This window comes from Musa acuminata, unplaced genomic scaffold (assembly GCF_036884655.1).
Source record: "Musa acuminata AAA Group cultivar baxijiao unplaced genomic scaffold, Cavendish_Baxijiao_AAA HiC_scaffold_112, whole genome shotgun sequence".
Lineage (NCBI taxonomy): Eukaryota > Viridiplantae > Streptophyta > Magnoliopsida > Zingiberales > Musaceae > Musa > Musa acuminata.
Genome location: NW_027020391.1, coordinates 1,873 through 73,961, shown reverse-complemented (window position 1 = coordinate 73,961; position 72,089 = coordinate 1,873). Strand labels below are relative to the sequence as shown.

Sequence of the window (72,089 nt, the reverse complement as noted above, 5' to 3'; positions counted from 1 at the left end):
TCATACACTCATGTGATTGGCTTGCAAGGCACTATGACTAGCAATAACGAGATATTTTCATATGTTGATTTTGTAAATTGACTCGAAAGTAAGAAGTTCATTTCATGATTCATATTCATGTTAGCTGAAGTGTCAATTTCTTTTAAAAGTGTAAGGCAATCGTTTATTACATCATCAATATTAGAAATTAAATTTCTGACATGCTTTAAGACCATAAATAAGGTAATCGCTTATTGAATCATCAGGACTTAGTGTGGTTGACTCAATTACTAGACCATTGAAGATATTTTGTGATAATATCGTAATAATTTTTTTCTCTAAAAATGATTAGTATTCTAGTGGTTTTAAGCATATTGAAATAATGTACTTAGTGGTTAGAGAAAGAATCCAAAAACAATGTGTCAATTAAGAACATAAGCACCACTTTGATGATTGTTGATCTATTTACTAAAGTTTTATAACCTAAAATGTTTAAAGAATATATTCTTAGAATGAGACTTGTGATCAACTCAAGAAAGATAGGCTGATGTGTATAAGTGAATATTTTTATTAATTTTTTATTACTTAATTAAAATTATTTATTTCTGTTATCCTATTGACATTTATGTATATATAAATTCTAGTTGAATGTGATTATAGGATTATCTTAACAAGATAAATTACAAAGATCATTATGGACTATAATAAAAAATATTAGAATCTAAAAATGAACTCAAAAAGGATACAATCACTTGCTATGAACACAAAAAGTCAGGGCACTCCAAAGTTGAGTGTACAAAACTAAAAAAAAAATTGCCAAAAAAGAAGAAAGCACTCAAGGTAACTTGGACTATTCCAGTACATCTAAAGATGAGGAGCAAACCAACAAAGTCGATGTGGCCAACTACACCTTGATGGCCTTTGACGACGAGGTATGCGACTCAACTGAAGCTTCTTTACTTTACAATGAATTACTTAATGTTTTTCATGATTTGTTTGATGAATGTAAATTAGTTGGTAAAAAATATAAATTATTAAAAAAGGATCACCCTTCTCTTTCTAATGAGTTTAAAAATTTTAAAAATGAGTATGATAAATACTTGTTAACTCCTTGCACTAAAATATGAAGAGATAGATTTATATAAAAAGAAATTTATGTTATTAGAACAAGCATTAGAAAATTTTAAAATTGGTAGCAAATCATTAAATATGATTCTTACCAATAAGGGTCATGTTCATGGAAAGGAAGAAATCAGCTTTATGAGTAACACTCAACAAAATCTAACTACATTTGTTAAAGGACTAACATTACATATTTTTCCTAAGGTTAAGTATAATTTTTGTAGTAGACATGGTCATTTTGCTTATAAATATATATTTAAAAAGTATGACTCGTATAAATTAGTTTGGGTTTCTAAAGGAACCATAAATGACTTTATGCCAATAGACAAGATAGGTAGATCTAATCTTGAGGGACCCAAAGTCAAATTGGTACCTAAAACAAACCCACCTTTCTTATAGAAATGACTATAATCGAAAGCTATGAGCAAAATGATATCTTGATAATGGATACTCAAGGCATATGACCGGAGATCCAACACACTTCATAAAGCTCACTAGATGAAATAACAATAGCATTGACATTGAAATTATTTGATTAAAGATGTTTTTTTTATGTTATACTATTGATCATTATTATGACAAAACTTATTTTTCGGTTTTAATCGATGATGTATGGATTTAGCATAAAAGACAAGAGCATGCTTATATGAAATCAATCACATGAATTGAAATAGCCAAAAAAGAATAATATATTTTTCTTGAAAATTTCTCTATCCCTTAAGCTTATCGAATTTTTCAATAAGAGATTGATGAACCTAATTATGATATTTTTGAATCTCTTGAACTATAAAAGTGATTTTGATTATTTAAAATTGAAAGAGTTTTTTTCAACCGAATCATGAACTCTCTTGAATTCTTGACTTGAGGTATCTTTTATAGGAATCAAAATCTTTTTTATCTTCTATGATTTCTTCGTTTTACCATTTACTAAAGAGGTGAATTATGCAAACAAACCATGATCTTGATAATTATAACTTGAGATTTTTATATAAATCAAGATCGTTCACTATAATTCTCTTATTTTATTGAAGAGAATTATTCAAATGAATCATGTTTTTTCTCTTGATTCATGACTTAAAATTTTTTTTGAAGATCTTTTACTATTTGATCTCCTAAGATTTCTTTTTGTTATTCAAGAGGAGATTTATCAAAATAAATCATATCTTTTGGTGCTCATGATTTGATATTAATATCTTTCATGTCATAATTTATTTATCCCATATGACTCCCTTGTATTCATGAATTATATACCTCATCACCAAATTGATATCTTTTTTTCATGATTTAAAAATTTATGTAAAGAGAAAAGAATTATACTATTGTATTATTCTCTTCTTTATGATAATGACAAAAGGGGAGACAAAATTGCTAGCTTACATATTTCAAAGAAAGGCAAAGATTGTTAGCTTGCACATCTCAAAAGAGAAGCAAAGTTTGCTAGCTACACATTTTAAGAAAAGCAAAAGTGCTAGCTTTCACATCTTAAGAAAAGTAAAATTGCTAACTTTTATATCTCAAAAACTTACTAGCTTGCATGTTCAAAAGTGAAGTAAAACTTGCTAACTTACTAAATTGCATGTTTCAAAAAATTTACTAGTTGCACTTTTCTCCTTTTTGTTGATGACAAAGGGGGAGAAGTTATGATGATGATCATGCATGGTATACTTTAATGGTTTGAAATTATGATGAGTTGAAATTATGCATGTGTGCATGCAGCGATGTGAAAGTCATTGTTTAAAAAGTTATCATTCTTTTTGATTGAAAGTTTATTTTAATTCAATATGACACATTGATAAGAGGAGTTTAGTTTAAACTCTATCATCAATTGGATATCATCATCAAATAGGGGGAGATTATTGAATCTCAGATTTTGATGATGAAATCAATTGATGAAGTTAAGATCTAATATGTGTTTGAGTGATATAGGACTAAATTCGATTATGGAAAGGCAAATTGATTAAAGAACGAAGAATCAAACGTTGGGCCGGAGTGGAACATGTCAGAAGATTGGACATTTGGCAGGAGGACTGGTCGACGTGTTGGAAGGACTTCGTGCCATGAGTTTAAGCATCGGGTTGTAGGATTGAACATTGCGCCAAAGGAGATCGGATGTTACGGAAGGTCAATATGCTGATTAGATAATATGTTAAAGGAGAGGACGATGCACCTAATGATCAGATAAAGCACCATATAAACCAATGACATAATGGATAATATATGATTCATCCTTGTAATCATGTGTGTCTAGATCAAAATAGTCTAGGACTAATTGAGTTAATTTCGGGTGTAACTAGGCTAACTCAATTAGGGGCCTATTGGGCCTGATTTTGGGCTGAGTTGGGCCCATTGGGAGGCTCATTCAGTGACTCATAAATGGGTCAAGTGGTGGCACCGCCAGACTAGGCGGTGGTATCGCCCAGACATAGTTTCCCAAACTATGTCAGGCGATGGTACTGCCCAGTGTCAGTCTAGTAGACAAAGTTATGATGATGATCATGCATGGTATATTTTAATGTTTTGAAATTATGATGAGTTGAAATTATGCATACAATACTCATGATTTTATGTGCATGCAATGATATAAAAGTCATGGTTTCAAAGGTTATCGTTCTTTTTGAAGAAAAGTTTATTTTAATTCAATATGACATATTAATAGGGGGAGTTTAGTTTAAACTTCATCATCAATTGGTTATCATCATCAAATAGGGGAAGATTATTGAATCTCATATTTTGATGATGAAACCAATTGATGAAGTTATGATCTAATATGCATTTGAGTGATGCAAGACTAACTTCGATCATGGAAAGGTAAATTGATTAAAGCAGGAAGAATCAAGCGTTAGACTAGAGTGAAACATGTTAGAAGATTGGACATTGGGCCGAAAGACTGGTCTGTTAGGATCGAGTCGGCACTAAGAGGGAGGGTGAATTAGTGCAACGGTAAAAACATCAATTTTAAAATTTCGTTTCGATTAAATATGATATCTGACAAAGCTCGTATAGGTAATATGTTCAACTTGAAAGTGTATGGAAGCATAGTGAAAGTAAAGTAGTTTGCAGTAAAGGTAAATTGTATAAAAGAATTACAAACCAGATTTTTATAGTGGTTTGGTCGTCGTGACCTACATACACTCCGTAGATTCCCCTTTCGTCAAGGCCACCGGCATCCACCAACGATCTTCTTTCAATGGGCAAAGATCAACTACCATTTTACACCCCTCTTCTCCTTCTTATAGGTTTAGGAGACAATATTTTACAACCCTCTTTTATAAGGTATCCCTCATACATCTCATTTAGAACTCTCTCTAAGCTTTTGGAAGAGGGAACTCAACTTTCTAATAAGGCTTACAACTTTAGAATCTTAGAGTTTTGCTCAACTTTCTTGTTACTCCTTGCAGGAATAGTTGGGGTATTTATAGACCCCAAATGGCTTCAAAACTTGGAGCCAAAATTCAAATCCCTGAGATTTCGGGGTACGGGCAGTACCACTGCCTTCAGCCTGACACTGGGCGGTACCACCACCCAGTCTTGCGGTACCACCACCTAGAAGACTATGTCTGAGCGGTACCACTGCCTAGACTGGTCGTACTACCACCTGACAATCTCGTAGATTTTGTCTAGACAGTACCACCATTTGACATGGTCTTAGAGACTGTGCCACGACGGTTTTGAATTGGCCGAACACAGCTCAAACTTGGGCCCAATTGGCTCCTAATTGAGCTGGCTCAATTCTAACCCAATTATGCCTAAAATCTACTTTGATCTAGATAATTATTACAAAGCAAATCAAATGTTGTCGAGCATGTTATTGGTTCATCGATGCCTAGACCGATTCTTCGGCGCATCATCCTTTCTTGCGGCCCATTGCCCAATCGGCCAGTTGACCTCCGCAACTTCGATTTCCTTGGTGTAATTTCCGCTCTTCTTAGCCCGATGCTCGATCCCATGGCCCGAGGCCTTCTATCAATATGTCAACTAATCCTCTAGCTCGACGTCCAATCTTTTGACATGTTCTACTCCGGCCCAACATGATTATTTCTGCTTTAATTGTCTTTCCTGATCGAAGGTAGTCCTGCGTCACTCAAAACGCAGATTAGATCATAAACACATCAATTGGTTTCATCATCAAAAATCAAGATTCAACAATCTCCCCCTTTTTTATGATGACAACCAATTGATGACGGAGTTAACCTTAACTCCCCCTATCAATATACCACATCGATAGAACCTTGAATTCAAATTGAATTCAAGTCAAAGCAAATTTAATCATAAATATTTGCAACACATTATATGCATATCATTGCTTTGCATGCATCATTATCTTAAGTTTTGCATGCATTATCATAAATATTTTAAATCATCATGGTATCAAAATATCAAAGTATATTACATCCTATCCCATACATAATTCTCATATCATCGTATCTTCTCCCCTTTGTCATCAACAAAAAGGAGAAGTGCATCTAGCCAATTTTTTGAGATGTAATTTCAAATCAAAACATAATTTCAAGTTTTATCATCATGCAAGCTAGTAATTTTCTTTCTTCTCTTTTAAGAAGTGTATTTGTTGCTTCCTTTGCAAAGCGCAAGATAGCAAAATTTTACTTCATTTTACAACATGCAAGTTAGCATCTTTGGAAAGTTTTATATCATTTTCCAATATATAAGCTAGCAAATTTTGAGATGTTCATGCATCATGAGTATTGCCTCTCTTGAGATGTGTAAGATAGTACTTTTGCTTCTCTTGAGATTGCAAAATAGCAATTCTTGATGATGTTCAAGATAGCAAGTTCTTTCTTCTCTCTTGAGAAGTGCAAGCTAGTAATTTTGCTTCTACTTTGAGATGTGCAAGCTAGTAATTCTTGCTTCTCTTTTGAAATGAGCAAGCTAGCAAGTTTTAGATATACAAGTTAGTAAAATTTTACATCTTTTTAGAACATGTAAGCTAGTGAGTTCTTTCTCCCCCTTTGTTATTGTCAAAAAGAAGAGAAGAATACAGTTTTGTAATTCTTTTCCTTTTACATTAATTTTCACATCATAACAAAGATAAATTTAAATCAAATATGATGAGGTATACAATTTATGAATATAAGGGAGTATCATAAATAAATCATGGCATGAAAGATATAATATCAAATATTATTTGAATACCAAAAGACATTATTCTAATAGAAAATTTTCTCTTAATCAAAATGCAAGAATAATACAAGAATAAAGAGCAAGAGATTTTGATTCATAAAAGAAAATCTCAAGTTAAGAAATTAAGAGAAGGTTCATGATTCGATTGGAAAAAAAATCTCATTTAGATTCAAATCATGAAATCATCAAAATCATTTTCAAGAGATTCAAAATGACATAAATTGATTTATCAAATCTCTTGATATCAATGCTCTAAGCATCACATAAATACAAATGTAATCAAATGAAAATCATGACATGAAAAATGAAAGATCAAGAAAGATCAATTCGTAAATGATTCATCTTAACAAATCTCCTTTTTAAATAATAAAAAGAAAATCTTAGGAGATCAAATAGTATAAGATCTTTAATAGAAATTGTTAGTCATTAATTTTAAAAAAGATATTCTCTTTAGTAAACAACAAAAGAATTGTAGGAGAAAAAATAATCAATCATCTTGATTCATGCATAAGAAATCTCATAATTTATATCGAAAAGCTCCTCTTAAATATATATAGCAAGTAGAATCATAAGAGAATAATGAAAAGCCTTGATTCATATAAAGAAAATCTCAACTTATCATGATTTGATAAATATTCTCTTAAAAGAGTGAATCATACGTGCATCAAGAAAGATGTTTCATGTTGAATATATCACAAGTCATAAATGCGATAAATGATTTAGTTGAATATATCATCTCATTAGTAAAATGAGTCATATGAAAATAGATCCAAAATCATCATCAATATCACTTTTCGAAAAATTCAATAAAGGCAGCGTAGATAGATTCCTATAAAAAAATAGCTCAAGTTCTTTTAGTTCCAAATTTTGTGATTGATTTCATGTAAGTATGCTCAAGTTTTTTTCATATGAAAACCATCTATCATTTTTAAAATCGAAAAACAATACAAAATCATCAAGATACACATAATTGTTTCTTATAACATACAAGGAATTAATCTTATTTAATGTGCAAGTATTATTAGCAATTCTCATGATAAAAAATATATATATTTAAAACTAATCATGAAAAATACTAAGTAATTTTATGGTAAGGAAAAAGATATTCGATTTAGTCGCTTACCTTATTGACGAAAGCCGTCAAAGCGTAGTTCGCCACATTGCCCTTGTTGGTTTGCTCCTCATCTTCGGATGAGCTCGTTTTGTCCGTAGTCACCTTGAGTGTCTTCTTCTTTGGCAACCTCTTCTTTTTAAGTTTATTTTTATTCTTCGATTCTTGTTTTAAAATTTTTTTAAGCTTTATTGTTAAGAGTTCAAAGTTATCATCACTTGAGCTTTCGCTTGAGTGGTCTTTATTTGTTCTAAGTGTCAAATCCGATAAATTCTTCAATTGGAAAATGGTTCAAGTTCTTAGATTCTTGAATAGCCGTTACTTTAGGATCCCAACTCTTTGGAAGGGATCTTAATATCTTGTTAACAAGTTCAAAATTTGAAAAAACTTTTACCAAGTGTTTTTAAACTATTGATGACATCCATAAAATGGGTGTATATGTCAATAATAGTTTCGCTTGGTTTTATATGAAATAACTCGAAATCATGCATCAAAAGATTAATTTTAGAGTCTTTAACTCTACTCGTCCTTTCGTGTGTGATTTCAAGTGTATGCCAAATCTCATAAGTAGTTTCGCAAATAGAAACATGATTAAATTCATTTTTGTCTAAGACGTAAAACAAAGCATTCATAGCTTTGGCATTCAAAGAGAAAGTCTTCTTCTCCAAATTATTCTTTCAACGGGCAAAGATTAACTACCCTTTTATACCCCTTTTCTCCTTTTCACAAGTTTATGAGACAACCTTTTACGATCCTCTTTTACAAGGTATCCCTCATACACCTCCCTTAGAATTCTCTCTAAGCTTTAGGAGAAGGGAACTCAACTTTCTAATAGGGTTTACAACTTTAGAATTATAGAGTTTTGCTTAACTTTCTTACTACTCCTTGTAGGAATAGCTGGGGTTTTTATAGACTCCAAATGACTTCAAAACTTGGAGCTAAGATTCAAATCCCTAAGATTTCGGGGTACGGGCGATACCACCACCTGCACTGGGCGGTACCACCGCCTAGAAGATTGTGTCTGGGCGATACCACTGCCCAGACTAGCGGTACAATCGCTTGACAGTCTCTCAAAGATTGTGTCTGGGCGGTACCATTGCCCAAATCAGTGATACCACCACCTGACACAGTCTCGGAGATTGTGCCATGACGGTTTCACATGTTGGGTCACTATTTGGACCTTTTCACTTGGCCCAACACAGCCCAAACTTAGGCCCAATTGGCCCCTAATTGAGTTGGCCCAATTCCAACCCAATTACGCCTAAAATCTACTTCGATCTAGAAAATTATTACAAAGCTAATCAAATATTATTCGGCATGTCATTGATTCATCGACGCCTCGTCCAATTCTTCAGCGCATTATCCTCTTTTGTAGCCTATTGTCCAATCGGTCAGTTGACCTCCGCAACTCTGATTTTCTTGGTGTAATTTTTGCTCTTCTTGGCCCGATGCGCGATCCCATGGCCCAAGGCCTTTTGTTGATACATCGACCGATCCTTCGGCTCGACGTCCAATCTTCTAACATGTTCCACTCCGGCCCAACATAATTCTTCTTGCTTTAATTATCTTTCCTAATCGAAGTTAGTCCTACATCACTCAAAATGTAGATTAGATCATAAACACATCAATTGGTTTCATTATCAAAATCCAAGATTCAACATGGTCGACATGCCGGAAGGACTTCGTGCCATAAGTTCAGGCATTGGGCCAAAAGATTGGATATTGTACTAAAGGAGATCGGATGTTACAGAAGGTCAATATGCCGATTGGGCAATACACCAAACGAGATGACTATGCGTTGAAGGATCATATGAATCAATGATATATCAAGCAACATAGGATTCACGCTTGTAATCATGTGTGTCTAGATCAAAGTAGTCTAGGTCTAATTGAGTTAGTTTCAGGTTTAACTAGGCTAACTCAATTATGGGCTCATTGGACCTGATTCAAGGTTGAGTTAGGCCCATTAGGAGGCTGATTCAATGACCCATATATGGGTCAAGCGGTGGCACTGGTAGAACAGGTGGTGGTACCACCAAGATACAGTCTCCCAAATTGTATCAAGTGGTGGTACCGCCCAATGTCAGTCTGGTAGGCAGTAGTATCGCCCAGATTGGATAGTAGTACCACCAGTTGTCAAGGGTGCAGGTGGTAGTACCACCCAATACTGACGGTGGGACCGCCAGTACCGTTGAAACCGAGGATGTGATATTTTTTTGACTCTACTTTTGAAGTCATTTGGGGTCTATAAATACCCCACTCTTTCCTAATTGAGGTAGCAAGAAATTAAATAGAAAGAGAAATAATACTTGAGTGAAAATGTGTTGTAATCTCTTTTAAAATTTAGAGTATCTTCCTCCTAGAGTTAGAGGTATTTCTAAGGGAGGAATGACGTCTAAGTGTAAAAGAGAAGTATAAAGGTTCTTTCCTGAGCATATGAAAAAGAGAAAGAGTTGTAAGAGGGTAGTTGATCTTCATCCGTCGAAAGAAGATCGATAGTGAACGTCAATGGCCTCGACGGAAGAAGAATCAAGAGTGGACGTAGGTCGGGACAACCGAACCACTATAAAATTAGCTTGCATTTCTATTTATGCTTTTTATTCATATTGCTTACTGATTTACTTGCTCACTACTTTTATGCACATTGCAAGTTAAACATCTTTTCGATACTGGTTTGATTGAACGATATTTTTGAATTAATGTAATTTTTATGAAAGCACTAATTCACCCCCTCTCTTAATGTCGAAACGATCCTAATAGAAGGGAGCATGATATTGATGACATAGAACCATTGTGACTTGTATTGATAATCAGATTTAATAAAGTATTATTGTATTTATTTGACTTGTTGACTTATTTTAAAATTTATGACCATGCATAAAATATTATTTAATTTTTCTAAAATTGAATTGATAAAATTATTTTTAATAAACTTTTATTTTATTTATTTTAATTTTAATTTTTTTATCTTATAAATTAATGAGTAAGTGAAAAAATATTAGATAAGATAATTAAAAATATGATTATATTTTGATTATGGTTATTATACAATAAAAAGAAAGTCGATAGATTTCTTAGGAGATGACCTCTCTCACCTATAATATATAGGATATCCTAAAGACTTAATACACCTTATAACATAATACAACAAGAGATTATATATCTATTCTCAACTCTCCCTAATTTCTATTTCATCACTCATGGTGGTTCTTTGAGAGATAATAAGAGAGGAGATTGGTATTGCTGCATTCTATAGATTAAACTATAAAGTGCATTCTATGAATCAAATAAAAATATTCTCATTGAAAAATACGCACATTGGATATATGATTATTTGATTTTAGATTTGATATTAAAATTATTCTGTATAATAACAATAATATGAATACAGTTAAATTAACATAATTAACTAGCTAAAACTATACTAATTGTATGGACACCCATAAGAAAGTTCATGATAGCTGACTTGGCTACCTGGTTGATAAAAGAACACAATTGCCTTAACTATGATAGCTCACTTGGCTACGTGGTTGATAGCACCATCTTATCTATCTAACCTATCAAATATGAAAGCAAGTGAACTACCATAAGTGTTTTATGAATAGTGGACAGCAAAGCAAAAGAACGGAACATCAATGAGCATTAACTCAACCTTATAACACTGGTTTTAATTAAACATGTATAGATCAGGAGAAGATTAATGGAAACATAAGAAATTAGAAAAAAAAAAAAAAGATGTTTTATTTTTTCTTAAATAAGGAGAATATCAATATTGAGAAGACTTAACATATATTAATAGATGGTGTCCCAAATACTGATAGAGAATACCAGTGTTATATGTTTTGTTACCTACAAGAATTTTATTGTATAAAAGGAATTTTTAGTTACTAGGGATGTAATCATACACATTTCTTGCTTCCCTTTTCTAGTGAGAAGGTAATTAAGTAGAGGTCTTGTGCAAAAATGTTGTTCATTTTTGTAAGAAAAATCACTTCCTTTTCATAAATCCCAACTTTTATTTGGAAGATATATAATTTTTGTGGCCAGGAGGCATAATATATGGGTAAAAGAATTGTTTATGAAGGAATTCCATGAGATGCTACTCCACTTCATTCACCACTACACATAAAATCTTATATACATCTCCTATATTTGTATCATCCCAATGCCTTCCAATAACCCATGGCCAAGCATGTTTGATCTTTTCATAAGAAGATCACACTCAAATAAGAGTTTACTTGCAAGTGCAATGGAAAGTACAGTAATACTACCAAAGGAGGAATATATACAGAATCCTTGGGAGAACACCACCATGATGGAGTCACACTTGTTAAACTCCCAACGTCCTCTTACTTGAGGATTGGAGCTAGTACAGCGTCGGCTACATGAATCCAGAAAAGCTCTCCAGCATTCGTGCAACAAACGCCTCATCAAACGCTTCGATCGGAGCCACCAAGCTGTTCTCCTGCTCCACGTTGCAGCTGACGCCATGATTCGACGGGGTCGAGCTCGCCGCCGAGGGAGATGCAGACGCTGTCGAGGAGTCATCCGTCGTTTCGAGCACCGAGTCCCGGCCGGTGAGCCTCTGAACGAGGGAGCGGAAGGTGGCGGCGGTGGCGGTCACCCTCATGGGGTCCGAGATGTACACCACCTTGATCGGGGTCTTCTTGGCCGCCTTGGACCGCTTGAGGCACTTGGGGTGGACGCCCAGTCTCTTCATCGCCAGGAACTCCTAAGGATGAAGGGGAGGAGATTTTTATGGTGCAGAGCCGTGGTTTTTGGAGAGGAGGGTATGCGGTTTCTGGGAAGAGATGATGGAGGGAGGAAAAAGAAATGTTATCAGAGCATGGCGTGGCTACTGTGCATCCAATAAAGATTCGTGCACACACCTATATATACAGAGAGAGAGAAAGAAAGAGAGAGAGAGAGAGAGGGAGAGGTGTGATGGGGATAAAAAGAGGAATAACCTTTGTATAGGAACAAATACTAGAAGACCAAAATACGCAGCGGAATAAAATGGAAACACAATCAAACAGAACACCAAGATATACGTGGAAAACCCCTTCAATGTGAAGGGTAAAAACCACGGGGCAAACTAGAGATAATCCACTATGAGAATAATGAATATACAAATCTCAATCTCTTGCTCAAAACCCTAGCAACAACCACAAGAGAATAACTGGGATACAAGGATCACGTCACTGCTCACAATATCTAAAACCTCCCCAAGTAATCACAGCAAGAGTCTACTGTAGATTTGATCTAACCTGAGATGAGAACACTGCTAGATGATTGTGAACAGTCTCTCTGCGTTGTCCTTGTCTTCTTCCCTTTCTTTCTCTTCCTTTTCTGCCTTGATCTCCTTCTTCTCTTTGGAATCCCGTGGCCTCCAAGATCTGCCTCGTTGCTGCCTTTTTATAGCCTTAATCTGCCTCTAAAACGCAGCCACCACACCCCCCTAATCTTAATTAGGGTTAGGTTAAGAGAGAGTGTGGGCTGTGGGCTGATAAAGCCCACATGGGCTGAATATGGGCCATCAGCCCAACAACCTCCCCCTTCAGCCCATAAGGGAGGCTGTCCCATGACTCCTCAATGTGAAGCCATGCCGACCAACTGTCGGCATATCTCCTGTCTTTCTTTTGGTAAGGTCTTCGTTAACATGTCTGCTCCGTTGTCATCTGTATGAATTTTCTGAAGCTGCAACTGCTTCTCTTCAAATACATTTCGAATCCAGTGGTATCTGACATCTATATGCTTTGACTTGGAATGAAACATTGGGTTCTTACACAAATGGATGGCACTCTGGCTGTCACAATGCACCACATAATTTTTTTGTTTCAGCCCCAATTCTTGTAAGAATTCTTTCATCCATAATATTTCTTTGCATACCTCTGTAGCAGCAATATATTCTGCTTCTGTGGTGGAGAGAGCAATACACCTTTGTAACCTGGATTGCCATGACACAGCTCCCCCTGCAAAAGTAAGTACATAACCTGAAGTAGACTTCCTCGTATCTATATCTCTGGCCATATCTGCATCTGTGTAACCTGTCAACACAGGTGGTCCACCTCCAAAGCTTAAACAAACCTTAGAGCTCCCTCTGAGATATCTAAAAATCCACTTCACCGCTGCCCAGTGTTCTTTGCCTGGATTTGCAAGAAATCTGCTAGTAACACCCACTGCATATGCGATGTCTGGCCTCGTACATACCATTGCATACATTAAACTTCCAACTGCTGAAGCATAAGGAACCTTTTGCATTTTCTCCTTCTCCTCATCACTTGACGGACTCTGTTCTGAGCACAACTTGAAGTGACCTGCAAGAGGAGAACCAACTGGCTTAGCATTGCTCATACTGAATCTTTCCAATACCTTCTCGATGTATTTCTCCTGTGACAACCAAATCTTCTTATTTTTCCTGTCACGAGAAATCTGCATGCCTAGTATTTGCTTTGCTGGCCCCATGTCCTTCATTGCAAAAGACTCACTCAGTTCCTTCTTCAACCTGTCAATTTTAGACATATCTTTCCCAAGAATAAGCATGTCATCAACATAAAGTAAGAGAATAATAAAATCCTCACCAAACCATTTGATGTACACACAATGATCTGAAGCCATTCTTTTGTATCCATTTTCTATCATAAATGAATCAAACTTTCTGTACCACTGTCTTGGAGCTTGCTTTAGCCCATACAAGCTCTTCTTCAACTTGCAGACAAAATTATTTTTACCTTTAACTTTGAAGCCTTCTGGTTGCTCCATATAAATTTCCTCCTCCAAATCACCATGAAGGAAAGCTGTTTTCACATCTAACTGCTCAACCTCCAAGTCCTGGCTAGCAGCAATACCAAGAGCAACACGAATAGAAGACATTTTAACAACAGGAGAAAATATCTCTTCAAAGTCAATACATTTCTTTTGACCAAAGCCTTTCACAACCAATCTAGCTTTGTACTTTGGTTGAGAACAATATTCTTGAGTCTTCAACCTAAAAACCCACTTGTTCTTCAAGGCCTTCATTCCATTTGGTAGTAGCACCAAATCATAAGTGTGGTTCTTCTGAAGAGCATCCATCTCTTCCTGCATAGCAGCTAACCACTTCTCTTTCTGCTCACTCTCAATTGCTTCCTGGTAACTCTCTGGTTCACCTGCATCAGTAAGCATCACATACTCATCTGTAGAGTATCTTCTGGAAGGTTGACGTTGTCTAAAAGATCTTCTCAACTGAGGTTCTGCGGGAACTTGCTCTCCTACTTCTTCTTGCTCAACATGTCCTACAGGTAGATCAATATCAGGTTCTACACCATCTTCCTGCATATCTCCCCCATCACCCTGATATACTGGAGGAGTAATTGGGTCACAATCTGCTAATCCTTCTGCAGAAGTCTTGGCTGATGCCTTCTTCTTCAAATCCTCAAAGGTTTGATCCTCAAAGAAGATCACATCTCTGCTCCTGAACACCTTCTGCTTTTCTGGATCCCAAAGCCTGTAACCAAACTGATCATGTGAGTAACCAAGAAAAATACATTCTTTAGACTTACCATCCAGCTTGGACCTCTCATTATCTGGAACATGTGCAAATGCACGACAACCAAACACTTTCAAATGCTTGTAGGAAACATCTTTCCCTGACCATACATGCTCTGCAACATCACCATCTAGGGCTGTACATGGTGATAAGTTGATCACATCAACTGCAGTCCTCAAAGCCTCATCCCAAAACCTTTTGGGTAGCTTGGCCTGTGAAAGCATACATCTGATATTTTCCATAATGGTGCGGTTCATCCTCTCTGCAATTGCATTATGCTGAGGTGTACCAGGAACTGTCATCTCATGTTGGATTCCATGTGACCTGCAATAGTCATTAAACAATCCTGTATACTCACCACCATTATCTGATCTTATGCATTTCAATTTCCTTTCTGTCTCCCTTTCAACCCTGGCATGAAACTCTTTAAAGACATTAATAACCTGATCTTTGGTCTTCAAAGCATAGGCCCAAACTTTCCTAGAAAAATCATCTATAAAAGTGACAAAATAAAGTGCACCACTTATACCAAGAACATCAACGGATCCACCAGGAGTTTTTATCCTCAAAGGACCACATACATCTGTATAAACACGGTCTAAGGCATGCATTTTTCTAGACAAAGCAGCACTAGCAAATGAAACTCTATGTTGTTTACCAGCTAAACAATCAATACAAGGGTTCAGATGTATACCTCTGAGATCTGGTAATACCTCTCTCTTGGAAAGAGTTTGCAGCCCCTTCTCGCTCATGTGTCCCAATCGCCTATGCCACAACTCCATACTGAAGTCTTTCTCTGTAGCATTTAACTGCTCACCATAAGCTTTAGCCTGCAACCTGTACAAAGTATGACATTTCTTTCCATTAGCTATAACAAGAGAACCCTTACTGAGTTTCCATTGCCCTCTGTGAAATCTGCTTTCATAGTCTTCATCATCTAGTCTTCCAACTGAAATTAAATTCAGCCTCAAGTCAACCACATGTCTCACATCCTTAAGTACCAACTTGCAGCCAAGGTTGGTCTTTAAATGGATATCACCCATGCCAATGATGTCTGCTGTGCCATAGTTGCCCATCTTGACAACACCAAAGTTTCCAGACCTGTATGTAGCAAAAAACTCCCTCCGAGGTGTAGCATGATAAGAAGCACCTGTGTCAATCACCCACTCAAGATCCTGACACACACAAGAAAAAATATCATCAGAAGGAGACAAAATCAAATAATCACCACCCTGCACTATAGCTGTAGTATTATCCTTTGATTCTGTAGACTCCACTTCTTTTCCCTTTTTCTTGTTCTTCTTAGGTTGCTTACATTGGTTCTTGTAATGTCCTTTCTCACCACAGTTATAGCAAACAATATCTTTTCTTGATCTTGACTTGCTCCTACCCATACGTGAACTGCTTCTGGACTTTGACCTTCCTCTGTTCTCTGAGATAAGTGACTGTGAATCATTCTGAGATGTTGCTGAACTCTTTCTTCTCAACTCCTCATTCAACAAACTGCTTATTACTTGACTCATAGTGACAATACCATCTGGCGCAGAATTACTGAGGGAAACCACCAGTGTCTCCCAACTTTCTGGTAATGAACTGAGAAGTAACAATGCCTGCAACTCATCATCAAGAGACATTTTCATAGAGGATAACTGGTTAATAATACTCTGCATTTCATTCAAATGCTCAGCAATAGAAGCACCCTCTCTATATTTTAGGTTCACAAGTTTTCTGATCAAAAAAGCTTTGTTGCCAGCTGTTTTTCTCTCATAGAGACTTTCCAATTTTTTCCAAAGAGAATATGCAGAAATTTCAGTAGAAACATGGTGAAAGACACTATCATCAAGCCACTGTCTAATAAACCCAATTGTTTTTCGATCTAACCTCTTCCACTCATCATCTGTCATAGTTGTAGGTTTTGCACTATCCCCTTGCAAAGGTCCATACAAATCTTTGCAATACAAGAGATCTTCTATTCTTGGTTTCCATATCATCCAATTATTTCAATTTAAACTAATCATGCGAGAAATATTACTGGCCTCCATGTTCAAATACAAAAATTAAATCACCAAAACCCCGCTCTGATACCAGTTGATGGGGATAAAAAGAGGAATAACCTTTGTATAGGAACAAATACTATAAGACCAAAATACGCAGCGGAATAAAATGGAAACACAATCAAACAGAACACCAAGATATACGTGGAAAACCCCTTCAATGTGAAGGGTAAAAACCACGGGGCAAACTAGAGATAATCCACTATGAGAATAATGAATATACAAATCTCAATCTCTTGCTCAAAACCCTAGCAACAACCACAAGAGAATAACTGGGATACAAGGATCACGTCACTGCTCACAATATCTAAAACCTCCCCAAGTAATCACAGCAAGAGTTTACTGTAGATTTGATCTAACCTGAGATGAGAACACTGCTAGATGATTGTGAACAGTCTCTCTGCGTTGTCCTTGTCTTCTTCCCTTTCTTTCTCTTCCTTTTCTGCCTTGATCTCCTTCTTCTCTTTGGAATCCCGTGGCCTCCAAGATCTGTCTCGTTGCTGCCTTTTTATAGCCTTAATCTGCCTCTAAAACGCAGCCACCACACCCCCCTAATCTTAATTAGGGTTAGGTTAAGAGAGGGTGTGGGCTGTGGGCTGATAAAGCCCACATGGGCTGAATATGGGCCATCAGCCCAACAAGATGTAGAGGAGCAATCAATGGGGCAATAATGGTCTGGTATTCGGCTTTCGAGAAAGATATTGGTAGGACATAATGACGTAGTAGTTGGGGTTGAAGATGACGACGATTAGATCCTGAAGGGAAGTTATTGTTGGATTTTATGTCGGGTGGTTCACATGGATTGCAGCGTAGTTGGCAATAGAAAGAAAGGGAACCACAAATCATACTTTGTGAATCCGAATTCAATATATGCGTCAAAATAATCCGTATCAGAAACACACACGTTATATATATATATATATATATATATATATATACATGAACATAATTTATCACATGATCATCGTCTATTTGCACTTCATTTGACCTACTAAGTTGAACTTTATACATGGATATATGATTAAAGTAGTACAAATTATGTTTTCACCAACTACCATGACTAAATCATAATAAATCTGATGATTATGAAACCTGAAAGGTGGGGCTACACTGATCCATTGTTATTTTGTATTGCATTCAATCATGTTATCATAACATTCAATAAGTTTAAACATAATAATTTTTTCAATGTGTTAGATAGTTTAGTTGGTAAAAAATTTGATAGTTTTTCTTTTAGGGTCATGAGTTGCTTTCGTCACTTATCTTATTTTTAAAAAAAATGTAAACATGATAAACTTCACCTTTTTAAAATTGAGAGTTTGATATTTGCATTTGATAACGAAGTTAAAACTATCATAATCAACATTAGGTGAAGAAGATATAGTTTATTCATATTGTTTTAAGTTATTCTTGTATTTGGAAGTATAATTGGGTTATGATCATTATTTATAAACTCGATTCAGTCGGAATAGATAGAACATATATACTTATGGTGCTATTCGATTTGACTGTCAATCCATACTAGTCGCGGTTTAGATTGTTGCTGAGGAGATACTTAGAACTAGTGGTTAACAAATTATATATATATAATTTTATTATAAATATTTTATGTTCATAATTAGATAATATTTATATATAAATAATAATAATAATAAATAATAATAATAATAATAATAATAATAATAATAATAAACCTTTGACTTGGGTCAGTCCACCACTTGTTAAGTTGATTAGGGATAATTCCTTTTTTTGTAGAACTGCTTAAGATTTCAGCTAAAAAAATGAAATAATTTTTCATTAACTCAATTGAATGGATCAGTCTTCCCATATGAGAAGCTCATCAGTTCAACTGTAATGGGTTGCAATCATAAATTGGACATGGGTCATATTGAGTAATGATCAGATTAATATGATTGGACCGATCTGTTGTTTTCTTGGTCCATGCTCAATCCAATTAAATGAAGACTTAAAATAAACCCCATTCTAGTTCCCAATTTTTAGGGTTTTGGACTCAGACCAACCCACCCCATTCCAAACCCTACTCAAGAAATTATAGGGAATAAAAATTAGTAGGTACAAGACCAAGAATTGCAGCCAAACACCGATGGCATTTGGATGTGATCCACTGTGCTACGTTTAAGCTGCTTCAATGAGGTCACCATCAATTTCTCTCTCTGCATCCCACATTTGTTAGTCTCTCCAATGATTCGATTCCTTGATAGTACTATTTCACCAGTTTTTTAATGCCAGTACATGAAGGCAAACCTCCTCCCATATGATGTTAAGATTAATTCAAATAATTAAAATTAAATAAAATTAAAAAATCAAGATTTAGATTTAAATAAATAGATTATGATGAAAAGATTTATTTGAGATATGATAGATTTTTTTATTATTTTAAAAAACTTATGTTTTATCTTTTAGTCAATATAAATAGGTACCTTGGATCAATTAAAAAACACCATAGATTGGAAGTACTCTTTGTTTTCTCTATTATTCTCTTCCTCTTCTCCTTGAAATTTTATAGAAAAGCCAAAAGTGTAGTATCAGAGCTAACAATATGGTATCAGAGCTTGGTTCAAATAAGATCAATAGTATGATATTAGAGCCAAAGAAGATCAATAGGAGTATATCGATTAAAAAGAAAAGGAAAGGCTAATAGATCTAAAAAAAAAGAATATGGCAAGCATCAGAGTTTGTTCTTAATTTACTTCTTCCTATCTTTAAAGGTAATTATCAATTTTGAATTATTAAGATGAAAACCCTATTTATTTCATAAGAATTATGAAATTTGATAGAAAATGATAATGTTAAGTATAATTTACAAGATCCCAATATTACTAAAGATCAAAGAAATCAGATGAATGAGAATATACAAAAAGATATAAGAGCCCTCTATATGCTACAACAAGCAATAGATGATTCTGTATTTTTTTGAATCATGATGGCATCAATATTAATAGAAGCTTAAAAAAATATTAAAAAATATGTTTAGAGGCACAGATAAAGTAAAAAATTTTAAAACTTCAAATTTTTTAGTTTGAATTCGAAGCTCTTATGGTGAAAGATTATGAATCTATTATTGATTTCTTTTCCAAAGTATCTTTTCTTGTGAACCGATAAGATCTTACGATGAAAATCTAACAAATCAAACTATAGTAAAAAAGGTTTTACGGAGTTTATCTCCAAAATTTGATATGATTTCTACCGAAGAAGCTAAAGATACAAATATATTATCTATTGATAAATTAATGGGCTCCCTTTTAGTTCATAAACAAAAGGTAAATAGATCTTCAAAAGAAACTTCATAACATAATCAAAATAGGTAAGATGAAGGATTAAAAGAAAAATTCAGAAATCGAATGGGAGAGATCAAAATAGTAGAGGTCATGATCGAAAATGAAGGTAATAAAGAAACTCATCAATATTTTTGTTACAAAAATATTAGACATTTTAAAAAAAATTGTTGGTACAAAAATAAAAATCCAAATGTTTCTCTCAGCTCTTACTATGATCATCTTGAAAAAGATTGTTAGAATTAAAATTAAACAAATATCATAAGAAAAATAATGATGAAAAATGAGATAAAAAAATTTTTTTTTATAGTATCTAATAAAGAATATTCTAGATCTATTTGGTTTTTAAATAGTGGATGTAGTAATCGTATCATAGGGGATAAAAATTTATTCCAAATGCTAGGTGATTCAATCAAATCTATAGTACAAGATCGGAAATGACAATAAGGTTGATGATGTGATATTTATTCTTAATTAGATCGGAAATGACAATAAGATCGGAAATGACAATAAAGTAGAAGAAAAAGAAATAATTATTGTGAACACTAAATTTGATAAAAAAAAAAATATTGATGATGTGATATTTATTCTTAATTTAAAATAAAATCTTATCAATATAGGATAACTTATGAGAAAAGGATATTATACTATTTCTAATGATACAAAATACTTGATTTATGATAAAAAAAATTAAAAAATTAATAGCAACTGTGAGAATGACAAAAAATAAAATGTTTCCTTTATTGTTTTCGGATTTCTCTTTACATGCTGGTACAAAGGCTATGATTATCTGAATTTTTGTTGGTCTATATAAATTATCTCATATGATAAATTTATCAAAATAAGACTAAAGTTGATGAAAGTTTTGATGAGAGCGATGGGGAGCCACAATACAAGAAGCAAAAATTTTAGATTGTATTTCATCTACCACTAGTAAACATATTATAAAGACTATAAAAAAGGAGAGTACCAATACTGATGAAGATAAGGATGATAACTTTGAAGAAAGTTTCCATGATGAATATTCAAAATGGCAATAGAAATCTCAAGTATCAAAAGCCAACAATGGTTTTAACAAATCTTCTAAGGAAAATAAAAATAAGCAACCATTAAATATTTTAAAAAATATTAAAGATGCAAAAATGATATATGCAACACTAAAGACCAGTTTGCCGATATCTTTACAAAAGTTTTGGTAAAAAAAAAATATTTTATAGACAACTTCAAATTACAACTATTTGAATTAAGGAAGTGTATTAAGATTAATTCAAACAATATAGATTAGATAAAGAAAAAAAATAAAGATTTTGATTTAAATGAATAGATTAGGATAAAAAGATTTATTTGGGATATGGTAGATTTTTTAATTGCTTTAAAAATATTATAATTTACCTATCTTTTAGACAATATAAATAGATACTATTGAATCAATCCAAAAATACTATGGATTGGATTGGAAAAACTCCTAATTTTATCTACTATTCTCTTCCCCTTATCCTCGAAGTTGTGCAAGAAAAATCAACAGAGCTACAATGCACGACAATGACAAGCATGTAGTTGCAGTGAATTCAAGAATCAAAGTTGGGCTTCAACTACATTGAGATATCACATGTGCATACCTAAATGAAAGATAGGGGAGCTTTTCGTTGTGCAGTGTCATATAGATGAAATGAGATTACATGCATTGCATGTCCCACTTCATTCATTGGTATGGACTTGAGCTTTTCTTGTGGGCGCTTTGTGCCTGCGGTTGGGAGACCATAAAGCATTTCTGATGTATTGAGTAGGGATTTTTTTTCTGCAAATGATTGTCGAAAAACACAAAATAAAGGGGAATTTTCTTTTAAACCTTACAATGTAGTAAAATCTTGATCCTCATTTATGTTTTACACATTTTCTCTCTATTATTTTCATTTGTATCGAACATTTTGACCTAAATTTCGATTAAAAGTGGTTTTTCTATGAATATAAACAAGATTAAAAAAGGATTGTAATTTTTAATAAAACTCGACATGTGGCTAATAATTAAGACTCTAAGCAACCAATTATGTTTATACATGGTATCCAATTGGCCATTGATAGTCCACTTAACCAAATGATTATGTGGCTTCATTTCATATGATGATATGATACTATATAAGCATGATATCTAAAACAGAATATTTATATTTGATGAATGTATTAAGCTTTAGTCGAGATCTAATATTACGATTTGATCTAATGAGATAATTTTATTTGGTATAAATCATCAGTCAAAATATTTAAATTAAAATTAAAATTAATGCACCCATCAAATCCTTATAAGAAAATACGTGATAAAAAAAAACTAAGCTCTGAAGAAGTCGTCAGCTCAAATACTTCTGAAAGATCATTTGATTTGTTAACTTAATATGTTTCAAATTAGTGATCAAATCAATCGATTTCAAGATGTGGATTGATGTCCATTTTAACAGTAACAAATATCTAGAAGAGTAATAAATTATTATTTGAGTTTCACATATATATATATATATATATATATATATAAAAAAAAAAAAAAAAAATAAGACAACGATTTGTTTGCAATTTAGTTGCAGGTTGATGCAGGAAGATGATCCATCACCAACCTGGGAGAAATAATCGAGAAACTTGGGTGACTGTTGCTATCTTGCATGATATTGTCGTGTTCTCGACGTCCCATGAGTGCTTTCGAGGCCAAACAAGGATGTGAACTCAGAGATGACGGCTTTGGCACGAAGCGAGAGTAAGGACGGAATTGAGAGAGCAGAGTTCATATGCTGACAGGAGACTTGCCCTTGCAGCGAAGCAATCAAGAAAAACAGAAGCAAACAAATGGCGACCACAACAGTTCATGGTGAGGCTTGTGTACGAGAAAATGCTACAATAATATATTTCTGAAAGGAATACATGACGAGCAGATGAAAGAGCCAATTGTATTCCCTCACTGATCCTTACAATTCCCACTCGTCATCTTATCCTCACGGGATGTGGACCATGGCGTCTTTCTTTCTTTTTTGCTGCTTTGTTCTCCGAGCTAATCCTCCAGATTGTGGCTTGGTCACATCTGACCTCTATCGCTGCAATAAGGGCATAAGTCACAGCTGACTCTCACACCATCTTCTTCTTCTGTGATATGTAACAAAAGAGTATTTAGTTTTTGGATCAAATCGCAGGGGAAGAAGAGACTGTTTTGCTTCTGTCGTTTAAAGAGAGGCAATTAATTGTTGGAACCATCCACTTCTATCAGAGACAGACAGTCTCTGATCCTTTTTATTTTGAAGTGCTGTTGCTTTTATACTTTCAAGCACTGAACCAGTCATTCCTATATGCATGCATCCTTGTTCAAGCGGTAATATGCTGCATCTTAATATCCCATGTCTTGTGTTCAGTTTGCATAGTGTTCATCAAACCCAACTTTTTTGGGGTTGAAAAAGTTATCTATGGATTGTTAAAGCATTTATGATCTTTAAGATAATATTAAAATATGTCATGAGTTCTCAAATCTTATATCGATCATATCAAGCCTAAACGGATTTGCTTATTAAGTCATTTCCTAACTCCTTAAACTTGTAGGATTTGTGATCCCCAATTCAATCTTTAAAAATGATGAACAAGTCCAGTGATCCTAAAGCATCAGATTTAAGATTCAGCCGGTGGCCAACTCTGGGGCGAGACTGTCACAACTCGAATGCAGTGTTCAGGCCTCAGCCCATCTTAATCTACAGCAACAATCACCAAAGCTTGTTTAGCTACCAACGTTTGTGTCTTGTGAGATATTAATTAGGAGAGGGAGAGAATGCTCTTGTAATTAGAGAGCTTATCAGAGTATTATGATTGATTAATGAATCAGAGAGCTCAGAGTATTATGATTTATAGATATTTTGAGATTTTTTTAAATACCCTTAAACTAGTTGATATTTAGCTATTGGAAAGGATAAATTTATCTTTTCTTCATAATTTAAATTACAAAATAATCAAAATACTCTTGATTGATGTTTGATCGGGAAAATTGGTTATTTGTTACCCTCGATCCGATGATCAACGTTGGGACCAAAGGATCGATCGATTTTAATGTTGACTATTTATTTATTTATTTATTTTTAAATTTATCAGTTTGAATTGGAATCGAAATAATTGATTATGGTCTTAATTTTAGTTTTATTTCTACCTACTTAGTGTTCATCAAAACCAATTCACTCAACTAACTCTCTCTCTCTCTCTCCCTCCCCCTTTTTGGGTTTAAGAAGTTCTCCCTCTTTCTTGAAGAATGATTGCTGAAGCATATGTTGGATTTATGATGTTTAAGATGACATTAGAATATCTATTTTGAGATCTTTATTAATATATTGTAACACAAGTGATATTTTCAATTAATTTTTTAAGAACGATGATCAAGTCGCCAGTAATCCTAATGTTCTCAAGCATATGCCAAAAGCCAATGCAGCCAGTGGTCAATTCTGGGACTGAAACTGGCCAATCCTGTTCAGGCCTCAGTCCATCTTGATCTATAACAACAACAACAAGATGATTGTCATCAAAGCATGTCTAGCTGCCAACTTCTGTCGTGTAACGATGCAGGTGTATTCATTCATATTCTATGGTTCTTCAAGCCATCCCAGTCTCAGTCTTTTGATGTAGCTACACATATCGACAATAGTTTTGCCGGCAATCGTATCACAGGTAGAGAAGCTACGTTCTTGTACAGCTAGCTACCTTTCAATTTCTGAGCTGAGAGAGCGAGAGATAGATAGATAGATAGATAGAGAGGGAGGGAGATCAGGCGTAGGCCGCCGGCGACAGGCGCGGGCGCAGAAAAACTTTGAGAGGCACAGCCTTGGGAAGAGCCAGGCCAAACTTCTCGTCCATGTTGAGCTCCTCGCCGTCGGGAAGGCTCCAGTCGAAAGCGTGCACTAGCATGCCCAACAGGTACTGGACGAACACCATGCCCACCAGCTTCCCCGCGCACACCCTTCTCCCGGCCCCGAAGGGGATGAACTCGAAGTCGTTCCCCTGCGGATCGTACCTCGCGCCCTTGCCTGTGATGAAGCGGTCGGGGTCGAACACCAGCGGCTCCTCCCACACCTCCGGGTCCCGCCCGATGGCCCAGATGTTGACGAGGAGCCGGGTGTTCTTGGGGATGTAGTAGCCGTTCACCTCGCAGTCCTCGTGGGAGAAGTGGGGGAGGCTGAGAGGGGTGGACGGGTGCAGCCGCATCGCCTCCTTGCATACCGCCTGCAGGTATGCGAGCTTCGGCAGGTCGGTTTCCTCCAGCAGGCGGTCGCGGCCGACCACATCGTCCAACTCCGCCTGCGCGCGGCTGAGGATCGCCGGGTTCTTGAGCATTTCCGCCATGGCCCACTCGACGATGATGGCGGAGGTATCGGTGCCGGCCGTGAACAGGTCCTGCATCAACACAGCTTGTTATGCACACTGTTCGAGTCAGATCAACTCAGAGAAATGCATTACATGGAATGGAATCAAGAGAGCCTCAAAACAGACACCCATATGATCCAAGCTGTCAATCTTATCATATCTATCTACCCTGCCGCCAACATCGTATTGAAAACTAAGTCATTGGCTAAATCACTCCCTTACTTTCTGCTCGTTTTGCTCAATCTTGCCGGGACAAGTGTACGCAGAAGAGCCTGACTTCATTAATAGGCTAAGTATTGAACAAGACAAAAGTCGTATCAAACACTTCATTACGGCGTTGACAAGCCACTACCATCTTCATTCTTGATGTGTATACGACGAGACACAGCCGATAAGTGTCCCAGAAAGCCCAAAGAACGAGCGTGGTGACGAGGATAAAAAGAGGAATAACTTTTGTATAGGAACAAATACTAGAAGACCAAAATACGCAGCGGAATAAAATGGAAACACAATCAAACAGAACACCAAGATATACGTGGAAAACCCCTTCAATGTGAAGGGTAAAAACCACGGGGCAAACTAGAGATAATCCACTATGAGAATAATGAATATACAAATCTCAATCTCTTGCCCAAAACCCTAGCAACAACCACAAGAGAATAACTGGGATACAAGAATCACGTCACTACCCACAATATCTAAAACCTCCCCAAGTAATCACAGCAAGAGTCTACTGTAGATTTGATCTAACCTGAGATGAGAACACTGCTAGATGATTGTGAACAGTCTCTCTGCGTTGTCCTTGTCTTCTTCCCTTTCTTTCTCTTCCTTTTCTGCCTTGATCTCCTTCTTCTCTTTGGAATCCCGTGGCCTCAAAGATCTGCCTTGTTGCTGCCTTTTTATAGCCTTAATCTGCCTCTAAAACGCAGCCACCACACCCCCTAATCTTAATTAGGGTTAGGTTAAGAGAGGGTGTGGGCTGTGGGCTTATAAAGCCCACATGGGCTGAATATGGGCCATCAGCCCAACAACCTCCCCCTTCAGCCCATAAGAGAGGCTATCCCATGACTCCTCAATGTGAAGCCATGCCGACCAACTGTCGGCATATCTCCTGTCTTTCTTTTGGTAAGGTCTTCGTTAACATGTCTGCTCCGTTGTCATCTGTATGAATTTTCTGAAGCTGCAACTGCTTCTCTTCAAATACATTTCGAATCCAGTGGTATCTGACATCTATATGCTTTGACTTGGAATGAAACATTGGGTTCTTACACAAATGGATGGCACTTTGGCTGTCACAATGCACCACATAATTTTCTTGTTTCAGCCCCAATTCTTGTAAGAATTCTTTCATCCATAACATTTCTTTGCATACCTCTATAGCAGCAATATATTCTGCTTCTGTGGTGGAGAGAGCAATACACCTTTGTAACCTGGATTGCCATGACACAGCTCCCCCTGCAAAAGTAAGTACATAACCTGAAGTAGACTTCCTCGTATCTATATCTCTGGCCATATCTGCATCTGTGTAACCTGTCAACACAGGTGGTCCACCTCCAAAGCTTAAACAAACCTTAGAGCTCCCTCTGAGATATCTAAAAATCCACTTCACCGCTGCCCAGTGCTCTTTGCCTGGATTTGCAAGAAATCTGCTAGTAACACCCACTACATATGTGATGTCCGGCCTCGTACATACCATTGCATACATTAAACTTCCAACTGCTGAAGCATAAGGAACCTTTTGCATTTTCTCCTTCTCCTCATCACTTGACGGACTCTGTTCTGAGCACAACTTGAAGTGACCTGCAAGAGGAGAACCAACTGGCTTAGCATTGCTCATACTGAATCTTTCCAATACCTTCTCGATGTATTTCTCCTGTGACAACCAAATCTTCTTGTTTTTCCTGTCACGAGAAATCTGCATGCCCAGTATTTGCTTTGCTGGCCCCATGTCCTTCATTGCAAAAGACTCACTCAGTTCCTTCTTCAACCTGTCAATTTTAGACATATCTTTCCCAAGAATAAGCATGTCATCAACATAAAGTAAGAGAATAATAAAATCCTCACCAAACCATTTGATGTACACACAATGATCTGAAGCCATTCTTTTGTATCCATTTTCTGTCATAAATGAATCAAACTTTCTGTACCACTGTCTTGGAGCTTGTTTTAGCCCATACAAGCTCTTCTTCAACTTGCAGACAAAATTATCTTTACCTTTGACTTTGAAGCCTTCTGGTTGCTCCATATAAATTTCCTCCTCCAAATCACCATGAAGGAAAGCTGTCTTCACATCTAACTGCTCAACCTCCAAGTCCTGGCTAGCAGCAATACCTAAAGCAACACGAATAGAAGACATTTTAACAACAGGAGAAAAAATCTCTTCAAAGTCAATACCTTTCTTTTGACCAAAGCCTTTCACAACCAATCTAGCTTTGTACTTTGGTTGAGAACAATATTCTTGAGTCTTCAACCTAAAAACCCACTTGTTCTTCAAGGCCTTCATTCCATTTGGTAGCAGCACCAAATCATAAGTGTGGTTCTTCTGAAGAGCATCCATCTCTTCCTGCATAGCAGCTAACCACTTCTCTTTCTGCTCACTCTCAACTGCTTCCTGGTAACTCTCTGGTTCACCTGCATCAGTAAGCATCACATACTCATCTATAGAGTATCTTCTGGAAGGTTGACGTTGTCTAGAAGATCTTCTCAACTGAGGTTCTGCGGGAACTTGCTCTCCTACTTCTTCTTGCTCAACATGTCCTACAGGTAGATCAATATCAGGTTCTACACCATCTTCCTGCATATCTCCCCCATCACCCTGATATACTGGAGGAGTAACTGGGTCACAATCTGCTAATCCTTCTGCAGAAGTCTTGGCTGGTGCCTTCTTCTTCAAATCCTCAAAGGTTTGATCCTCAAAGAAGATCACATCTCTACTCCTGAACACCTTCTGCTTTTCTGGATCCCAAAGCCTGTAACCAAACTAATCATGTGAGTAACCAAGAAAAATACATTCTTTAGACTTACCATCCAGCTTGGACCTCTCATTATCTGGAACATGTGCAAATGCACGACAACCAAACACTTTCAAATGCCTGTAGGAAACATCTTTCCCTGACCATACATGCTCTGCAACATCACCATCTAGGGTTGTACATGGTGATAAGTTGATCACATCAACTACAGTCCTCAAAGCCTCATCCCAAAACCTTTTGGGTAGCTTGGCCTGTGAAAGCATACATCTGATCTTTTCCATGATGGTGCGGTTCATCCTCTCTGCAATTGCATTATGCTGAGGTGTACCAGGAACTGTCATCTCATGTTGGATTCCATGTGACCTGCAATAGTCATTAAACAATCCTGTATACTCACCACCATTATCTGATCTTATGCATTTCAATTTTCTTTCTGTCTCCCTTTCAACCCTGGCATGAAACTCTTTAAAGACATTAATAACCTGATCTTTGGTCTTCAAAGCATAGGCCCAAACTTTCCTAGAAAAATCATCTATAAAAGTGACAAAATAAAGTGCACCACTTATACCAAGAACATCAACAGATCCACCAGGAGTTTTTGTCCTCAAAGGACCACATACATCTGTATAAACACGGTCTAAGGCATGCATTTTTCTAGACAAAGCAGCACTAGCAAATGAAACTCTATGTTGTTTACCAGCTAAACAATCAATACAAGGGTTCAGATGTATACCTCTGAGATCTGGTAATACCTCTCTCTTGGAAAGAGTTTGCAGCCCCTTCTCGCTCATGTGTCCCAATCGCCTATGCCCCAACTCCATACTGAAGTCTTTCTCTGTAGCATTTAACTGCTCACCATAAGCTTTAGCCTGCAACCTGTACAAAGTATGACATTTCTTTCCATTAGCTATAACAAGAGAACCCTTACTGAGTTTCCATTGCCCTCTGTGAAATCTGCTTTCATAGTCTTCATCATCTAGTCTTCCAACTGAAATTAAATTCAGCCTCAAGTCAACCACATGTCTCACATCCTTAAGTACCAACTTGCAGCCAAGGTTGGTCTTTAAATGGATATCACCCATGCCAATGATGTCTGCTGTGCCATAGTTGCCCATCTTGACAACACCAAAGTTTCCAGACCTGTATGTAGCAAAAAACTCCCTCCGTGGTGTAGCATGATAAGAAGCACCTGTGTCAATCACCCACTCAAGATCCTGACACACACAAGAAAAAATATCATCAGAAGGAGACAAAATCAAATAATCACCACCCTGCACTGTAGCTGTAGTATTATCCTTTGACTCTGTAGACTCCACTTCTTTTCCCTTTTTCTTGTTCTTCTTAGGTTGCTTACATTGATTCTTGTAATGTCCTTTCTCACCACAGTTATAGCAAACAATATCTTTTCTTGATCTTGACTTGCTCCTACCCATACGTGAACTGCTTCTGGACTTTGACCTTCCTCTGTTCTCTGAGATAAGTGACTGTAAATCATTCTGAGATGTTGCTGAACTCTTTCTTCTCAACTCCTCATTCAACAAACTACTTGTTACTTGACTCATAGTGACAATACCATCTGGCGCAGAATTACTGAGGGAAACCACCAGTGTCTCCCAACTTTCTGGTAATGAACTGAGAAGTAACAATGCCTGCAACTCATCATCAAGAGACATTTTCATAGAGGATAACTGGTTAATAATACTCTGCATTTCATTCAAATGCTCAGCAATAGAAGCACCCTCTCTATATTTTAGGTTCACAAGTTTTCTGATCAAAAAAGCTTTGTTGCCAGCTGTTTTTCTCTCATAGAGACTTTCCAATTTTTTCCAAAGAGAATATGCAGAAATTTCAGTAGAAACATGGTGAAAGACACTATCATCAAGCCACTGTCTAATAAACCCAATTGTTTTTCGATCTAACCTCTTCCACTCATCATCTATCATAGTTGTAGGTTTTGCACTATCCCCTTGCAAAGGTTCATACAAATCTTTGCAATACAAGAGATCTTCCATTCTTGGTTTCCATATCATCCAATTATTTCCATTCAAACTAATCATGCGAGAAATATTACTGGCCTCCATGTTCAAATACAAAAATTAAATCACCAAAACCCCGCTCTGATACTAGTTGATGGGGATAAAAAGAGGAATAATCTTTGTATAGGAACAAATACTAGAAGACCAAAATACGCAGCGGAATAAAATGGAAACACAATCAAACAGAACACCAAGATATACGTGGAAAACCCCTTCAATGTGAAGGGTAAAAACCACGGGGCAAACTAGAGATAATCCACTATGAGAATAATGAATATACAAATCTCAATCTCTTGCCCAAAACCCAAGCAACAACCACAAGAGAATAACTGGGATACAAGGATCACGTCACTGCCCACAATATCTAAAACCTCCCCAAGTAATCACAGCAAGAGTCTACTGTAGATTTGATCTAACCTGAGATGAGAACACTGCTAGATGATTGTGAACAGTCTCTCTGCGTTGTCTCGTGGCTCCAAAGATCTGTCTTGTTGCTGCCTTTTTATAGCCTTAATCTGCCTCTAAAACTCAGTCACCACACCCCCCTAATCTTAATTAGGGTTAGGTTAAGAGGGGGTGTGAGCTGTGGGCTGATATAGGAGGAGGCCGGAATCTAGTGGTGATCATGTTGTTATGAACTCGACAAACAATGGATAATACCGTTGACCCTGGGAAACTGTTATTGAAGGTAACAAAGCAGTAATTTGAAGATATGATTCCCATCGGAAAACTTACGAAGATGAGTGCTTTAACGTTGACTTCCGAGATGGTCTCCCCGTCCTCCGTCACCTTGTTCGCCATGACCTTGTCGATGAAGTCCATCCTCCCCTGCCGCTCCCCCTTGGCCGCCTCGTGCTCCTCGAACAGCTTCGTCACCATGGCGTCGAACCTCAAGTGCACGCTCAACATCTTCTTCTGTATCCCCTGCAGGTCCATCCACGCGATCGACGGGAAGAAGTCGCCGATGTTGAACTGCGCGCCGCCGGTCAGCATGTCCACCAATATGTCCTTGAACTTGTTGGACTCCTCCCCGTGGGCGTCGAACACCCGCCTGCTCACCAAGATCAACCCGACGACGTTGGCCAGCGTGCACACCAGCACGTCCATCAGCTCCACCGGCTCGCCGGCCTCGGCCAGGCCGTGCAGGGAGCGGGCCATGCGCCGGAACTCATCCCGGCGGACGGGGGCCCAGTCGGCGAAGGCCTTGCCGCCGAGGAGGTGCAGGCTGCACATCTTGCGGAGGAGCTTCCACGTCGGGGTGTAGTCGGCCATCACCAGGTTCTGGCGCTGGTAGCTGACGTCGCGGGCGCTGATGGGGTCGGGGCGGTTGGCGAACTGGGCGTCGACGGTCTTGAGGAAGGCGCGTGCAGCGTCGGCGTTGGAGGCCACGACGCAGCCATGAGAGCCCAGCCGGAGGAACATGATGGGGCCGTAGCGCTCGGCGAGGCGGGCGAGGCTGGAGTGCGCGCTGGCCCCGACGAGGAGAAGCGAGCCGAGGATGGGGAGCCCCCGGGGGCCCGGCGGGTAGGGGAAGCGGGAAGGCGACTTGCGGAGGAAGCGGTGGAGGAGGAGGTGGACGAGGAGGCAGAGCGCGGTGGCGGCCACGAGGTAGGGATCGATCGCCATACCGCTGCCGATGGTGCAATCTATGAGAGTCTTCTCCTCGTGATGAAGCCCGGAAGTGCTACAAATAGCCGCTAAGAGAGTAAAAAAATGTGAACATCAATTTTTTACTTTTCTGCGCTCATAGCAATCTTTAACATTAAACTATACAAGAAATAAAATGTACAGAAATGAAACGAAAGCTATAAAACTTTGTTCAAAATACGATCACGTTTTCGTTGGTAGGTTTATGTTAACCGCAGGACGAAACAATCATAAAAAGGATGAAGAGGTGCCAGTCTGTTCTCTAAATCAATCCTCGATCCAGATTGCCAGTGTTAATGTATCAAAAAGCATGTAAGTTAAAATCAATTGTTATTTCTATGATTCAGTTCAACATGAAAGACAAATTTTGCTTCATCCATAAGAAATGGTCTAAAAGAAAAAGGTTTGGTCGTTTTCATTCTCTTTTTTTTTTTATTTCACATAACATGGTGGAAGTAAATGGAAAAAGGTGAAAATGATTGTGCTGAATTTGTGATGGAAACTCTCTCTCTCTCTCTCTCTCTCTCTCTCTCTCTCAATGGGATGAAAACATGGAGGAGGATAAGACGAGATGCAGTAGATAAAGGAAGTTGAAACTTTTGCTGGACAATCAAATGAATCCATTTTGCAAACCTAGTGAATGGCACCCCCTAAGAATGCACAACAGTTGTGATTTAACTGTAGGAAAGCAGAAGAGAGACGAAGAACAGCAACAAACATGGCAGATTTGGTGGGAACGGGAGCAGATTGCTGTGACTTGTTGGCATTTAGCATCTGTTCCATGTTATCTTGCTGATTCCATGTTTCAACCAGATCTGTAACACCCGAGTGAATCAACTCAACACTTCCCCACACAGCCTTCTCCTAAACAATGCTTTGACTGACATCAGGCTGGCATAAGGAATGAAACAGATGTGGCATCTGAAAGCTACAGTTCATCTACTCTCTTATGTTGCCTCTGAAAGCTACACTTTTTTTTAATGAAACTTCCAAGTTTGAATTGATCGACACCCAATACAGGAGGCTTCAGAAAAATCATGAACTACCCAAATCAAACAAACGGGTGTTACTTCTTGAGGTCCATAATTGCTGTGGGATTTGTTGAAACAGATAGGGATGTTAAGGTCCACGAAAAGAAGTCCCGAAAAGTTCAATCGCATGTATAGCACCACTTCTTTGACTATTTTTACGTTTGATGATGTTTATGTATTCACACTGTTCTTGTTGAGATTATTTGTGCTGCTATAAGGTTAAGGCTCCATGAACTAATAATCCAAGATGAGAAACAAATATAATTCAATTGTAAGAATCAAAATGTTCTATCATACTATCTGACTTTACAGTGACCTTCAATAATTTGATCAAAACCAAAAGTGATAGCCCTCGAGCGAGCTATTATAATATAGTTAGCGAAGAGTAAGTCTTGTTATAGCTATATAATAAGATCATTTAGTCTTATATTAATTAAGGAGTAGGGACTCATAAATCCATTGAATCTTCTTTACCCTTAAAAATTCTTTTTAGAGTTAATGTACTCTAAAAAGTAAAATCGTATGGTACACTCATATGTCCAAAATGGATAATTCCCCAAAAGTCCAATCGCATGTATAGCACCACTTCTTTGACTATTTCTACGTTTGATGATGTTTATGTATTCACACTGTTCTTGTTGAGATTATCTGTGATGTTATAAGGTTAAGGCTCCATGAACTAATAATCCAAGATGAGAAACAAATTTAATCCAATTGAAAGAATCAAAATGCTCTATCATGCTATCTAACTTATAATATAGTTAGCGAAGAGTAAGTCTTGTTATAGCTATATAATAAGATTATTTAGTCTTATATTAATTAAGGAGTAGGGACTCATAAATCCATTGAATCTTCTTTACCCTTAAAAATTCTTTTTAGAGTTAATGTGCTCTAAAAAGTAAAATCGTATGGGTACACTCATATGTCCAAAATGGATAATTCCCAAAAAGTTCAATCGCATATATAGCACCACTTCTTTGACTATTTTTACGTTTGATGATGTTTATGTATTTACATTGTTCTTGTTGAGATTATTTGTGCTGCTATAAGGTTAAAGCTCCATGAACTAATAATCCAAGATGAGAAACAAATATGCAGGAATCCAATTGAAAGAATCAAAACGCTCTATCATGCTATCTGACTTCACAGTGGCCTTTATTAATTTGATCAAAACCAAAAGTGATGGCCCTCGAGCGAGCTATTATAATATAGTTAAAGCGAAGAGTAAGTCTTGTTATAGCTATATAATAAGATCATTTAGTCTTATATTAATTAAGGAGTAGGGGCTCATAAGTCCGTTGAATCTTCTTTATCCTTAAAATTTCTTTTTAGAGTTAATGTGCTCTAAAAAGTAAAATCGTATGGAAACACTCATATGTCCAAAATGGATAATTCAACGCAAGCCCAATGACCGCTAAGTGATTTATCACCATTAAGAGTCTTCCCTGACCTCTTCTAATATATGTATGAATAGTATCTGTAAGCGCTTAATGGAATTATTCTACTTTTAGTGAAGCGAGTTAACTAAAATCTAAAGATGCATTTTAATGTAATAATATTTGCCTTAAAGGACGACAATGATGTCATGACAACTTGTACTTGATTTAGAAAGGATAAAGGACATTGCTCTCTTAGAAATTGATTGATTGACATTGAAAAACTCTAGTAGATGCATTTATTCTAATTGATCTTGGAAAACTAAATGTAAATAAGTTAAACTTTTATTAGAAATTCTTATAAAAGAAATTTTAATGATTTGTATACTCTTCTACTTTTAGAGATTCAGTTGTTTTTTATTTTTCTTTCCGCTCATTATATACACTTAGTTTTCTTCTAATATACTCTTCTAGAATGAGGAGTCATGTCTCATAATTTGAGAATCAAATGTGAAATATTCATGGTATGATGCGTCATCTTCTCTATAATGATGATGTTATTGTTGTGATGCAAATCAATACTTAGCGGAGCTAAATATGCTGTAAATATGAAATTGTACCATACATAATGGAGGTTAATTTGCACCAAATATGCAATCAAAACAAGATTGGAGATAATATTAGAGAAGCAGGAAGAAGAATCAAGTAACTGTTTCAGTTGTTATATTTGAGAAAACTCTAAAATGTAATAGGGAATTAAAATGTAATCATCTGTAACATCTACAATATTCTTACACCAAAAGGTTCCCCACAGTTCATCTAACGTAAATGAATATATAAAAGAATCAGTAATACTTGACATAACATGTTCTTTCTTTTCTTACACTCTATATACAATGTGATGTAGAGAGAGATTGCATTACGTTCCCTGTGGATTAGAAAAATCGATGTGGCTTGGACTGCATGCTATGTCATCGTTACGTAATAAAGAGGAGCTGTGTCATCATCCGTAGAAATTTCAAGAGCTTCTTGTCGACAGTCCAATCGATCACCAGCGGTTTTGCTCGTCTACCTCAATAGTCTCAAGGTTTTCTAGTTGCGGACATCACGGAGTTGAATTTCTATTGTATCTCTGAATAGTCAACTGACTTTGCATACAACTTTTCCAAGATCAGACTTTTCTACGTCAAGACTCGAGAGTTTGACTTTATGGATGTAAGCAGCATAGCGAGATCTTTAGGTTACACGAATTCAGGTAAGTCGAAGCAACTTCCAACAGCAGCCTAAAAACTGAAGAACTATATGATATTTTGCATCTGGTGCAGGTGCTGATCATAATATAGGAGCTTTGTGCATGGATCCTAGTTTTGGTTTGTATCTGCACTGCATAAACTAAAAGCTAGATGACAGTGAGGGCAGACAAGTCGAAATGACACCTCCGAGATATGTAATCTTTTCTTGACATCACTGCTTGCTTCTGTGTTCCACGATGCCTTGTTTTCTTGTCCATGGAAAGTTTTGCTAGCTCATCACGCTGTATTCATGCAATTGACGTCCTCTTTTTGAAGATGAAAGCTCTTCTTCCTCCGAACTATTCGATTGTGGAGAGAAAAAGAAGAGTGGTGAGGCTTTTGTCAAAATAGATAAAAAGATAAACCCTTTTTACATGTTAGTTCGATGTTGTATGCTGTAGTCACTACAAGATTTACGACTCCAATTTCTACTCGTTATGAAACCTATTTGAATCACAAATATAAAAATTATGCGCATGTAAAAGGATCAGAACTTCGGTGTCCCTACCAATGTTTAGGGTTTGTCATGATTATTGATACAATTGTTTAAAACACTCACCAACAAGACAACATGGACGTGAATCAAAAGATCAAGATGAGAAGGTCAACCTCTTCTCGAACAACCAGGGCGACTATTGTCACCCTATTATCTTCATGCTATACATATATATATTCCAAAGACTATTACGTAGAAACCGATAAGCATAACGAATGAGATTTTCCTAACTGCATAGCATATGAGATTTCTTCAACCCTGTTGTACAGAGTCTTCGAGTCTATTTCCATGCTTCAGTGCATAATGCTGGAATGTAGTTCCTGCAATATATCAACAGTTTCACAGTAAAAGATATCTAGAAACAATTAAGCAGCCGTAACCCAAAAAGACACATGAAGCATCAAACATTCAGAAGATTTATTACCATTTGTATGTGCAATGTCACCCTACTCCATGCTCAACATACTGATGTTATTTTTAGAATTTGAAAAAATATATATATATTTTTTAAAATAGAAGTATTAAAACTTCAAAAAAATTTGTACAATCAATAAAGTGATATCATCTATGAACATGAAAACAGAATGGCACTTCATGATTGTCCCTAGACATTCATGTGACCGAATACAATGTACCAATTTAAAAATTAAAAGTATTGAATTTTGAAATAATTTCATACAACCAATGAAGTGATAGCATCTACAATCCCTTAAAAAGATTTTTTACTTTACAATTGTTAAAACCTGTTTTCGGGTAAATAATCAGTATTTAAACTAAGAATTAATGTATGCTTATCATAAAAAAAAAAAGAAGATAAACTATTTTCTTAATCCAACTTTACCATCTATGAATGTGCTAGCTAGTTTGATTGGTAAATATATTGTCAAATCACTGCAAAGTATTAAAATCAAATCCTCAAAATCTGTCTTTCTGCCTCTTACCCAAGTGTTCACTAGTTTACTTGGGATTTTATTGAACCAACTTGTCCCCTCCTCCAGACTAACTATTAGTTGAAACTTTAATTTGCATTGATATATTTTAAGAGTTATTATGATAACAATATTGTGATTAATCTCATAGGCAACTTTTGCATGCACTAAAATTTAAATGCTAATTAAAAGAGAAAGCTTTGCTACCTTCCATAATTGTTGATTCTGGAATGCGTGACACTTAGATGCCTTCCCTCCTCTTTTTTTTTTTTGTGAATTGTTTCTCCAAGATTGGACATTTCAGAATCATTAAGGATCGGAGGCCGGAGAGATACTGCCACAAATCTTGGGGTAATGATTTAAGCTTCGGGCAAACCTCGATATGCACCCGATGAAGCATCGTGAGTTGTTGTAGTTCAAGCGGCAAGGACAGTAGGTTTGGACAATCATCAATTAATAAACTCTCGAGAGAGGTGAGCTGACCAATGTCTTCTGTTAATGAAGTTAGACCTATGCAATCAAGAATATTGAGTCTTTTGAGGGACGTGGGGCACCTAGGCATTTTTCTCAATCTCCCACATTCAATGATGCAAAGATCTTCTAGCTCCGGTGGGAGTCCAATTGGTATTGTTGTTGATGATGATGGAAGTGCAGGCGAGAAATCAATCAGGTTGCCACAATCCATTGCAACTAATGATTTCAAGGACTTCAAGCCTTGAAACTCCTCAGGGAACGTCCTCAGATCTTCACAAGAATCGATTGTCAGAGTGTGAATGGAGACGAGGCTTTTCCAAAACATGGACCGCCTTCATGAGAACAACCAATCGCAGTTAACAGCATTCAATCGTCGAAGCCCTATACTCCATGATGCCTTCGTGTCCTCTCCCTGTATCTCGATCTCGTTGCGTCCAACGATACGTAATTCTTCAAGGAACTGTAGATCACGAGGAAAGGTAAAACGTGTCTCGCCATCTACAGTTGCACTATCAGCGTAAATCAAGAGGACGGCTAATGTGCTCAGGTTCTCAATCGATCCCAACAACATCCTGTTGCCGCTCGGCATACCCAGAAATTTGAGGGAAGGCAACCGTGGCATTGATCCCAACTTCGAGCACTCTGAGATTCTTAGCTCAACAAGGTGCGGGAAGCACTTCCCCTCCTCCACTGCTCCGCCACCCTCCACCTCCCACCATTGCTCCAAGCTTGGCATCCCCTCCAGAACCAGCCTTTTCAATGCCGGGAATGTTTGTTCTCTGCAATCACCTCCACCTTCACCACGGATGATATGCTTCAGGGAATCCATATGTTTTAAACATAGCACCTCGAGCGAGGGCAGCAGCCAAAACGAAGGGAGATGATGGCAATTTCTGCATCCACCGAGATGAATCTCCACCAGCAGCTGGTACCGACTCAACAATTGCTCATCTGATGACCACGTCGGAAACCTGACTCCTCCGTAGCCCCAGATCGATAAGACCTTTATGCCGTCGGGTGGTGCCAGTGCTTCCAATAACGCCTCGCTATTCTCAGCTCTCGTCTCAACATTCTCGGAAAGTGATTCTTCCTCGGTCCATTCGACAACTCCCCAACATAGTGCCAAAGAGTGTAGGTCTCGTTTAGAATGGAGATTAGCTTCTCTTGCATTTGCAGCATCTCTCACTTTTCCCAGGCCATATATCTCTAGTTTGCCTGAAAGGTTTAACTCCTTTAGCTGTCCTATTCCTCTCCCAGCACCAACACCCACGATGTATTTTGACAATGTGTGCAAGCAGCTTAATCTCCCCTGAGATGGCCTTCGGGCATGTCCCTCAGCTCCGTACATTCATCGAGAAAGAGATGCCTGAGATTACTCATTTTCTTCATCTTACTTGGTAACTTACGTAGCTGTCGACATCCAGAAAGCTTCAACGTCTGCAAGTTGAGCAGCGTGGTGATAGCTTCAGGTAACTCCGCTATTTTAGAGTAAGAAATGTCCAGGAATCTGACATGCTTGAGATGTTGTGCTAGATTTAGCTGTAAGCATAAAAATCTGTAATTATGCTAAGTCAATAATGCGGAATTAACCTATATGCCAGGATTTGAAATCAATACATAGATCAAATTATACGATGCGTACCTTTTGAAGCCATCCTTTGATCTGCTCAGCACCGTGATCAAGATTGCTGCAGGCTCCGTCTTTAATCCGATTGCGCTGCGGAATCTGCAGGGAGTGCGAAGAGTAGACCCTTTCTCCTCTCTTCCTATCCGATCACTCAAATTGATGGATTTGGGGAGAGAGTTTTGGGGAGAGAGTCGAGGAGAATAACTAAATTCCTCAACGGAGAGATGCGACGTTATAACGCTCTAACACCCTTTCTCAGAAGATTTCCTCCCATCAAGGATATCTCCGAGGAATCGTTCCGTAATGGACTTGGCTAAAATATCGCAACGGAACCCAATTCTATTATATATCTTATTCAATAAAAACGCCACATATTCTAACATTCTCCCACTTGGCCCATTAATTGATAAGATATAAAAGAGATACAAAATCAAAACAAACAAAACAAAATTTGTTTGAAAACAATTTTATCTAATTGGATTCCAAAAAATTTTGAAAAGCATTTTATACATGGCCATGTTTTAAAAATAAGCCAATAAGTCCAATAATCACAATAATACTATATTAAGTCCAACTATCAATGCGAGTCATAACGGTTGTATTTCATCAATGTCATACTCCCTTCTATGTACCACAACATTGTTAGTCTTTCCTAACATAGTCCATAATGACCCCTGTAATTTGTCTTGTCAAGACAATCTTGTTATTACATTCAACCATAATATGCATAAACATAAATGTAAACAGGATAGCAGAAACAGATAACTTTAATTAAGTTAAAATGTCAATAATAGCATCCACATAAACATGCATCACCATATCCTTTATGACTTGCTCACAAGCCCCATTCTAAGAACATGTTCTTTGAATATTTTGCACTATAAGGCTTTTGTCAATGGATCAGCAATCATCATAGTGGTGCTCAAGTTCTCAATTGACACTTGCTGTTTCTGGACTCTTTCTCTAACCACCAAGTACTTTAACTCAATGTGCTTGGAACCACTAGAGTACTTGTCATTCTTAGAGAAGAAAACTGCTACGGTGTTATCACAAAATATCTTCAGCGGCTTGGTAATTGAGTCGACCACACCAAGTCCTGAGATAAAATTTCGCAGCCATAAAGCTTGATTTGTGGCCTCAAAGCATGCCACAAATTCAGCTTCCATTGTTGATGATGCAATAAGCGATTGCTTTGCACTTTTCCAAGAGATTGCCCCACCAGCTAACATAAATACAAATCCTGAAGTGAACTTCCTGCTGTCGAGGCAATTTGCAAAATCAGCATCTGAATATCCAGTTACTTCAAGCTGATCAGATCTCCTGTATGTGAGCATATAATCTTTTGTCCCTTGTAGATATCTCATTACTTTCTTTGCAGCTTTCCAATGTTCCATTCCTGGGTTGCTTTGATATCTACCCAGCATTGCAACTGCAAAACTGATATCTGGTCTTGTACAAGTTTGAGCATATAGTAGACTTCCAACTACGCATCCATAAGGAATATTCTTCATTTGATTCTTTTCTAAGTCATTTCTAGGGCACTGGTTTTGACTGAATTTTTCACCTTTAGTAATAGGCACATCATTGGTTGAGCAAAGCTGCATATTAAATCTCTCCAAGATACGATCAATATATCCTTTTTGAGACAATCCTAATAATCCTTGAGATCTATCCCTGAATATCTCAATGCCAATGACATAGGATGCCTCATTCATATCAACCATCTTAAAGTTCTTGTTGAGAAATATCTTGGTTTCGTGCAATAAACCAAGATCACTACTGGCAAGTAAAATATCATCCACATATAAGACCAATATAATAAACTTGCTCCCACTTACCTTCAGGTATATACACTGATCAACAGTGTTTTCCTTAAATCCGAAGGAAGTAATGGTATTATGAAACTTTATATACCATTGTCTGGAAGCTTGTTTAAGGCCATAAATGGATTTCTTAAGTTTACAAGCCCAACTTTCTTTTCCCTTTTCTATGAATCCTTCAGGTTGTTCCATATAGATTTCCTCATCCAGATCCCCGTTCAGAAATACCGTTTTCACATCCATCTGATGCAACTCAAGATCATAATGAGCTACTAATGCCATAACGATTCTTAATGAGTCCTTTTTAGAAACAGGAGAAAAAGTCTCATTATAGTCGATGCATTCCTTCTGAGAAAAACCTTTGGCCACAAGTCTGGCTTTATATCGTTCGATATTGCCCGTTGAGTCGCGTTTTGTCTTAAAGACCCATTTACAACCGACTCTTTTACAATCATTGGGCAATTCAACGAGATCCCAGACATCATTCTGTACCATTGATTTTAACTCTTCTTTCATTGCATCATACCATTTTTCAGAATCGTTACTTTCTATGGCTTGTGAAAACGATAAGGGGTCTCTTTTTATTCCTATATCATAATCTGATTCTTGTAGATATACAACATAATCATCAGAAATGGCATGTTTCCTTTTCCTTTGAGATCTTCTCAAATCTGCCAATTGTGATTGTTCTACAAGATCATCAGCGGCGACATCAACATCATGTGAGAGTTCTTGGATGTTATTTTGTTGTTCACCCTCATCAATACTCTCATTGATTTGAGGAACAACAATCTCTCGGACAGGAGATGATATGGGAGAATTAACCTGAATCTCCTCAATATCAAAATTAATCCTTCGAGATTTTTCACTCCCATTAATTTCGCCATTTTCTAGGAATTTTGCATTACCAGATTCTACTATTCTCATACTATGATTAGGGCAATAAAATCTGTATCCCTTGGATTTTTCTGGATAACCAATAAAATATCCTGAAATAGTTCTTGGCTCCAATTTCTTTTCATGTGGATTGAATACTCTTATCTCTGCAGGACACCCCCATATATGTAGATGTCTCAGACTGGGTTTCCTACCAGTCCATAACTCAAAAGGAGTCGATGAAACTGACTTGCTAGGAACCCTGTTCAAGATGTACATAGCTGTCCTAAGAGCTTCACCCCACATCGACTCAGGTACAGAGGAGTAACTCATCATGCTCCTAACCATATCCATCAGAGTACGATTTCGCCTTTCAGCAACACCGTTCTGCTGTGGCACACCTGGTAATGCATATTGAGCACAAATACCCCGTTGTTCTAGGAATCTAGCAAAAGGACCAATATTCTGACTAGATCCATCATATCTGCCATAAAATTCACCACCTCTATCAGATCTGACAATTTTAACTTTTCTATCTAATTGTCTCTCAACCTCATTTATGTATACTTCAAGAGTATCAACGGCTTGAGACTTTTCATGTATTAGATAAACTTTGCCATATCTGGACAGATCATCTATAAATGTGATGAAATATTTTTCTCCACTAAAACAAGGAATATGGAGTGGTCCGCAGATATCAGTATGAATAATCTCAAGGAGTTCTTTACTTCTTGTGGCATTTTTCTTTATTTGTTTAGTTTGCTTTCCCTTAATGCAATATATACAAATATCAAAACCAGTGAAGTCTAAATGTTCCAAAATATTATCCTTCACTAATCTTTCAATTCTTTCCTTGGAGATATGCCCCAATCGTCTATGCTACAATATGGAAGATCTTTCATTATTGAAACTATGTTTAATCCAACATTTGATTGCAGGGTCATTAGTGTCTTTGCAAACTCAAGATCCAAATTAATTCTGTACAAACCATCACACAGAATTCCAGAACCAACTTTTATTGAATCGTAAAATATGCTGAGTTTGCCACTACCAAAAGAAATACAATATCCCAACTCATCAATTCTAGAAAGAGAAATCAAATTTCTAGAAATTGTAGGGACATAACATGTGTCAACAAGATCCATCAAGTGACCCGTCTCTAAGCGTAGACGATAAGTTCCCATTGATATCACTTTCGCTTTAAGACGATTTCCCATAATAATGAATCTTTCATGTTCTTTTGGTTTCCGAATTGAAAGGAATCCCTGCATGTTATTTGTAACATGAGTTGAAGCACCGGAATCTATCCACCAAGTGTTAGAAGGAACTTCTGTAATGTTTGATTCGAAACATACAAAGGTCGAGTTAATACCTTTCTTTTTGAACCAAGTCTTGCGTTTAATGCAATCCTTCTTCACATGTCCTTTCTTGCCACAAAAGAAGCACTTTACAGTAAAGGCTTTCTTTTCATTAGTCTGTTTAACATTTCCAGACTTAGCAAATCTCTTTGATGGATGATGCTTCAACTTTCTTTTCTTATTACCTCCTCCTTAAGTAGTCGTCATAACATTATATGAATTTTCCTGCCTTAATCTCAATTCTTTCTGAACACACATGCTAGTCAACTCATTCAAGTTCCACTTATCCTTATTTGTATTATAGTGAATCTTGAATGGGCCAAACTGAGAAGGAAGAGAATTAAGAATAAATTGCACGAGGAAAGATTCATCAACATTCATGCCTAATGTTTTAAGTTTTGCAGCTTTGTCGGCCATATTGAGGATATGATCCTGAATTCCTCGAGTACCATCATACTGAGCCGTAGTCAGTTCTTTCATCAATGTGCCAGCCAATGACTTATCAGCAGATTTAAATCTGTCTTCAATAACTTTTAAATATTCCTTTGCGCTAGTTGCAATCGGTAATGAAGTCTTTATGTTATTTGCAATTGTCATTCTTATGAACATTAAACTAAGCCTATCAGATCTTTCCCAAGCCTTCATTTCATTTAACTTGTTCTGCAGTACTTGCTAGTCATAGGTGCCCAGCAAGCCAATCACGTGAGTGATGGCACGTGTGACTTGATATATAATCTTTTTGCTTATTATATTTTGGCGTATATCACTTTATAACTATTGCATAAATGCATATATATTGTGATGTCCTTGGATTTGTGCAATGGGAATCGGATCATGATGAGATCACGATAATGAGATCGATTCACCTTTAAACACATATCCTAAATAATCCCGGTCATAGGTTACTCGAGAGGGACATCGTGATAACCGGATAGACTGGTGTGCTGTATACCCGTCCATATGATGGATGCAGCTGGTCTCATAGCTGCTCGTGTAGGGACACTAGGGATACAGTACAGGTGCTCATTGGAGAATGAGTTCACTGATTGATCCGCTTACGGAATGCTGGATGGTTGATGATGCCTTATTGTCAGACAACGATTCCGTAGTCCTAGTGGTGTATCTGGTTCTTAGACTTGAGACACCAAGGATGTCCTGTATGAGTGCTCCACTCTTTGATACCAGACTTATAGGTTTGGTTGTTCCCAGATCTAGTACAGCTGGTCATTGGGAGTGGTAGTCGACCTTACGAGGGCTATTGAGTGTCGATAGAGGATCATCCACTCTCGGTATCATAAGAGGAATATCCCATGTGTTCTTGCTCAGACAAATCCCTGGCCAGGGTCATTCGGGTTGAGAGAGAAAGAGTTCTCCGGGAGAATCCGATTAGAGCGAGACTCGAGTAGAAACCGTATGGGTCTGACAGCACCATGCTCGATATACGGTCTCTGGGATATTAGATGGATGAGGGACTATAGGTACATGGTAACTGAGGACAGACAGGTCCAATGGATTGGATTCCCCTGTATCGTCTGGGGACTACGGCGTAGTGGCCTAGTACTTCCGTAGTCGATGAGTCGAGTGAATTATTACAGAGATAATAATTCACTGAGTTAGAAGGAGTTCTGACAGGTATGACTCACGGCCAGCTCGATATTGGGCCTAGAGGGTCACACACATATGGTAGGCATTGCGATGAGTAGAGGTTCGGATATGAGATATCCGACGGAGCCCTTGTCTTATTGGATGCAGATCCAATACCCACTAGGGAAAGGACCCATTAGGGTTTTGACACGGGATCTCTATAAATAGGAGGGATTCACAGCCTCATAGGCTAGAGTCTTTGCTTGCCCTTCCTATTCTCCTCTCCCTCTCCCCCTCAGAGTAGGCCTGGAGTTTTGAGGAGCGTCGTCGCAACCCTGCTGTGTGGATCACCGCTAGAGAGGAGGACGCTTGACCTCCTTCACCCTCTCCTAAGGATCTGCAAGGAAACAGAGATATACGATCTCCCTAGGTAACACAATCTCTATACGCAGTTTTGTGTTTTTGCGGATTTTGCGCACCAATCTTCGCACGACGATGAACATCTTTTTGGGAATCGGGGATTTTTGTTTTCTTGTTCTTCCGCTGCGCATATGATGTCGCCCCCCCTATGATTTCCCAACAGTGGTATCAGAGCCAGGTTGTTCGTGCGAATGATTGGTTTTTGAACTGCGTGTGTTGTGTTTAGGAAGAATATTGACGTCAAAATCGTTGACGCAAAAGCAAGGAAGGGCAGCAACAGTTGCTGCCCTCGATCTGCATGCCTGCAGCCAGCCGCAACCAGGCAGCACAGCGCCGGCGCATGCGCAAGCGCTGTGCCTGCAGCAGCCGGCCGGCGGTCTGCTTGCAGCAGGCTTGCGGCCGGCGGGGCTGGCAGCCCGCTCGGTAGAAGCGCCTGCGGCCACTGAGCCCGCGGGCAGAGGCGCCGCGGGGCAGCAGCGCGGGCTGAGGCACCGCAGGGCAGCGGCGCCTGTGGCCGCTGCTCCCACGGGCAAAAACCCTGCAGGGGCTGCCGCCAGCGAGACAGCACCACCTGCGGGCGCTGACTCGCGGGCAGAACCGCCCGCGAAGGCGGCGACGCCCGCGGGGGCGCCCACCTGCAGCGGCAGCGACCCCAGCGGGCGTGCCACCTGCAGGCGACGGCAGTGCCCTCGCCCTCGCCGCACAGGCCGCCGCCAGCAGGGTGGCGGCGGCGGCGGCGCAGCAGCAAGGGGGAGAAGGGCATTAGGGTTTTCTGGGCAAAAAGACAGTTTTGCCCCCTCGGAATTTGAGAAATTCCAGTTTCTGTCTTTTGTCCAAATTATGAAAATACCCTTAGGAATTGAGAAATTCCCTATATATCCCTGATTTCAGAAAATATTAATTAATTAAAAGGTTTAGTTGATTATTATTTTTATTATTATCTAGTAGTCCTACATGATGATAATTATTTATACATGTGATGTATGATGAGTGGACGGATGATCATGGACCGTGTGATGTGTGTACTTGTGATTATTATTATTGAGGTCTGCGAACCTCCATTATATTTCTCGTTTATTGTCGGGCCTGCGTGCCTATGATTAAGTTGTAATCACATGAGGAGGCGCAGCGGGAGCGTGGAAGCCATAGCGGGACCCACGAGACGGACGATCGTGATGCATGGAGATGCATCAAGATGTCGACGGAACCGACGAGGACGAGATGGACGATCACAAGGCATGGAGATGCACCGTTGCACACATAGATCTTGATGTGAGTGATTAGGCCTACTGGCTCGGGCCTAATCATATTAGGTTGTGGTCCATGATCATCTGGTGTGATTGCTTATACACATACTAGATATGTATATATATTTGCATGCGATGTAGATATATATTAAATATGTATATGTGTGACATGTCATATTAGGAGACCAAATCATAGAAACATCTCTCGATAAAATTAAGTCGGTAAACGTGAGGCAATTAGATTGACCCACGTGGCCTTCCATCGTTATGAGTAGGAACCGAATCCCGGTGTAGGTTGAGTTGGTCGAGTCCCTCGAGACTCACCTATATCGCGATTCGCTATCTTGCTTACGACATAGAGATGTCACCGGTGACCTGAGGGCATGATATGCTTGGTCGAGTCCCTCGAGGGTATATCATCAAATCAGACTCATCTTGTAACGAAGGTGTTGACTTAACCGAGCATCATGGTTGGTCGAGTCCCTCGAGGCCATGGTGATTCGGAGGCCGAACAGGACGGGAATCACAAGGAGTTGTGATCGGCAAGAGTTGTCTACCTTTTAGGCTTAGTGTGATTGGTCGAGTCCCTCGAGGTTACACTAAGACGCTGATTGGATCCTGATCCCCACTAGAAGTCTGCCGGAGACTTCCGTTTCACGTGCTGAGGGTATCGCGTGACTCGTTAGTAAAATAGTGGGAGCATATTAAGATAGAAGTCCATATCTTGATAGTTTATTTCTTGCAAAATCTGCATGTTATTCATTTTTGCTACATCTTTATTTTCAAAAATGTCGCTTTCAAATCCCTTACGTGGCATACTTGATGTCAACCGCCTCACTGGTCCAAATTATACGGATTGGCTCCGTAACTTGAGAATTGTTCTCACAGCGGAGAAAATCGTGTACGTCCTTGATACAGTGATGCCTACGCCCGAAGAAGGGGCAAGCGAGGATGAGATCGCTCGCTACGTGAAGTACATTGATGACTCCACTCTTGCTCAGTGCTATATGTTGGGCTCTATGACTCCAGAGTTACAGAGACAACATGAAAAGATGGATGCCAGATCCATTCTCCTACATGTCCGTAAATTGTTTGAGGAACAGGGAAGGACTCAACGATATGAGATATCCAAGAGCCTTTTCCGCGCTAGGATGACTGAAGGGACACCGGTTCAGAACCATGTCCTAAAGATGATTGAGTGGATAGAGAAACTCACAAGTCTAGGAATGGTCCTAGAGGATAACTTGTGTGTGGACATTGTGCTTCAGTCCCTACCAGATTCCTTTTCACAGTTCATAATGAACTTTAATATGAACAAGCTTGAGGTGACTCTCCCAGAGCTCCTCAATATGTTGAGGGAGGCAGAGAGTACTATTAAGAAAGAGAAGCCAGTTCTCTACACTGGTGAGACCAGAAAGAAAAGGAAAGCAGAAAGGTCCCTTAAGAAGGGAAAGGGCAAGGGCAAACAAGGTAAAGCAAAGGTTGCTAAGAAAGACCCAACAAAGGACAAAGGCCAGTGCTTCCACTGTGATAAAGATGGGCACTGGAAGAGAAACTGCAAAGAGTACCTTGCAGAAAGGGCGAAACAAAAGCTTGATGAAGCTTCAGGTACATTCATGATCAGTCTCCATTTGTCAGACTCTTATGATAACACATGGGTATTAGATACCGGTAGTGCTTATCATATATGCAATTCGTTGCAGGTTCTGGCAAGGCCTAGGAGACTAGAGAGAGGCGAGATGGACCTCAAGATGGGTAATGGAGCAAAAGTTGTTGTATTAGCTGTTGGCGAGGTCGCCCTACATCTGCCTAGTGGAGCTTTTATTGCATTAGATGCATGTTATTTTGTTCCTTCTATTATCAAAAACATTATCTCCATTTCATGTTTAACAGTTAGTGGATATAAATTTGTTTTTGAGAACAATGGTTGTTCGATATTATTAGATGATAAGATCATCACGAAAGGAACATTGCATAATGGTTTATTTATGTTAGACACCACTCCACATATCATGAATATAAATGTGTCCAAAAGGAAACGAGATGAGTTGAACAGTGCATACCTGTGGCATAGTAGGCTAGGTCACATCCATGAAAGAAGGATTCAAAAGTTGCTAAATGATGGATATCTAGATCCATTCGACCATGTGTCATATGCAACTTGTGAGCCTTGCATTCGTGGAAAACTGACCAACTCTCCATTTAGTGGAACTGGAGAGAGAGCCACTGAGTTGTTGGAACTCATACATAGTGATGTATGTGGACCCATGTCAACTCATGCCATTGGAGGTTACTCCTACTTCATTACATTTACTGATGATTTCTCAAGGTATGGATATGTGTACTTAATGAAGTACAAGTCCGAGGCCTTTGAGAAATTCAGAGAGTATAAGAATGAGGTGGAGAACCAAACTGGAAAGAGTATCAAAACTCTTCGATCAGATCGAGGAGGTGAGTACTTAAGTACAGAGTTTACTCACTTCCTCAAGGACCATGGGATATTATCCCAATGGACACCTCCTTATACACCTCAGCTCAATGGTGTCTCTGAAAGGAGAAATCGTACATTATTAGATATGGTACGGTCCATGATGAGTTTCGCTGACCTACCCATCTCATTCTGGGGATATGCCCTAGAAACCGCAGCTTACCTTCTGAACAGAGTTCCAACTAAGTCGGTGGTGTCTACACCATATGAGATATGAAAAGGGAAGAAGCCTGATCTTAAAGTAGTTAAGATTTGGGGCTGCTCTGCCCATGTTAAAAGACACAACCTCGATAAGTTAGAATCAAGGACAGGGCGATGTAAATTTGTGGGATACCCCAAGGAAACTTGTGGGTATTACTTCTATCATCTCGAGGACCAAAAGGTCTTTGTAGCTAAGAGAGCAGTGTTCCTTGAGAAGGAACACATTCTTGGCGGAGACAGTGGGAGAATGATAGAGTTGAGCGAAGTTAGGGAACCAAGCTCAAGCACCACTCTACAGCCCGAGTCTGTTCAGGTATCTAATACACAAGTTTCAACTTTACGCAGGTCTGATAGAGTATCCCATCCTCCTGAGAGATATGTGGGACATATTAGAGCAGAGGATGTAGAGGATATTGATCCTCAGACCTACGAGGAGGCTATTATGAGTATAGACTCCGGGAAGTGGAAAGAAGCCATGAATTCTGAGATGGATTCTATGTACTCCAATAAGGTTTGGAACCTAGTTGATGCACCCGAAGGTATTGTACCCATCGGTTGCAAGTGGATCTTTAAGAAAAAGATCGGAGTAGATGGAAAGGTAGAGACCTATAAAGCAAGGCTAGTGGCTAAGGGGTATCGTCAAAGGCAAGGTGTTGACTACGACGAAACTTTCTCACCCGTAGCAATACTAAAATCCATCAGAATTCTATTGGCTATTGCAGCACACTATGATTATGAGATCTGGCAGATGGATGTGAAAACCGCATTCCTCAACGGGAACCTAGAGGAGGAGGTGTATATGATGCAACCTGAGGGATTCGTGTCCAAGAACTGCCCAGATAAGGTGTGTAGGTTGCTTAGATCCATTTATGGACTAAAGCAAGCTTCCTGAAGTTGGAACATAAGATTTGATGAGGCAATCAGATCTTATGACTTCGTTAAGAACGAAGATGAGCCTTGTGTATACAGAAAGGTAAGTGGGAGCGCTATTAGCTTTTTGGTGTTATATGTGGATGACATCCTCATCATTGGGAATGACATAGGAATGCTATCCACAATAAAGGCTTGGTTATCTAGACACTTCTCTATGAAGGACTTAGGAGAAGCATCTTATATCTTGGGGATTAGAATCTATAGAGATAGATCCAAAAGGATGCTTGGCTTGTCCCAGTCCAGGTACATAGAAACTATTGTCAAAAGGTTTGACATGGAAATTTCCAAAAGAGGTCTCATACCGATGAGACATGGGATATCGCTTTCTACGAGTATGTCCCCAAAGACTCCAGAAGAAAGGGCGAACATGGATATGATACCTTATGCCTCAGCAATAGGGTCTATCATGTATGCCATGCTATGTACTAGGCCTGATATAGCGCATGCTCTGAGTGTCACGAGCAGGTATCAGGCGGATCCAGGCTTGGAGCACTGGAAAGCAGTAAAGTGTATCCTTAAGTACTTGAGAAGGACTAAGGATCTTTTACTAGTATATGGAGGTAATAGCCTTAAGGTTGAAGGCTACACTGACTCAAGTTTTTAGTCTGATGTCGATGATAGCAAGTCGAATTCAGGGTATGTGTACACCTTGAATAGAGGAGCAGTGTGCTGGAAGAGTTCCAAGCAAGATACCACTGCTGACTCGACCACAGAGGCGGAGTACATTGCTGCATCAGATGCAGCAAAGGAGGGAGTCTGGGTGAAGAAGTTCATCACAGATTTGGGAGTCGATACAGATAGCGACAAGTCGACTTCCTTATATTGCGACAACTATGGGGTGATTACTCAAATAAGGGAACCCGGGTCTTATCAGAAGTGTTCTGAGGAGGTTCCAGCTTATAAGAGAGATCGTAACCCGAGGAGATGTAGCAGTGGAAAGAGTTCCATCCGAAGATAACATTGCAGATCCACTAACAAAGCCATTGTCTCAGATTGTCTTTGAGCGTCACAGGGGTCTGATGGGGATCAGACACATAGGTGATTGGCTTTAGGTCAAGTGGGAGATTGCTAGTCATAGGTGCCCAGCAAGCCAATCACGTGAGTGATGGCACGTGTGACTTGATATATAATCTTTTTGCTTATTATATTTTGGCGTATATCACTTTATAACTATTGCATAAATGCATATATATTGTGATGTCCTTGGATTTGTGCAATGGGAATCGGATCGTGATGAGATCACGATAATGAGATCGATTCACCTTTAAACACATATCCTAAATAATCCCGGTCATAGGTTACTCGAGAGGGACATCGTGATAACCGGATAGACTGGTGTGCTGTATACCCGTCCATATGATGGATGCAGCTGGTCTCATAGCTACTCGTGTAGGGACACTAGGGATACAGTACAGGTGCTCATTGGAGAATGAGTTCATTGATTGATCCGCTTACGGAATGCTGGATGGTTGATGATGCCTTATTGTCAGACAACGATTCCGTAGTCCTAGTGGTGTATCTGGTTCTTAGACTTGAGACACCAAGGATGTCCTGTATGAGTGCTCCACTCTTTGATACCAGACTTATAGGTTTGGCTGTTCCCAGATCTAGTACAGCTGGTCATTGGGAGTGGTAGTCGACCTTACGAGGGCTATTGAGTGTCGATAGAGGATCATCCACTCTCGGTATCATGAGAGGAATATCCCATGTGTTCTTGCTCAGACAAATCCCTAGCCAGGGTCATTCGGGTTGAGAGAGAAAGAGTTCTCCGGGAGAATCCGATTAGAGCGAGACTCGAGTAGAAACCGTATGGGTCTGACAGCACCATGCTCGATATACGGTCTCTGGGATATTAGATGGATGAGGGACTATAGGTACATGGTAACTGAGGACAGACAGGTCCAATGGATTGGATTCCCCTGTATCGTTTGGGGACTACGGCGTAGTGGCCTAGTACTTCCGTAGTCGATGAGTCGAGTGAATTATTACAGAGATAATAATTCACTGAGTTAGAAGGAGTTCTGACAGGTATGACTCACGGCCAGCTCGATATTGGGCCTAGAGGGTCACACACATATGGTAGGCATTGCGATGAGTAGAGGTTCGGATATGAGATATCCGACGGAGCCCTTGTCTTATTGGATGTAGATCCAATACCCACTAGGGAAAGGACCCATTAGGGTTTTGACACGGGATCTCTATAAATAGGAGGGATTCACAGCCTCATAGGCTAGAGTCTTTGCTTGCCCTTCCTATTCTCCTCTCCCTCTCCCCCTCAGAGTAGGCCTGGAGTTTTGAGGAGCGTCGTCGCAACCCTGCTGTGTGGATCACCGCTAGAGAGGAGGACGCTTGACCTCCTTCACCCTCTCCTAAGGATCTGCAAGGAAACAGGGATATACGATCTCCCTAGGTAACACAATCTCTATACGCAGTTTTGTGTTTTTGCGGATTTTGCGCACCAATCTTCGCACGACGATGAACATCTTTTTGGGAATTGGGGATTTTTGTTTTCTTGTTCTTCCGCTGCGCATATGATGTCGCCCCCCCTATGATTTCCCAACAGTACTTTCATCAGTCAAGTCTGCATGCTTTTTAATAAGTAATGCTAGATCAAGATCTAATACACCCAGTGTGAATTGCACATGCTCTAACCATTCTGAATAATTTGATCCAGAAAGTACAGGGACACTTGAAGCATATGAGTATATATGCGGAAGTACCACTGCAAAAGATATATAACAACATTAATGCTTTGAGTTTGTCAAAAATTGATGAACTATTGATATCATCTATATTACACCTTTGGGTGAAATATTGACATATCTAGTGTTCACTCAAGAATATTTTGGAGGACTGATACCATCCTTGAGGAATAGGTATTGTTACCTTTGGGTATACAACCCTAAACTGCAAGGATATCTAAAAGAGTATCATCCTACCCCATCACATAATTATTTGAATTAGATTCTCCTTTGGGATTATCTAAATCTCATAATTATATGTGCCATTATGAATATTATTTCTTTAATATCATTTAGGACTAATTCTTTAATATTATTTTATAAGTCATTAGTCCAGGTCACTTTGGTGGCTTCAAGACTAATGCCATGATATAAAATAAAAATGTCCTATAAATGATAAAGCTTTTATTGTAATTCATATCACAAAAATCTATCATCCTAGGCCACTTTGGCAACTACTAGTCAGATAGAACTTAGGGAAATGAATTACAAATAATATTCATCAATTTATTTAATTTTTGCTAAGCAATTCAATAATAAAATGACCATAATAATTATTGAAAACTAATGCAAAACAGTTCAATAATAAAGAACAATAATAATTATTGAATATTAATACAAAACAATTCAATAATAAATAACCATAATAATTATTGAACAATAATGTAAAACAATTCAATAATAAAATAACAACAATAATTATTGAACATTTATATAAAGCAGTTCAATAATCAATTACCATAATAATTATTGAACTTTAATACAAAGCAATTCAATAATAAATAACAATAATAATTATTGAAATTTAATGCTAAGAAGTTCAATAATAAATAACCATAATAATTATTGAACATTTATGTAAAGCAGTTCAATAATAAAATAACCATAATAATTATTGAACTTTAATAAAAAGTAATTCAATAATAAATAACAATAATAATTATTGAAATTTAATGCTAAGAAGTTCAATAATAAATAACCATAATAATTATTGAACATTTATGTAAAGCAGTTCAATAATAAAATAACCATAATAATTATTGAACTTTAATAAAACTCATATGATAATTTCAAACATATACATGTGAAAATAAAAAAATTCCAAAAACAATAATTGGATTTTAATTTTATTTAACACATATATAATGAATAATTCATATGAGAAAACCATAAAATAAACCATAATTTATAGTTTTTTTTTTAATCAAAATTAAATCCAATCAAATAATCAAAAAATATAATCATGATTAAAATTAATCATAATTATAATAAATGATATTTATCAATTTTATAATTGAGAATATAACCTAAATTTCTCAATTTCATAATGATAAAAAACCGAAAATATTTGATAGGATATAAATCGAAAATATGCGAATGGCAGAACTGTAATTTGACAGAAATTAGACCCGAGGGCAAAACCGTAAATATGTTGACAGAACATAAACTGTAATTATGATATTTGCAAAGGGTAAAACTGTAAATTTTCAAAAACCCTATCCTCGAGGACAAAAACGTAAATATGCCAAAACCCTAATCTGCCATCGCCGCTGCCGCTGCTGCCTGCGGCTTGGCCGCCAGTACGCGGCTGCGGGCTTGGCCGCCAGTACGCGGCTGCGGGCTGCCGCCTGTGCGCGGCTGCCAGCGACCGCCTGTGCGCGGCCACTACCGCCACGGCACTACCGCCGCGGGGCTGCTACTGCTCACGCGCGGCCGCTGCCGCTGCGGCGGTTCCTGCCCGCGGGTGGCTGTTGCCAGCACGCGGCCGCCGCCTGTGCACGGCCAACTCACGCATGGCCGCCGCCTGGGCTATCTGCCTGCGTGCGGCCGACCGTCGCATGGACGGATTCTGGCCGTGTGCGACCGGGGTTCTGTGATGCCGTCGCACGGACGGAGTTCTGTGATACCGTCGCATGGACGGAGTTCTGTAATGTCGTCACGCTACTCGGCGTAACCGCAGATTTGCAGCGAGGTCGATGGTGACCATTACTGCTTAGCAGTTCTTGGAAAACAAAGGTAAACCGGGCTCTGATACCAATTGTAAGCATAAAAATCTGTAATTATGCTAAGTCAATAATGCGGAATTAACCTATATGCCAGAATTTGAAATCAATACATAGATCAAATTATACGATGCGTACCTTTTGAAGCCATCCGTTCAGAGATCTTGTTTGATCTGCTCAGCACCGTGATCCAAGATTGCTGCAGGCTCCGTCTTTAATCCGATCGCGCTGCGGAATCTGCAGGGAGTGCGAAGAGTAGACCCTTTCTCCTCTCTTCCTATCCTTTCACAGGATCACTCCGAGGAATCGTTCCGTAATGGACTTAGTCTTGGCTAAAATATCGCAACGGAACCCAATTCTATTATATATCTTATTCAATAAAAAGGCCACATATTCTAACATTAGCAACATCGTAGCATTTAAATTATGGAATCCTAACACTCTTAATTTGGCCGGTCTTGAAATGTTGTCCACAGCTTTTCCAAAATATGCATCTCGTACCAGTAGCGTCCGCAGGGCAGGAAATTTCCCCAGCGTCTCGTGGATTTTGGAAGACGAGTAGGTTCCTGGTAAGGACAAGTGATGCACATCCTTCCTTGGTTCTGTGGCAGTGTATGGCGCTAGCAACGCGACACCTTCTTCTCCCGATATATGTTGTGCAAGGTCATGAATGAGGTCGTGCATCTTGCATGTTCTCAAACTGCAATATCCTTTGACTTCTAACTCATAATCTCTCCAACGAAAATAATCATGCATGATATTACCCAAGAAGTCTACGTATCTACGTTCTTTAACTCGGCGTACATCTTGAAAGAAGCATCTCTTGTGTAGCTCCATGAAAATTCGGTGGCCTTTAACCTCCGGTTCTGCTGTTCCTTCCGATGGAATAAACCCCTGAGCCATCCACAGTCGAATCAACATGTCAACTTCTATCTCGTAATCTTTGGGGAATATGGCACAGAAGGCGAAGCATCGCTTCAGGTGCGAAGGCAAGTCATTATAACTCAGAAGCAGTGCAGGTAGGATATCACTACCGACTTTGGTAGCCCAGATGCTACTTTCCTTTATAGCAGACCACTCCCTTTCATCATTCTGGTAGCTCATCATGCTGCCCAGGGCCTTCACTGCGAGAGGCAATCCCCCACACTTTGTTACAATGGCTTTTCCAATCTCCACCAGATTTTGATGCTGCTGCTTATCATCATCTTGTCCGCTTGGAAATGCTCTTCTCCTGAACAAATCCCATGAATCTTCTTCAGATAGGAATGGCAGCTTGTGAGTGGTGAGCGTACCCATCATGGACGACACTCCATCACTACGCGTGGTCACAACAACTCTGCTTCCGTCTCCTCCGCAAGCTAACAGCGCTTTTAAGTCGTCCCACTTCGATGAGTCTTCATTCCATACGTCGTCTAACACAAGCAGATATCTTTTCCCGGCCAATACATCTCGAACACTGCATTGTAACATGTCCATAAATTTCAGGTCGCTCTGTCTCCCAGTGGCGGAACTGATGATCGCTTTAAGAATCTCTCCCAGATCAAAAACAGAGCCCACACAAACCCAAATACGCAATTGGAAATGCCTCTCCACCCGCTTGTCTTGGTAGATCAGTTTAGCTAAGGTAGTCTTTCCTAATCCTCCCATGCCAACTATAGGGAGGACTGCAATCTTCTCATTCTCATCCTGCTGTTCTATTAGCAGCTTTACTATCTCATCCTTCTCCTCGCCTCTACCAATAACATCCGATTCCACGACATAAGAGTGTGTTTGTCGTACAGTTGGGGGGGTTTGCTCTTGTGTGCGAACTGCAAAATTGAACTTACGACTCTCTGCTGCAATCTCATCTATACTCTTTACTACTTCGTTCAATTTCCTTGCCATTTTGAATCGAAAATAAAGTGGATTATGGGATGAAAAGAAGTCACTGACCTTGCCCATCATCTTGTTCTCGATTGCTCTGTTACTCTTCCTGAGGGTTTCGAGATTAAATTCGTCGAGAACGTCCTCTGCAGCGTAGGCCGCATCCCTGAGTGCCGTCAACCAATTTTTGACGGCAGTGTCCTTAATCTGCTGCTCCTCTGCATCTCCAACGATGGATTGAATCCGCAACAACGTCCTCTCAAGCTTTTCCAGGTCCTCCTCCAGACCCCAGACACCACCTATCTGCCGGACTACGCTATTCTTCGTTGAGCCGATCAGAATTTCCAAGAAGGACGAGAGAAGTGCCTCGACAACCATGATTATTGTTGTCAGAATATGGTGGTGCTGGAGGTTCAATGGACGATGTATCTCAGGTTGCATACGAGTCTTTTGCACCTCTCCGACCTTATTTTTCTTTCTCGCTTGGATGGGATGGAATTTGTTAGCTGCGGATGCAAGCTACTAACGAAAAAGTTTCTGCTTCCGTGGATTGCACGCAGCATACGATACTATTCCTTTCTTCTTCTTCCTCTTCTTACAAAGCGGTTAACGAAAAAGTTTCTGCTTCCCTGGATCGCACGCAGCATACGATACAATTCCTTTCTTCTTCTTACATAGCGGTTTTCTTTAACTATGCAACCCGAGAGGAGTTGCTATCTCCTGCTGTCTCATAAACTTTCTATTCATCGGAAGAAACTGCTTATGCATATTGACTTGGTGTCAATGGAGTGCAGACATATTACTTCACATCCAATGGAGACAGACAGCATCAGGAATCTGATAAAATGCTCTAATTAAAGCGAAAAATGCACCATCAATCTTCTGCTTTTTCGACAATAATCCACCGTTCCAGCCTCGGCAAGTTCATCTTTTCGGCACAAGGCAAAGCAAGAACATGAAGCAAATCATTACGTACACCCAACCAAGAAGCAAAGAACCTCTCGTTCTGTGAGTCCAGGGGAAACCTGCCCTCTTCTCCATTACACAGGATCAGCATACCTTCCTTTTTCCCACACAAAAATGAGATGTTTTGGTAGCTCGAGCAAAAGACGGCAACCATTTTTGCTCTACTTCTATAGCTCTCTGCTAATATCAATTTCCCTCCTCGCTTACACCGTCTCTCTAGTTTTGGGCATCCCGAGGTTGTCGAAGCTTCAAGGCTGGTGAAATATCACCATAAACCACCATCGGCGTCGATTTTAGCTTATGGAATCTCTCGAATTCCTTATCTGAAGGCGAAGATGATATGTTTGGACAACAACTAATGGATGAACTTTGGAGAGATACGAGCTGAGTAATGCATTCCATTAACGATATTAAACATGGGGAGTTTTGAGAGAAGAAGTCTTTCGAGGGATGCAGGGCAATCTGCGACAGCTCATCATGGAGGGAGGCGAGGCTTTTCCAGAAGTTGGATTGCTCCGACGAGAACAACCAGTCGCAGTGACGGACGTGCAGTTCTGCCTAGCTCCATGATATGCCCTCTCCTCGAACCAGCCTCTGATGGATTCCTTTGATAGACGCCTCGAGGACACCGTTTTCCCAAGGAATGGCTTGTCTCACCAACTCTACTACTTCACCTCCTCGGCTGCTCCTCCATCCTCGTCAAAAAAATAAATACCGCTGGGATCAATTGAGAAATTGGATAATTTAAAATTTTAGTGCATGCAAAATTTGCCTACATAAATCAATCATCATTGTGTTTGAATCTAACTAATATCAATTCCATCAAAAAACACTTGAGCTTCTAAGTTATAAGTCAAACCTAGTCAATATAACTCAATTCTTCTGATTAGAACATAGAAGTCAAACACAAACTTGAGTCAAAGGGTTAATCTTTTAAATTATGGGTCAAGGCTATTATATGTAATCCGATTATTTCAATCATTGTCGATACGAAAATATAATCTCTTACACATGAATATTTCCAGCAAAGACATTATGAAGATAGGAACATTTTTACCTGACAATTAATTGCTCAAATTTTTTTATATTTTGATACTGTTATCATATTTCTTAATTTTGCATGAAATTACAAGTTATATCATTATGTAAATTTAAATGCACCACAACGAGATCAATTTTGAAGATATCATCTCTTTTCTTCAACTTCTGAAGCTCTCTCTCTCTCTCTCTCTCTCTCTCTCTCCAGATTGTGTATATCACACAGAGTCAACCTTCCATAATTGCTTGACAAGCAACCACCTGGTGTCCCAACTGCTTGTTTTGTGTGTGTTCAATGGCAAGAGACACTCCAATATGCCTACATTTCGATCCCGTGGGTTTGAGTTGCAGAGACCCATCCAGCATTATGCTCTTTGGGACTGTTGAGGATTAAATAGTTAGACATTGGGCTTCTTAACCCACACTTGATCTGCATTGGAAATGGTAGCCAACTTGATGAATTCATGTGGTGGATGCACAGAATCTGTTCGATGAAATGCCTGTAAGAAGTGTTTCCTTTGCATGTTATTTTTTTCTTTTTGTCCTTTAGAGTGTTTGATTGAAATATTTCATATGACGACAAACAAAAGGTGTTCATTTAAATTTCGCTACTCTGTTCAGTTTAGGATACAAAGTTGACGGATACATTGAAACTGGAATCTGAAGATCATAGCTGTTAAATTTGTTTCGCAGAGCTCAACTCCAGAAGAAGAACAAAAGCATTTGCCAGAATAACATCTATAATAATGAATTTGTCACCAGGAGAGTATTCAAGAGAAAGTTTTGCCCAGTTTCATTGGTTAAGATGAAGGATGTCCTTTGAAGCACTTCAGATTCAATGAAAGAAATTCGAGGTCATTGAGAACTCACAAAGAAAGCAACAGTAACAGGAGGCTGAAATCTATTCATAAATTTCAATGGTGAAGCAAGCTCTTCTGTTGATCATTGGTTAAGATGGAAGACATGCATAGTTAAAGCTGTAAAAGTAGAGGTTATTGGTCATTGGTGAAGTGAGCAGAAGATTTACCTCCGCTCGACACGGTTCTAATTCATTGTAAGTGTAACTTCGCCTATTAATAATTACAATACCAGTTGTTATCTAAATTGTTTGGAATTCAGAAGCATTGAAATTAAAATATCTTTTGCACAATCCATGAAGTGACAGCATATATAAACGGGAAAATAGTATATTACTTCACAATTGTTATCTGACATCCATATGATTTTGTGTAGCTGTTTGAAATTTAAAACTATTGGACTTTGATATAATTTTGCTCAATCAATGAAGTGATAGCATCTATAATTTTCACAATTTCTCTGAGAATAAAGGTTATCATTTGAATTTATCATAAACATGCTACTTGCCAAAACAAATCAATCATGAATTCTAAAATTAGTGAGTATTAAAATAAGTTTAAAAAATGATATTTTGAGTACATAAATGAAACATTTATCATAAACACAAGCTATAGTATGTTAAGAGCTTTTAAGTTTCTTAAAAATGCTTCTCCTATGTGGGAACCGCACTTTACAAACACAGCTGGGTAGCCAATGGGAGCATCAACCCAGGCTTCAAACCCTTGATTATGCCCTGGGTGATTGAAAGGCCTGGTGAAGATCTTTCCTGTCCAAATGTGTTGCCAGGAACACCCACCTGCCATAGGGAAATAGGCCTTGACTTCCTTTTTGGCTTTGTCAAGGACAGGAACTACCAGTATATCTGTCCCAACTAAGAACTGCTGGTATGTCAAGCTATGTACATGCTTGTCATCTGGATAGTGGAGGAATAGATGCCTAGCAACAGGCAAGCCTCTCTGAGCTGCCTCCTGAGAAAAATAAATCAACAAAAGAAGCACATCAGAAAAATGAAAAGAGGATTTCTTGCATATAGATATTAATTTTTTTGAAACAAAATCTAATATCGACATACATTTATGAGAATGTACCTTTACAAGTTGGATTCGGTAGAATTTCCAAGCTTTGTATATCTTGGCACAGCGTGCAAAATGAGCTAATGTGTTTCTGTTAGAGTAAAACTGGCAATTGGACGATGGCTTGTTTCCCTGTAGATGCTACAAATGTTAGTGATGCTTCCACTTAGGGAAGTATGGAAATCAAACTTTGCTACTAGCTGAATTTTTTTGGTGCTTACTTCATGTGTCCGGAATACTACATTGAATGCATTTAATTCCATCCAGCGCATGAGAAGTTCTTCGCTTCGACGGTACCTGATGATAGGCATGTCTACTGTACAGTAGCCTCCAATATCACTATGGTTGAAGGCAAAACCTGAGAGGCCACTGCTCAGCAAACCTGTTACGCTACTCTTTATTCCATCATTAGCCTGCCAACTTACCATTTGATCACCCTCCCAAAACAACATAGACCACTTAGGGCTACCTCTGAAGCCAGCCCTCATGAAAAAGACTAAGTTTTCTTCTGGATCTTCCTTCTCCTTTCCATGACAGGTTGCTGCCCAATCATCTACAAATTCCCTGTTGACCTTAGCCCAAAGTTCAGGGTATCTGTTATGAGCTTCAAAGGGGTCTTCATCTATGTGAAAATATAAATACTATGTTAGTGTTTAAACATCATACTAATATTACAATAGAGAATTTTATTGAGTACCTGAATAGAGGTGAGCATCTAAAGGTAATCCTTCACCAAAATCGGCCATCCAACCTCTTACTCCAGTATCCACCATTTCGCGTAGAATTTTCTTGAACCAACTACTTGTTGCAGGATGTGTAAAATCCAACATTCCCACATCAAAAGCCGTGTTCGGTATCATGTATGTTCCTTGTGTTTTATCTTTTACTAAGATGCCTAAACTCTTAGCTTCTTCAAACAGATTCTTGTATTTGTTTGGCTTGTCATCAGTCTGCAATTGACAATGATCTCTTTTTCAGTTAAACTGATGACTGAATGAAATTGACCCATCTAATTAAATTGAAAAGGGCTCCAATGAGGGAAAGTTATTTACTGGAACAAGGCAGGGGTTGCAGTAGGTCATGACTCTAATATCATGAGTACGAAGATCGTTGACTAGCTCTCTCCATCCAGCATAATGGCAGGTATCAACTTCCCAGTTCCACCATAATTGTGACCCAATTACTGTTTCCCTCTTGCCAACCCAGTCCTGCAAGGTTATCACCTAGATTTTAATAAAGATTACAGAAAACATGCATGCATGTGTTGCAGGATGTCGTTACAGGTTGTCATGAATTCACACCACTAATTTTGCAAAGTGGTGGCTTCTATTTCTTCTGACTTCCCTTCTAGTTTTGAAGATCTTAGATCTGTGGTTAGCCATTTGCTATTTATTATAAGGCCACGCACACTTGAACAAACACTGGTGGCAAATGACATGATTGAACTTGTTGGTAGTGGTAACTTCATTTCATATAATTATTTGATGTGACTTACCGAGCTTATCTTGTATTTATCATAATTTTTCTTCTTTGAAATATTGTTCATATCATGATATTAGCATCAGTTTCAATCACCTGCAACCAAAATGCTGAAATAGGAACATCATGATCCTGTAATTGATCCCACACTCTGTGGACAGCTTCTGTGCCTCCCTGCATCCCGACAACAGCACCAGAAATAATCCAGTTTGGAAGCACTGGAGGTCTCCCTATGGTTTCTGTATAGGTTTCAATTAGTTCAACAGGTGAATATCCGTTCAGTATTCTTCCTTGAGCATAATTTCCATATATCTGTAAGAAGAATTTGCATTAGTTGTTTGTCATGCGGCTAGAAGTTTGATATGTACCCTTTCAGAAATACAAGTTACAACATGAAGAAGAAAAGATTAAGAGTTGAAGCGACTCAAAACTGTGCAGTCGAAGACAACAGCGTCACAAGACATGAGGTTGTCGATTGTCTTAGTATAAGGTTTGTCTCTTTTTTCCTAACTATGCAATTATGGATATACAGAAAATAGCCATTTAAGTGAGCTAATGTATAGTATTTCATTTTCCCGCAACTTTATTTTGTTTTCTGATGAAGATAAAACTATTTCACTCTGTCATGGTAAGTAAGATTCAGAGTTGGAAGATCTCATAAATCTTTGATACTCTTCCATGTTAAGAAGTGAAAAGGCAATGTGTTCCACAAAGAGTCCACTCTAATCCCATTAGCAAAAATTGTAGAACTCAAATGTCACTTTCGAAAATTCAACTACAAATCAAATAAATCATAGCTTTTGTCAGATTCAAGTACCTGAATCTGTACTCTATCAGGCTTTGTGAGATCAAAAGCTGAATAATTGTATCCTTCAAGATAAAGGGATCTCATTTTGGAGGTCATGTAGAATGGTGAAGGGGCATATGTCGTACTCCAATCACCTCCTGATCTGTCAATTGCGAAGCAGGAGAATTTACAATTTTGATTCTAAAAGAACCCTAATAAATAATGATTACCTGTAACTAATCAGATTGGCTGCGAAGGTGATGGGTTGATCTCCTCTTCCAATACCTTGCTCTTGGACAATTATAGGCACCCTCTTTCCTTTGAACTCCATATGGGAGAACTGCTCCCCAAAACCATAGAACTTTTCATCTTTGTCACTCGCATATGTGATGAAAACTTTATTGAATTCTGTAACCACTTGCTCTTCTCCTTGCTCATCCTGTGATGAGAGTGCAACAAAACCTCTTTGCCTTGAGATGTATGCAATGCATTGACGCTGCATTCGGATTAGTTTCCAGCTTGAGCCCTGTAGAATTCTTCTTTTTGTTACACTTGGGCTCAATTTCTTATCATATTCACCAAACTTTACAGAAAAACCAATTTGATTGCTGCTCCTCTGTTCAAGCAAAAACCAGTATCTAGCAACAAATGAAGGTTTCCTAGCCCATCCAAATCTGATTTTTTTCTTCCCCAGGTACAAGCTTTTCTTAGGAAGTATGTTAGTCTTCTTACTGAAGAGCCTTCCTGTGATCATCAGAATCGGGGAGTAAGACTTATTGAATGATTCAGGAGTTCCTTTATTGTTTGAGTTTGAAAACCCAGATAAGAGATTATCATCTTCAGCATTCTCTTCAATGTCCGTCTCATAAAGGACCCTTATTTCTTCCACAGACTGGTGCTTGCAGATGAAAAGAACATCACCATCCTTAATAGCGAAAGAGCCTCTGCTCTCCTCCACCTGAGTCTGGACAGCTGCAGCAGATATGAAGGCCTCTCCTGGGATCGTAGACCATATGCTCCTGTTAGGCTGAGATCGGTGCGAGATCGAAAGGCAGCCACCATTTCTGCAGCTCCAAGCAAGCTGGAAATCCTCCCCAATCTGATAACTCTGGTCTTGTGAAATCTTGTGTGGACTGAAGGAGAGTCCTCCATGGATGAAAGGCAGGCACTTTAGGGTGGAAGGAAAGGGATTGTTGATGTGCTTGTGGTGCTTCTTGGAGATCCTCAACTCTGGCATGGTTGGCTAATTGGGAAGTGATGCCCTCCTCCTGTAGGTTGAAAGATTCAGAGATCCAACTGCCTCTATATATACAAATAGCAAATTAATCCTGAATATTCTGGTGGAGCCCAGATCATCACTATCTTGAGCAAATTCACCATAGAGACCTTTTCTTGTGTCAGATGCATTTACAGTTGTCCTATTTCTTCTTTTCCTTAATTGTATTTCTTTTATATAAAGCATCTATTATCATTATGTATTTGACAAATTCCCAACTATTTTCATGTTCTTTGTCATGTAGAAAAGTGTTGTATTTTGTTCATTCATGTGGTTTTCTACCCTTGAAATTAAAAGTGAGAGAGACAGAGAGAGTGGAAAGAAAAGAAATCTGTCCATGGGGTCCAGGAGAGATTTCATATGCAGTGAACACAAAGATATCCTTTTTGTTTTTTTTTTTTGGTGGTTTGACAAAGTTCAAGTTACAGATCAAGGACTTGGTCAATTGATCATTTTCATGATATAGATGGAAATAAAAACATGTATATCAGGACCATAGATTCTGAGTGACCTTAAAGTCTGAAATTTTGAAAAGAAAAAAGTGAATATGGACATCTACTTTCACATTTCTTTTACTTGAAAACTGGAACTTTGAGTATGATGCTAGAGAAGTTTGACTCTTACATCATTCATACCTAATCTTTCATATCCAAAGACCTACTCTACTCAGTGAAAATTGACCAGATTGTTAAATTGTTTGCCAAAATAGTAAGTTTTTTTATTTGCAAATAGTGAAAATTAATAGCTATATGTAAATTTAATGTATCAACTATATACACATATTATATATATATATATATATATATATATATATATATATATATATATATATATATATATATATATATATATATATATATGCCAGTGAAAGTTTCTATTAATAGTCAAACATGGGGTTTAAGTATATAAGAAAAAAATTGCAAGTTTATGAGTTTTGTTAATACACTAAAATACAGAAATCACTGATGGAATACATATGCAATTTTTATAGATATCCACATGTTGGACAGATTGGATGTATCTAGATGAGTTTCTGGTCTCCTGCATTGCCGGATGAATGCCGCCAACCCAACCTGCTTGGAACAAATTCTTCAAAAGAATATTGAATAGGAAACATTGCCATGTTTCCGGATCTATTCGTTGAGTATGTGTTGTGTATCTACCCACTTTAAGAAAGGAATTCTGGCTGGTGCACCTTCCCGTGATTGCGGGAGCATACACAACTTACATACGCACATTAGAGTCATTTTGCATATTATGTTCGGTTTGATGGGGACTAAAAATTTCGACACCGTTTCATTATATTTAAATAAATTAATTTAACATGTAATAGATTTAATCTACCGTTAGATTTTCAACTCTTTCACAAGTTATAAATCATCATATATAATAAATTCACTTCTTATTTTTAGCCTACTTAGACATAATTATAAACTAAGCCGCAGTCAGAGTCTACACGAGGAAAAAGCTAACAATTCTTATACGCATTGGGGAAGCCGACAGTAGTAAGTTTTCCAAAGTTAGATGGTGTTTTGAACGATGATGTCCATCTCGTATTCATTTCCGTAAGTTATTCGTTTTCATTAGTTATCTTTAATATTTTAGTTTCTATATTTTTAAATATTATATTAAGATATTTATATTTGTGAGAGTAAACTATTTAATCTCATTATTTTAATATTATTTTTTTAATCCTATATAGTGATCTCAATATTTTACTTTTAAAAGTATAAAAATCTTTATTTAAAATTTAAAATATTAAAATCAAAATATTAAATATAATTAATTATAAGAATAATTTATAATTCGCCCTAAGTATCAAGGATACAGATTACTTTTGAGAGAGCTTATGTCTTCAGTTTCTTACTCTCTCTTTTAAATATTTTTTTTCCTAGCAGATTTAATTCGTATAGTTATTTTTATTTAAAAAATAATAATAAAGATTGAAGTACGTAAAGTCAAGAAATCCTTGCCATTATTTTGGGTCTCATTTGTGGGTTTTGCTTCCACGTTTCATCAAATAACTATGGCAAGGCAAGCAACCTATTATTTATTTATTTATTTATTTATGACCTCAGTCAATCTGGAAAGTGACAGTGGGGCCCGATGTAGACCCGGATGTCTCAATCGATGGTGTTTGGCAGCACCTGTCTTTTGTATTTTTATCACTCCCAGATTTATCTTTGAAAATATTATATATATATATATATTTATGTTACAACATAATTTGGTGGGGTAATTTTATTTATGTTAAACATGAGAATATTTGACTCTGTCATCGATGGGGACTGCTTCAGTGGGATGTGACTTGAAGTTTGTCATCGGCGAAATCCAAATCAGATTGATCAGCATTAATATACATCAGATTCGTTATAAGTCAAATATTGACTTTGATATATAAACTATCACGTAAAATTTAAAAGTTAACATTTACTGAATTATGAGTTTACCTCTACCAAGAACTTGACAATTATAGATAAATAGCTTAAATTTTTAGAATTATAGGAACATCGTCTCTAAGTATTCGTGATAACTACCGACTACTATTACATTACTTTTGAGATGATTTCATGGATGAATATTTTTTATATTATTTTAATTTTTATATTAAAATAAATCTTTATTATTGGTAATATAAGCCGAAACATTAGTATCAATCTACCATATACAAAATCATATTTATACCTTTAGAACCAAGGCTTAAGGCCCTCTCCACGAGAGCCAACGTTCAGTGAATACCTGGGTGTCCAGCCTAAAGGGAATCGTGACACTCTTTTAGGAGTTCACGCCTCAAATTGTCCACTCGAGGAACATAAACCCTATTCCCTTTTGTGTACACGAGTCCCTCCTAGACCCAAAATCGTCGTGCCTTGCCTTCTTTGATGAGCTGCATCAGGATAACTGCCTGGGGGTCACTATACAGTCCATCCCTGATCCTGGAAAGGAATTTGGAGTGCAACTGACTTGCTTGGCCTCCGCCCTCCAATTGTACGGCATTCACGCGCTCCACTTTCCGACTCAATGCATCGGCCACGACATTTGCCTTTCCAGGCTTGTATTCCATTACCATATCAAATTCAGCTAGGAAGTCCTGCCATCGTGCTTGCTTTGGGGAAAGTTTCTTCTGTATGGAAATAACTCAGAGCGATGTTGTCCGTCCTCAACACAAATCGCGATCCGAGAAGGTAGTGTCTCCAAACTCGTAGACAGTGGATCACCGCTGTCATATCCTTCTCGTGCACTGGATATCGACGCTCGGTCTCGTTGAGCTTGCGGCTCTCGTAGGCTACCGGATGACCCTCCTGCATGAGCACTCTCCCAATTGCGAAGTCTAAACCATCTATATGGACTTCGAAAGGCTCTCCGTAGTTTGGCAATTTGAGCACCGGTTCTTCCAGAACAGCAGCATTCAGATCTTGGAATGCTATTTCACATTTGTCAGACCACTTCCAAGGCTGTTCCTTCTTCAGCAACTCCGTTAGTGGAGTTGCACGCTTCGAATATCCCACAATGAAGCGTTGATAGTAGTTGACAAAACCAAGGAAGGATCTCAACTCTGGCACCTTCTTTGGAGTTCGCCATTCCATAACCGCTTGCACCTTTGACTTATCCATCCGAATGGCAAAGTAGCATTTCTCCCTTTTTACGAACAAAGTGTTCTCCTTGAGAACCTTGAAAATTCTTCCGAAGGTGCTTGATGTGCTCCTCAAGCGTTTGGCTGTCGACGACGAAATCGTCCAAGTAAACGACCACGAACTTATCCAAATACTCCTTGAATAGCTAGTTCATGAGAGTGTAGAACGTGGTCGGGGCATTGGTTAAGCCGAAAGGCATCACCAAGAACTCAAACGCTCCATGGTTACACAGGTAGTCTTCGTTTCGTCGCCTTCAGCGATGCGCACCTGCCAATACCCCGACCGAAGGTCGAGTTTTGAGAAATACTTGGCTTTGCCTAGTTGGTCGAACAAGTCCGCAATGAGCGGGATGGGATACTTGTTCTTCACCGTCACTTTGTTGAGGGTTCGGTAATCGACACAGAGTCAGAGGCTCCCATCTTGTTTCGTTTGAAAGAGAACTGGAGCTCCGAATGGTGCTTTCGAACTGCGGATGAGACCACCGCTTAGCAGTTTACCTAACTGCTTTCTGAGTTCTGCCAACTCTGGCGAGGCCATGTGGTAGGGTGGTCTCGCTAGAGGCTTCACTCCTGGCTCCAGCTCGATTTTATGATCCACGCCCCTGCGTGGGAGAAGAGTCTTCGGCAATTCGGGTGGCATAACGTCAGTAAACTCTTTCAGGACGTTCGCCACCACAGCAGGTTCATGATTGGCCTCCTTGTCGAGTGGCTTTAGCTTCATAGCAGCCACAAATGTTAGTTCGCCTTTTCGTACCCCATTCTTTAATTGTAATACCGATATCTGTTGGGGGTCCTTGGTTCCTCTCCGAGAGACGGGAACCACATAGAGGTCGTCACCCCCCATCATGCATAAGGTGTTAAGGAACGGCATCGGCACCAACTTCGTCGTGTTCATAAATTCTATTCCAAGGATCACTTGGAAGTCGTCCAACGGCACCGCCATCATGTTCGTGCTCCCGCTCCATGTTCCGATCTTGATGGGGACTCCCTTTGCCAACCCAGAGATTCGCTTGGCCTTCGAGTTCACCGCCTTTATTCGACTTGGGCTCTTCTTTAAGATCAGTCCAAGTTGCTTTGCTTCTAGATCGGCAATAAAATTGTGGGTAGCGCTCGTGTCTACCATCGCACGGGTTGTTTGGCCATTGAGCTTGATGTCGACGTACATTAGCTCACCATTTCCTGCTTTATGTAGCCTTGTCTTCGAATTCTCCCCCACTTGACTCCTCGTCGTCGCTGTTGGATTCAGAACTGCTTGAACTAAGAGCAACAGCTTTGCCCTTGTTTGATTGAGAGGGGGGGGGGGTGGATGAAAGCTGTTAAAGCATTGAGTGCCTATTTTTGTGGGCACTCCCTCACCATATGCGGTCCTCCGCACAAGAAGCATCCACTAGGTTTCGAGGCCTTGCCCTTCGGGCTTGGCCCTTTGTAGGAACTCTTCTTCTTTTGTTCGCCACCAAGCTCCTTCCCACGAGAATATTTTGGAGGGCGATTGTTTGAAGACTATTTCCTTCTCCCTGGGTCTTCAGAGGAAACGAAGTCGGTGAGCCTTTCTGCAGCAGCAATTACCTCGACTAAATCGGCGATATTCCTTCGATGTAGTTTTTGTTGCGCCCATGACTTTAAACCATCGAGGAAGCTGAACAATTTATCCTTCTCGGACATATCCTGGATGTCCAGCATTAGTGCAGAAAATTGCTTCACATAGTCTCGAATGGAAGTATTTTGGCGGAGTTGTCTCAACTTCCTTCTTGCGACGAACTCGGTGTTCTCCGGTAGGAACTAAGTTCTCAACTCCCGCTTCAAGTCCTCCTATGTGTCGACTCGACACCGACCTTATTGGATCTCCTCCCAACGGGTTCGCCACCAAAGTTTTGCATCTCCATTAAGATACATGGTCGCTATCGAAACTTTGGTCTCCTCAGAATCGGGCCTTGTAGCTCGAAAGTATTGTTCCATGTCGAACAGAAAGTTCTCGAACTCCTTGGCATCTCTGGCCCCTCCATAACTGTGAGGCTCAGGTGCCCTCAAGTTTTGTGGTGGTGCAACGCGGGTGTTGCTTCCTCCCGCATTTAGTGCCCTTGTCAGCATGGTCACCCTCGAAGTGAGTTCCGCCACAACTTCCTGCAGGTGTTGCACGGAGTCCTTGGTGTCATCTGACAATCGATCGACTAGGGCCTCAACTTTGTCGATCTTGGACTTTACTTCCTCTTGCGAGCTCTCTACCCCAATCCTCTTCGTACAAGTTAAAAATATTAAAATACGGATGTATTGATTGTCAACTTGACTTATTCGAGTCATTTGTTAATTATTTTATATCAGAAGTATAATATTTTATAATAAATATCTATTATCTCATGATAATTTAAATCGAGATATGATGTTATCAATATTGTATTTGTCGATAATAAACCTAAAAATATTTGTAATTATTTATCTTTGCTTTTATGTTAATTCTTTTACTCAAATCCTAAAAATGATAAATTTTAATAATGTATTGTTAAAAGGAGCGAACAAAAAGTCAAACATATTAAAAATCTAAAATGTCAAAATTATATAAAAATTTTAGAAAACTTTAGTTTTGCCTACTCTAAGATTATAACCACTTAAAGTTCAGGATGAGTGTATTTTAATGGTCCAATGCTAGTTTATCTTGGGCAACTAATAAGACATTTATACTTTCTTTTTATAGCAATGTTTCAACTCATTACCAACTAGTGACTTGAAATTAAATTTTTTTCATTTAACTATCATGTAAGTTATTTATCATTAAAATATAAGAGCTTAGAATATTGTTATAATATAATGGAGTGAGGATATTGTGTGTTGGTCTACTTTTGTAGTGGAAATTGGAACTCTAACTCGCTCTCACGAATTATCAATTTATTGCAATAGACTATATAATTAAATAATATTGAGAAACAATATATTATATTGGAACAATTATGTAATATAATGACATAACTATATTTTATGTGGTAATAGTTATATCCAACATTCTTTTCAAGAAAACATAGAACCGATAGTTATAATAATGCTTTTCACGGATGAAAGTTAATATTTAAAATTTCATTTGGGTTATCTTTTCTACAAGCTCACATTTAACTATTTCAATTTTATTGATAAAATTTGAGAGACATGCATTTTAATAATTTTTAGTTCATTTCGAAGTAAAATAATGACAACGCATAATGCATTACAGTTTATTGTTTATGATATTAAGACAATGAACCTAATCGTGTACAGCGGGGACTATAGGATTATGTAGAGGAGCGGGGACTATAGGATTATGTAGAGGAGGAATGATAAAAGGTTTTATATCGAATGATTTGATGTCATCTCCAACTATAGCCTCTTTGATAGCAATGGCTAAAGAACAAAAGTAATTCAATTAGTAAAATATTTTGAAACAAGATCTAAATTTTAACAAGCATACGAAGCAATAAAAACTATTATCGAATATAGCAAAATTAGTAAAAGAAACAAGCTTTAAGATTTGCATCAAAAGAATTGAAGATAACTCTTCACTTAACATATTTCCTTTATGGTCCGCATTTAGAAGAACTTGGTGTGTTATTTATCCTTGTTTTAATATCAAAACTACAATAATGCTGGATCATACGCTATTACAAATACTATAAATAAATACTAATTACTATTGACTTAAGATTTTTGTCAACTCTTCTAATGCCGAAGATGATGTTGGAGCAAGCTAATGAGAAGTTGTCTTAGAAACATGATGGGCCAACACTTGAATATTTGTAAATGAAATTACAATACTGAAGTAATATATCTTGATGGATGAATTGTTTATCGCAAGAGTGAGTTGCTTTAAAGATTAGGATTAATTAAACATTATGCATGAGGTTTTAGTTTTTTGAAACTGACCATGGTCGTCTAGAAACTAAAATCTTCATTGTATATTGTAACTTTCTTTGCATGCAATAACATATCTCATGGTACAA

The 72,089-nt window shown here is 38.4% G+C and overlaps 4 protein-coding genes and 1 long non-coding RNA gene across 9 annotated transcripts; 1 reads left to right on the top strand and 4 right to left on the bottom strand.

Moving 5' to 3' along the window:
- Positions 1-11,732: 11,732 nt before the first annotated feature.
- Positions 11,733-12,071, bottom strand: LOC135655571 (sigma factor binding protein 1, chloroplastic-like). The gene has a single exon (XM_065175742.1). The coding sequence runs from the start codon at positions 12,069-12,071 to the stop codon at positions 11,733-11,735; it is 339 nt and encodes a 112-aa protein (XP_065031814.1).
- A 12,715-nt stretch (positions 12,072-24,786) lies between these two features.
- On the bottom strand, positions 24,787-32,525 carry LOC135655568 (flavonoid 3',5'-hydroxylase 1-like). 3 transcript variants are annotated; one of them, XM_065175735.1, is made up of 3 exons: positions 31,346-32,459; positions 29,308-29,788; positions 24,787-25,632 (listed from the first exon to the last, which is right to left on the bottom strand). In XM_065175735.1, exons 1-3 carry the CDS (start codon positions 32,234-32,236, stop codon positions 24,935-24,937), a joined length of 2,070 nt encoding a protein of 689 aa, XP_065031807.1. In that variant the 5' UTR covers positions 32,237-32,459; the 3' UTR covers positions 24,787-24,934. The 3 variants fall into 3 exon arrangements, with proteins under 3 accessions (XP_065031807.1, XP_065031808.1, XP_065031809.1); XM_065175737.1 differs by lacking the exon at positions 24,787-25,632 and adding an exon at positions 28,800-28,937 and having other exon boundaries at positions 31,346-32,525; XM_065175736.1 differs by lacking the exon at positions 29,308-29,788 and having other exon boundaries at positions 31,346-32,434.
- A 3,891-nt stretch (positions 32,526-36,416) lies between these two features.
- On the bottom strand, positions 36,417-57,789 carry LOC108953801 (putative disease resistance protein RGA3). Of its 2 annotated transcripts, none has more exons than XM_065175739.1 (2): positions 55,292-57,789; positions 36,417-39,394 (listed from the first exon to the last, which is right to left on the bottom strand). In XM_065175739.1, the coding sequence occupies exon 1, from the start codon at positions 57,455-57,457 to the stop codon at positions 55,439-55,441; it is 2,019 nt and encodes a 672-aa protein (XP_065031811.1). In that variant the 5' UTR covers positions 57,458-57,789; the 3' UTR covers positions 36,417-39,394; positions 55,292-55,438. The 2 variants fall into 2 exon arrangements, with proteins under 2 accessions (XP_065031811.1, XP_065031812.1); XM_065175740.1 differs by lacking the exon at positions 36,417-39,394 and adding an exon at positions 52,528-53,131.
- A 423-nt stretch (positions 57,790-58,212) lies between these two features.
- Positions 58,213-64,758, top strand: LOC135655570 (uncharacterized). Of its 2 annotated transcripts, none has more exons than XR_010503699.1 (5): positions 58,213-59,522; positions 59,714-60,074; positions 62,592-62,696; positions 62,807-62,920; positions 64,109-64,758. It is a non-coding gene; the product is annotated as an uncharacterized LOC135655570 (long non-coding RNA). The 2 variants fall into 2 exon arrangements; XR_010503700.1 differs by having other exon boundaries at positions 59,642-60,074.
- On the bottom strand, positions 60,402-64,454 carry LOC135655569 (uncharacterized). The gene is made up of 8 exons (XM_065175738.1): positions 63,448-64,454; positions 63,248-63,380; positions 62,527-62,742; positions 62,004-62,159; positions 61,649-61,901; positions 61,173-61,573; positions 60,967-61,083; positions 60,402-60,846 (listed from the first exon to the last, which is right to left on the bottom strand). Exons 1-8 carry the CDS (start codon positions 64,452-64,454, stop codon positions 60,487-60,489), a joined length of 2,643 nt encoding a protein of 880 aa, XP_065031810.1. The 3' UTR covers positions 60,402-60,486.
- Positions 64,759-72,089: the final 7,331 nt, after the last annotated feature.

Excerpts from the sequence above, each read along its gene's own strand:
- LOC135655571 (XM_065175742.1), bottom strand. The coding sequence starts at position 12,071 with ATGAAGAGACTGGGCGTCCACCCCAAGTGCCTCAAGCGGTCCAAGGCG.
- LOC135655568 (XM_065175735.1), bottom strand. The coding sequence starts at position 32,236 with ATGGCGATCGATCCCTACCTCGTGGCCGCCACCGCGCTCTGCCTCCTC. Across the intron at positions 29,789-31,345 it reads ACGTTAAAGCACTCATCTTC|GATCTTGAGTGGGTGATTGA; the intron begins GTAAGTTTTCCG and ends TGTGTGTGTCAG. Across the intron at positions 25,633-29,307 it reads GGTATTACCAGATCTCAGAG|GACCTGTTCACGGCCGGCAC; the intron begins GTATACATCTGA and ends GTGTTGATGCAG.
- LOC108953801 (XM_065175739.1), bottom strand. The coding sequence starts at position 57,457 with ATGCAACCTGAGATACATCGTCCATTGAACCTCCAGCACCACCATATT.
- LOC135655569 (XM_065175738.1), bottom strand. The coding sequence starts at position 64,454 with ATGCCAGAGTTGAGGATCTCCAAGAAGCACCACAAGCACATCAACAAT. Across the intron at positions 63,381-63,447 it reads GCCAATCTGATTAGTTACAG|ATCAGGAGGTGATTGGAGTA; the intron begins GTAATCATTATT and ends CGCAATTGACAG. Across the intron at positions 61,902-62,003 it reads GCAACCCCTGCCTTGTTCCA|ACTGATGACAAGCCAAACAA; the intron begins GTAAATAACTTT and ends TGTCAATTGCAG.